This window comes from Arachis ipaensis, chromosome B6, assembly GCF_059453495.1.
Source record: "Arachis ipaensis isolate K30076 ecotype BB chromosome B6, ASM5945349v1, whole genome shotgun sequence".
Taxonomy (NCBI): Eukaryota; Viridiplantae; Streptophyta; class Magnoliopsida; order Fabales; family Fabaceae; genus Arachis; species Arachis ipaensis.
The window spans coordinates 4120959-4193047 of NC_142441.1; the positions used below are offsets into that span (position 1 = coordinate 4120959).

At 34.0% G+C, this 72089-nt stretch overlaps 7 protein-coding genes and 2 pseudogenes across 11 annotated transcripts in view; 4 read left to right on the forward strand and 5 right to left on the reverse strand.

Annotated features, from left to right (window-relative positions):
* The first annotated feature begins 17357 nt into the window (after positions 1–17357).
* On the forward strand, positions 17358–22870 carry LOC107645432 (bZIP transcription factor TGA10). Of its 4 annotated transcripts, none has more exons than XM_016349453.3 (10): positions 17358–17850; positions 17931–18046; positions 18584–18759; positions 18841–18912; positions 19003–19062; positions 19157–19234; positions 19320–19395; positions 19489–19760; positions 20193–20432; positions 22523–22870. In XM_016349453.3, the coding sequence occupies exons 1-10, from the start codon at positions 17690–17692 to the stop codon at positions 22673–22675; spliced, it is 1404 nt and encodes a 467-aa protein (XP_016204939.1). In that variant the 5' UTR covers positions 17358–17689; the 3' UTR covers positions 22676–22870. The 4 variants fall into 4 exon arrangements, with proteins under 4 accessions (XP_016204939.1, XP_016204940.1, XP_088347768.1 ...); XM_016349454.3 differs by having other exon boundaries at positions 17388–17850; positions 18844–18912; XM_088491642.1 differs by having other exon boundaries at positions 17408–17850; positions 18844–18912; positions 22527–22870.
* A 3884-nt stretch (positions 22871–26754) lies between these two features.
* On the forward strand, positions 26755–27421 carry LOC148554444 (protein tesmin/TSO1-like CXC 3; annotated as a pseudogene).
* Positions 27422–37241: 9820 nt separating this feature from the next.
* Positions 37242–38706, reverse strand: LOC107645433 (polygalacturonase inhibitor). Its single transcript, XM_016349456.3, has one exon. The coding sequence runs from the start codon at positions 38400–38402 to the stop codon at positions 37395–37397; it is 1008 nt and encodes a 335-aa protein (XP_016204942.1). The 5' UTR covers positions 38403–38706; the 3' UTR covers positions 37242–37394.
* A 736-nt stretch (positions 38707–39442) lies between these two features.
* Positions 39443–40026, forward strand: LOC107646268 (uncharacterized; annotated as a pseudogene).
* An 881-nt stretch (positions 40027–40907) lies between these two features.
* On the forward strand, positions 40908–42046 carry LOC107645434 (polygalacturonase inhibitor). The gene has a single exon (XM_016349457.3). The coding sequence runs from the start codon at positions 40908–40910 to the stop codon at positions 41904–41906; it is 999 nt and encodes a 332-aa protein (XP_016204943.1). The 3' UTR covers positions 41907–42046.
* LOC107645435 (small ribosomal subunit protein uS10y) lies at positions 42010–43456 on the reverse strand. Its single transcript, XM_016349458.3, has 3 exons — positions 43235–43456; positions 42997–43110; positions 42010–42324 (listed from the first exon to the last, which is right to left on the reverse strand). The coding sequence occupies exons 1-3, from the start codon at positions 43344–43346 to the stop codon at positions 42182–42184; spliced, it is 369 nt and encodes a 122-aa protein (XP_016204944.1). The 5' UTR covers positions 43347–43456; the 3' UTR covers positions 42010–42181.
* A 6253-nt stretch (positions 43457–49709) lies between these two features.
* On the reverse strand, positions 49710–52817 carry LOC107645436 (alpha/beta hydrolase family protein). Its single transcript, XM_016349459.3, has 5 exons — positions 51989–52817; positions 51193–51277; positions 50939–51108; positions 50390–50664; positions 49710–50146 (listed from the first exon to the last, which is right to left on the reverse strand). The coding sequence occupies exons 1-5, from the start codon at positions 52362–52364 to the stop codon at positions 49973–49975; spliced, it is 1080 nt and encodes a 359-aa protein (XP_016204945.1). The 5' UTR covers positions 52365–52817; the 3' UTR covers positions 49710–49972.
* Positions 52818–53615: 798 nt separating this feature from the next.
* LOC107645437 (cytochrome P450 93A3) lies at positions 53616–56008 on the reverse strand. Of its 2 annotated transcripts, XM_088491371.1 has the most exons (3): positions 55800–56008; positions 54603–55537; positions 53616–54400 (listed from the first exon to the last, which is right to left on the reverse strand). In XM_088491371.1, exons 2-3 carry the CDS (start codon positions 55533–55535, stop codon positions 53756–53758), a joined length of 1578 nt encoding a protein of 525 aa, XP_088347497.1. In that variant the 5' UTR covers positions 55536–55537; positions 55800–56008; the 3' UTR covers positions 53616–53755. The 2 variants fall into 2 exon arrangements, with proteins under 2 accessions (XP_088347497.1, XP_016204946.2); XM_016349460.3 differs by lacking the exon at positions 55800–56008 and having other exon boundaries at positions 54603–55546.
* A 14935-nt stretch (positions 56009–70943) lies between these two features.
* The window catches only part of LOC107645438 (cytochrome P450 93A3-like), a 2260-nt gene continuing 1114 nt past the window's right edge, over positions 70944–72089 (reverse strand). The window contains exon 2 of the mRNA XM_016349461.3: positions 70944–71875. Coding sequence (XP_016204947.1) covers positions 71243–71875 — 633 coding nt within the window. The 3' untranslated portion in view covers positions 70944–71242. The remainder of the gene's footprint in view (positions 71876–72089) is intronic.

A 72089-nucleotide genomic window follows, 5' to 3' on the forward strand; every position in this document is an offset into this window, starting at 1 on the left:
TGAATACCACTTCTTCTGTAGATGGCGAGAATCTTTCTGAAAAGGGTTAAGTGTGGCCAAAAACAGTGATTTGATGTGGTGGACAAAAGAAGCCGAAGGCTTTGGAAAATGCTACCGCCAAACCAGCTGATCACATTCACATTTACTATATTTGGAAACTGAAAAATGTATGGGTGCCCCAAGGGCCCATTTCAATTGCATAATTATTTAGTACTACACTTTCTTTATTCTTAAAATTGCAAAAATTTTAATGCCCATATTTGCCTCCCTTCCCTCAAATTAATTAAGGATCTATCTCTTTTATTTAATGAATCATGTTAAAGTAAAAAGGCCACACCAAATTTGGAAGAGAAAAAAAAAAACATTATTATTATTGATTAGCGGGAATGTACTAACATACTCATCATCCAAATTATATTTCCATAACCCTAAACGCCCATGCATTTTAATTTCCATGTTTAGCTTGCTTTTGAGAAACTTAGTAGATTAATCAATGAGTTTAATTTCTACTTCATTTCCATCCCTTGGAAGCAAAGTCAAGGAATAAGAGGCGTTTAAAAAGTTTCAAAGACTATTTTTAATAGACTTTTGATTTATAAAAAGTTATATTAATATTATTTGATATAATTTTTTTAAATATGTTTTTAACTTTTCAAAAAGTTATTTAAGAGTTTTTAAAAAAATTAAAAGATTTGAGTTCTTTCCTTCTCAAAAATTATTTTATCATTTTTATTTATTAAAATAATTTTTAAATATATATTTTTATTATAAAAATTTAAATACAAAATAATTTATTTAAAAATTATTTTTAATATAAATTTTTATATTTTATTTTTTTAAGAAGAGTTTAACTATTAAAGTAATGTAAACAAAACTTGGCTAGTTACGGCAAAATAAATAAGACAAGGCACCTAATGAAATAAGGGATGGGAATTGGCCTTCTTATTCTTGTTGCTTTTCCCATAAGAAGTGTTTGCCACTTTGCCCAAATTAATGGACTCTTTTAAGATAAAATATCAATGTAATTAAGATCTTGCTAATATTAGTGATGAAAGAGTGTTTATCGAGGAATTCTCATAGTACTAGCTAGGTTTTAAGATGAATTAGCCCGGTTTTATTAAGTAGACAATAGTTTTTGTGAATAATGTGAACAATAAATTCTAGAATTGACCCAATAAAATAAAAAAATATTCTACTCCTAAATTACTTCATAAATCCTAATATTAAAATAACTATCCGTACACTCAATGAATTGAACATCCATTCATTGTTAATTTTGTATGAATAAATCGAATTAAAAGAAATAACTATCTAATTAAAAATAAACATAATCATCTACATACCTATTGAATTAAACATCTAATATATCAATTGTTCACATTGTTTAATATTCTCATTTTCTATCTATATTTTTTCTAATTAGTCTAATAACTTTTAAATTTTTTTTCGGTGAGTAGTTTGTCAGAGAATGTATCTTTTTAATTTTTTTTTAAATTGTTTAGCAAGTATAATTTTTTATTTTATACTCTTTAAATAAGACAATATATATATATATATATTAAATAATAAAAAATAACACTTTATTAAACAATTAAAAAAAGAGAAAGTCTAGGGACCAGCACTTTTGTTGAAATTTGGCCAGCACTTAACCATCAAAAGGAAAATAATTAATCCTACACCATTAGATATCATCTCATACCATTAAAAATATTGATGATGGCTAATTGATGGTTAAATATCACAAATTCTACTGGCCCCTAGCACTCCTCTTAAAAAAAATTAGAAAAAATCCATTCCGATCTTTGCCATACCTTGTTTATGTTAGCATAGATTTTTTAGAATGGTGAAATATTGAGATTGATTTTACTAATCTATCATTCTTAATATATACCAATATGCCTCATCAGTCTATACATAGGTTTTAGATTTTGCATCTGTCAATCAACAAGCTAAGTTTAATTTAGAGTTTAGCCATTAATTCTTGCTGTCATCATGGACGTATCGCTAATTGGAAATTTAGCACTAAATTATATGAAGATCGTTGACCTTTATTTTGAAACGAACATCACCTCCTTCTGGTGGCATAGAACATTATCCATGTAGCCTCATGCCACTTTGGTTAGTTGACATTCTTAACTAATCAAATTATTGCAATTAATTAATTGAATCTTGTAGGTAAGGATACTCTTTAAGAAACAAAAACAATAAACAAAATCTAAAACATCATTAATTTTATAATATTGGATGAAGGGAGAATCTTGCCCTTGTTAGTCTGTTCAAGGAAGGGATTCTTTCAATCTGAGTTTTTTTTTTTTAATTTTTCTTTTTTAATTTTTTGGTTTTTTATTCAGAGAACTTATTATTATTATTAATAAAATAAATAAAAATTATATATGCTTATATATATATATATATACAAAAAAATTTATTTATATATTAAAATCAATTATTAAAATTAGTTATTAAATATTTATATTATTTAATTTATTTTTAATATATATTTTACATTAGTAGATGATTTTAACATTTTATTATTATAATTGATATATAGTATAGTTGTGGTCAGTTTATATTTGATTAAAATTAGGATGCATTGAACTTAATCACAAGGATAACATGTCACAATCATAGAAAGCGTAAAAAATTGCAGTACCGTAGACCAAAGAGTAAGATAATCAACAAGCAAAGAGATTTACATGATTAACAGATTTATAAAATGAAACACCCCGCGTTTTCAACTTGTTAAATTTATGTCTGGATTAAGTTTTTTATTTAATTTAAATAAGTTATTCAAAAATTTGAAGTACTAAATAATGATTATATATTGCGCTTCGAACTACTCTGGGCTATCGTATCTTATCACTGGAAGCAAACTACAAAAAATGCAATTTGGAATATTAAATGCTCCCCATTCATTTTCAAAGATGAAGAATAATCACTTATGTCAACATCCAAAGCCTTTTTTTTTCTTTTTTTTTTTTAATTTCACAAACTACATACTCGGCTCACTTGAGAGTTGAGATTAGCCATTCAAATTTTTTGGAGAAAATTGATTAGTAAGTAATAGTTGCTTGTAGAAACTATTGCCATATATGAAAGTATTAAACACTTTTTTCTTATTAATTAAGAAAAAAGAAATTTTCATAATTCACGACATATAACTTGTTAAAATCATACGCCTTTAAAATAATTAGAAATAAATTTCAACTTATACATACTAATAGTTTTTTTCATGAGTTAATTTTATGTATATTTTGACTTCGTAAAATTATGACTATTTACGTATCTTTTCATGTTAATTTAAGATTTAAGAAAAGTAATATTATGACATGATGTCATAATTTCTATAATTGAAAATTTTAAAATTTAATCTTTGTTAAATTAAAAAAAAAATTATACAAAAAATATATTAAAAATATAATTATTTATATATCTCTTTTTATTAATTTATTTTTTTTAAAAAAAGAGTGTCATGAGAATTATACAATAATATTTGCTTGGATGTGATCCATATACTGGATCTATATCTATACCAAAATAAAATAAAATAAAAGGACGGTACCATTTCCCATTTTCCCAGCAAATAATGGAGCGCGGGCGCTATTATTATTAACATAAAACAATAAAATATATAGTGTAAAACTTCGCAGGAAAACACAAAATGAGGGCAACATAAAATTGATAAAATTTGTTGAATTTTAATCAGAGAAAAATATTATATACGTGACTTGACTCATTGTTTAGTTTGCAGGTTAGTTATTTAGTTGATTATGTCAGCTTATTAAGTTAGTTAGAATGATAGTTAAATTAGTTTGTTTTTCAGTACCTTCCATTAAAATATAGATTGTATAAATAGTAACAATGTATACTAAATAGATGAGTTCATTCTTCTTCTTTTTTTTTAATTAAATTTTGTACATTTTTCGTCACTCCACTTCTCACCTTTCTCTCAAGAACTCACACCATAAAAATTGATGAGGGTTCCATTTTCTTAGTTTTTACATATATAAGTGATGTTTGTCATAAAACCACTTATCTCAAAAGTTTAAGCTGATAGGAAAAGATAATACTAATGGTTATATCTCCAACATTCTCCCTCAAGCAAGAGCCTTTCTTTTTGGGTTTGCATATCCAGCCCAATTCGAATCACTGTAAACAGTTATTCTCAAAGAGGTCTGCCATTTTAGATGCAAGCCATAGCTAGCTGTTCCACTAAGGTACCTCGGCACATGTTTAACTAACTTCCAATGAGACTCCAGAGAAGCTTGAACAATCTGAAACAATTTGTTAACACTATAACATATTTCAGGCTTGGTTATTGTCAAGTATTGCAAGTTGCCAATGACTGATTTGTACAGCGGTGGATCACAGAAGCTCGATCCTCCAAGAGCTGTGATCTTTACAGTTGAAGACAAGGGAGTGTGATAGGGTGCACAGCCCACCATGCCAGCCTTCTTTAGGAACTCACTGATGTACTTTTGTTGAGTGAGCAGCAGTCCTCCATCACATGTTTTGTTCACTTGAATTCCAAGGAAATAGTGAAGATCTCCCATGTCTTTCAAAGCAAACTTAGCATTCAGTTTTGCTATGACATCCTGCACAAGTTCTGGAGACTCCCCAATTACTATGATATCATCAACATACACAAGCACATAGGTTTTTAGTCCACTGAGTTCCTGAATGAAGACTGAGATATCAGATTTTGTGGCCTTAAAGCCAATTTCTCTTAAGCCACCAACCAGCTTATGGTATCACTCTCTTGGGGCTTGTTTCAGCCCATAGAGAGCTTTAGTGAGCTTACACATCAATAGGAGATCTCCTTGCTCATAACCAAGGAGCTGTTTTATGTAGACTTCCTCTGTTAAGTCTCTATAAAGAAAGGCATTGTTGACATCTAGCTACCTTATTGTCTAGGAGTTAGATACAGCCATAGATAGTATAATTTTGATGGAAACAGGTTTTACTACAGGACTATAAGTTTTTGTAAAATCAGAACCAGGCTTCTGAGCATACCCTTGAGCAACCAACCTTGCTTTGTACTTTTGCAGAGTCCCATCTTCATTGTACTTTACTCTGAACACCCACCCGCTGCCAATCGCTTCTTTATTTAGTGGAAGAGTCATTAGTTCCCATGTTCTGTTCTTAACCAAGGCATCATATTCCACATCCATAGTTGCCTTCTCCTCTGGAGACTTGAGGGCTTGTGTTACTGTTCTTGGCTTAACACTTGTAAGGAAGACCTTTGGCTTGACTATGCCAGCTTTAGCCCTGGTGATCATTGGGTGAGAATTCACTGCTACAGTTGAATGAACAGGTTCTGGATCCTCGAAAATTGGTAACACAATTTCAATGTCATTAATAGGAATTGGAGTAGGATTTGATGAGGCTGCTGTTGGCATTTGAGACCTGGCTGGAGTGCTGGTTGAGGGAAGGTCTATTGACTGTTGTAGCAAGGTTGAAGAGGAGGTATGAGTAGCTAGGGGTGGCAAGCGGGGAAGCCCGCCCTGCCCCGTCCCACCCCGCCAGAAGCCCACTCTTAGGCGGGCTGGCCCGCCCCGCTCCGCCTAGTGAGGCGGTCCCAAAATTCCAGCCCGCCCCGCCTAACGACGGGCTGGCGGGCCGGCGGGCTAAGCCCCCAAATATCCTTTTTTTTTACTTTTAACTATTAAATAATATATATAAGGTATAAAAAAATCTCTTCTGTTTTTTACTTTTAACTATTATAATTTTTATATTCACAAACATTAAAGTCTTTGTAATTATAAATATCTAATAAACATAATTATAAACCAAGTTTTTATCCAAAACATAATTATAAATATTGTTCCCAAAGCAAAATAAACATAATCCAAAACATAATTATAAATATTGTCTCTAAAACAAAATAAACATAATCCAAAACACTCAATTTTCATCTTCATTCTCTTGTAAGTTGGGTTGGGAGAAGTTGAGTTTTGGTAAAAAAAATTGTAAAAATATCTCCTTGCTAAAAAATACTAAGCCCGGCGGGGAAGCCCGCCCCGCCCCGCCAAAGCTCGCCAAAACCTACGGTTTAAGCGATGCGGGTTAAGCGGGCTTTTGCTATTTGGCGGTCCCAATTTTCTAGCCCAACCCGCCTTTTTTGGCGGGTTACGCGGGCCAGCCCGGTGGGTTTAGGCCCGTTTGCCACCCCTATGAGTAGCAGAAGGCTGCTGGCTTGAAGTTGGAGTCCTTAGACTTGTTTGTTGAGAGTGATGCTGCATATCTTTAACTGAGTTTAGGACGAGCCTCGAAATTAGTCTTGGAATGGTTGGGACAATTGGGACATCATGTGATGCTGCTTGACTTTCTGAGACAGTGTTTGCTTGATTGTGACCTGTTGCTTGCTGAAAAGGGAACTGATCCTCAAAGAATACAACATGAGGAGTGATGATGACTCTTCCATCTTGAGTGAGATATTTATAGCCTTTGTGAGAGGTTCCATAACCAATGAAAGTGCAGGAAGAAGATCTAAAGTCCAACGTATGTTTGTTATAAGCTCTATGATGAGAGAAACATAGGCAGCCAAAGACTTTAAGCTGTTCATAAGAGGGCTTCTTGCCAAACAGTTTTTCAACAGGGGATAAGCCATCTAAAACTGATGTTGGGAGCATATTAATCATCTTTGCAGCAGTGGTAAAGGGCTCCCCCAAACTTTGTAGGCATAGATGCACCAGCAAGTAAGTCCCATTTCAACCACATGACGATGTTTTCTCTCAGCAGCTCTATTTTGCTGATGGACGTGTGGGCAAGAAAACCTGCAAATAACTTCTTTGGCCTGCAATAATTTTGATAAATTCACATACTCAGCAGCATTGTCACTTTGCAACATCTTCAATTTTGTGTTTAATTGTAACTCAGCAGTTTGTTGGAAGTGATTAAATACTGATTTTAATTGAGCTCTAGACTTAATTAGGTAAAGCCATGTAAATTTGAAAAATGCATCAATGAAGTTTACAAAATACCAGTGTCCACTATTATCAGCAATAGGGGTTGGACCCTAAATATCAGAGTGTACAAGTTCTAAGGGATGCTTGTATACAGTATGTGACAGGGAAAAAGGTAAATGATGAGATTTGCCAATACAGCAGGCTGAACAATCAACTTTGGTTACAGGAATGGAAATTGGACAAACCTTAAGTACTCTAGACATAACACTATGATTGGGATATCCTAGCCTAGCATGCCAAGTCAACAGATCATCTTTATTTCCTACTGATGCAGTGAAATCTTCTGGTGAGCTTTGAAGAGCTGGGAATCTATAAAGGCCTTGGTGAACAATGCCTTGAAGCACTGTCTCCTGAGTGTCTTTTGTTTTTATGCAGCACCTATCATCATGAAATTCAAAAAGACTTGGTTGTCACAATAAAACTGATACACACTCAACAAGTTTTTGTGATATCAGGCACACATAGCAGTTTCTTAAGGTAGAGTATTCTAGAGTTTAGATAAGATTTAATACACGAGTTACCAACAAAAGAGATGTGCAAACCTGCTCTATTACCAATGATGACTTGTTCATTGCCATAGTACTCCTCCTTTTCTAACAGATTTTGGTCATTGTGAGTCATGTGATGCGTAACTCCTGAGTCAGGATACCAGTTTGGATCCTGAATTGTAGCAAGTGTTGCTAGGACGTTGCAAAAATTGGCCTGAGGCTGAGAGGCATGAGAAACCTGGTTGCTATAGCCAGGACTATTTCCATCTTTGATAGTGTATCCTTCATTATTGTAAGCCTGGTTGTTTCCACTGTATCCTCTATTATCATAATCTCCTTTATAAGGATCTTCACTGTACCTATACCAACAAGTCCTCGCTGTATGACCTAGCTTATTGCAAACATGATACTAAGGTTTGTCATTCATATAGCCTCTTGTGTTTTGCATTCTTCCTCCTCTATTGAACTGGCCTCTACCAGCTGTAAATTATCCACTATTCGACTGTTCTTGCATTAATGAATCTTGAGTATACCTTCCTCCATTGAAAGTCCTATTGCTGATAATAGTGGACATTGGTATTTTGTAAACTTCATTTATGCATTTTCCAAATTTACATGGCTTTACCTAATTAAGTATAGAGCTCAATTAAAATCAGTATTTAATCACTTCCAACAAATTGCTAAGTTACAATTGAACACAAAATTGAAGATGTTGCAAAGTGACAATGCTGCTGAGTATGTGAGTTTATCAAAGCTATTGCAGGTCAAAGGAGTTATTTGCAGGTTTTCTTGCCCACACGTCCATCAACAAAATGGAGCTGCTGAGAGGAAACATCGTCATGTGGTTGAAATGGGACTTACCTTACTTGCTGGTGCCTCTATGCCTACAAAGTTTTGGGGGGAGGCCTTCACCACTGCTGCAAAGATGATCAATATGCTCCCAATACTAGTCTTAGATGGCTTATCCCCTGTTGAAAAATTGTTTGGCAAGAAGCCCTCTTATGAATAGCTTAGAGTCTTTGGCTGCCTATGTTTTCTCATCATAGAGCTTATAACAAACATAAGTTGGACTTTAGATCTTCTCCCTGTACTTTCATTGGTTATGAAAACTCTCACAAAGGCTATAAATGTCTCACTCAAGATGGAAGAGTCATCATCACTCCTCATGTTGTATTCTTTGAGGATCAGTTCCCTTTTCAGCAAACAACATGTCACAATCAAGCAAACACTGTCTCAGAAAGTCAAGCAGCCTCACTTGATGTCCCAAATTGTCCTAACCATTCCAAGACTAATTTCAAGACCTGTCCCAAAATTAGTTGAAGATAGGCAGCATCACTCTCAACAAACAAGTCTAAGGACTCCAGCTTTAAGCCAGCAGCCTTCTGCTAGTTATACCCCCTCTTCAGCTTTGCTACAACAGTCAATAGACCTTTCCTTAACTAGTACTCCAGCCAGGTCTCAAATGCCAACAGCAGCCTCATTAAATCCTATTCCAATTCCTATTGATGACATTAAAATTATGTTACCAATTTCTGAGGATCCAGAACTTGTTCATTCAACTACAGCAGTGAATTCTCACCCAATGATTACCAAGGCTAAAGCTGGCATAGTCAAGCCAAAGGTCTTTCTTGCAAGTGTTAAGCCAAGAACAGTAACACAAGCCCTCAAGTCTTCAGAGTGGAAGGCAGCTATAGATGTGAAATATGCTGCCTTGGTTTAGAACAGAACATCGAAACTAATGACTCTTCCACCAAATAAAGAAGCAATTGGCAGTAGGTGGGTGTTCAGAGTAAAGTACAATGCAGATGGGACTCTGCAAAAGTACAAAGCAAGGTTGATTGCTCAAGGGTATGCTCAGAAGCCTGGTTCTGATTTTACAAAAACTTATAGTCTTGTAGTGAAACCTATTTCCATCAAAATCATACTATATGTTGTATCTAACTCCTGGACAATAAGACAACTAGATGTCAACAATGCCTTCCTTCATAGAGACTTAACAGAGGAAATCTACATGAAACAGCCCCCTGATTATGAGCAAGGAGATCCCCTATTGGTGTGTATGCTCACTAAAGTTCTTTATAGGCTGAAACAAGTCCCAAGAGAGTGGTACCATAAGTTGGATGGTGGCTTAAGAGAGATTGTCTTTAAGGCCACAAATTCTGATATCTCAGTCTTCATTTAGGAACTTAGTAGACTAGAAATCTATGTGCTTGTGTATGTTGATGATATCATAGTAACTGGGGAGTCTCCAAAACTAGTGCAGGATGTCATAGGAAAACTGAATGCTAAGTTTGCTTTGAAAGACATGAGAGATTTTCGCTATTTTCTTGGAATTCAAGTGAACAAAACCTATCATGGAGGACTGCTACTCACTCGACAAAAGTACATCAGTGAGGTCCCAAAGAAGGCTGGCATGGTGGGTTGTGCACCCTGTCACACTCCCTTGCCTTCAACTGTAAAGATCACAGCTCTTGGAGGGTCGAGCTTCTGTGATCCACAGCTGTACAGATCAGTCATTGGCAGCTTGCAATACTTGACAATAACCAAGCCTGAAATATGCTATAGTGTTAACAAATTGTCTCAGTTCGTTCAAGCTCTTCTAGAGTCTCATTGGAAGTTAGTCAAATGTGTGCTGAGGTACCAACAGCTAGCTATGGCTTGCATCTAAAACGGCAGACCTTTTTGGGAATAACTTCTTATAGTGATTCGGATTTGGCTGGAGATCCGGATGATAGGAAGTCCACCAGTGGCTACTGCATTTTTCTTGGAACAAATCTAATCTCCTGGACATCAAAGAAGCAGACAGTGGTAGTTCGATCCAGCACAGAAACTGAGTACATGAGTATGGCAGAAGTAGTAGCAGAGTTGACCTGGATAAAAACCATGATGAGGGAGCTGATGCAACCTCCACCAGAGGCACCAATACTGTATTGTGATAACTTGAGTGCTGTCTTACTTGCTGCTAATCCCATTCTTCACTCTAAGTCTAAGCACTTTGAAATAGACTTGCATTTTGTTCGTGACTATGTCAATAGAAAGGCAATCCGGATCAGCCACATTCCAGGCTCAGTTCAAATAGCAGATATTCTCACCAAGGCAGTGCCCTCTGAGAGTTTTCTCCACTTCAGGAGCAAGCTAAGTGTTCACGTTCAGCAGCAAGTCTCCAATCAAGATGAAAACAACTAGAGGTGATGATGCTAGGAGTTATAGTGTCAACCAGTGTCTAGTAGTCAATAAAAACAAATAACTAAAGATGATGATAAGAGTCATAGCATGATCAGGATTTGGCACGTTTAGAATATGTAAAATGCTCTTCACACTCTCTGTACCTTTTCTGTCAATTCTATTAGCCTTCAACTTTCACTTTCAGTTAGTTAATTAGTTGTTAGAAGGTACTAGAAGCTCAACTAACTAATCCAGTTCACTACTCAATCACATTCCATATAAGTAACCCCTCTCATCACTTGTAACTCAATTTTGGCGTAATTCAACTCAATTTTCAATTAATGAAGTCACTTCTCTTCTCAGTTTTTTCTGTCTCCCTCTCTATCTACTTCTTCTCTAATTCTTCTCCTTCAAAATCACCCTCTAGAATCTAGTACCGTTCAATGCTATAATGTAACAGTGATTTATTTTCTATGCATGGCTGCTTACAAATTTAGAATATTTCAGTTCACTACGAATGATGCCGTTCCTCATGCAAATTACAGTTGTTTATTTTCTTAATTACCTTAGTTTTATAAATTTACTGTTTTAATATTTACTGACTTATAGATAAATTATTACTAACGGATTATTTATTTAGCATCTTCCCTTTCATCTGATCTTGACCGATTATTTTCTTTAAGCTAATATTTGATCATAGGAAATAAAATGGATGGAAGCTCAATTAAATAGGACCATGTATATATACGTGGCGTTTTCGTGTTTAATTAATTGTATCACTTTCTGATCAGAAATATGTAGATAGAAGTTGGTAAAGCCTTATTTGAATAATCTCCTGATGAATAAAGCCAAATTCTATTATATTATATTATATTATATATAATTGAATTTAATCAATTTATACCTAACCCGTTTTACCCCTCCCCCCACCTCCGTTATATTATATTATCATCATAATAACATTTCATATTTGTCTCTTTGGAGAGGAAGGTTGAAGTGTTTAAGCCAATAACAAATTCTAAATAAATAAAAGTAAAACTCACATCAAGCTACCGCCACATTGTGTTAACCCTCGATTTTAATATTAATAATATAAACAGAAAATTTCCTTGATAATGACTGTTTAACCATTTTATACTTGCATCAAATAAAACAAGGGACTAAGCCCTATCACCTTATAGGAGAATTATGATATTAATTAAGACATTGAACTTACTTGACACTTATCAGAACTAGCCAAAAACCAAAACCAAAACTAAAAACCAAAAGAAGAAAAAAAAAAAAGTCTATGATGACTGACGATGAGCATGTTATATCAAACATTAAAATTAAAAATAAAAATAGAATTTATTAATTTTACACCGTCTTATCATATTACAAGTGTGATATATAATGTTGGAGAGACAAAAAAAAGTCAGAATTCTTATTTAATATTTATTAATTGTTATAATAATTAATAAATATTAAATAAAAAATTCTAACTATTTTTGATTGATTTTTTTTAGGTTTAATTACTCTGTTGGTCCTTATAGTTTCGTGAAATTTTCAATTAGGTCTATATACTTTTTTTCTTTTTAATTGAGTCCTTGCACCAAATTTCTTTTTTCAATTAAGTTCCTCTTTAGTAGTAATTGACTTAATTTTATAGGGACCCAACTAAAAAAAAAAAGAATTAGTACAGGGACCTAAATAAAAGGAAAAAAAAGTGTAGAGACCCAATTAAAAAAAAAATTGGTGCAAAAATTCAATTAAAAGAAAAAAAAAGGAGTATAGAGACCTAATTAAAAATTTTGTGAAATTATAAAGACCAACAGAGTAATTAAACCTTTTTTTATTATCAAATATTTTCAGATATATATACTAGCTTTCATGCATGCTGGATTCTTGTTGAAAACTACCATAGATGTGTGGTTGTGATTTAATCTCTACTAAACGTTGTTATATATATAATAATTAATAAATATCAAACCCAAGATATTTTCTCTTTAGTTTTGTCATTTTTCTTCCTTTTATTCAATAGACTATGTGTATAGTCGTCTTAATTATAAGGGGTTGACTAATTAGATGCATGCGTATTTGACATCATATATATGGCAGTGACATGGATTAGAAATAGTGATCCAAGTTAGTAAGACTTAGATAGATACAGATATAGTAGAGTAGTCAAATTGAACCATTTACACTTAATTAGTTAGTTCAATCCTAATTGGTACGAATATTAGAATATATGTTAATTTGCTATGAGATATATTATTAATCCAATATTAGTAATTAGTTAATAGTGTTCTAGTAAATTTTATCATTTCACTATTCTCTCAATCTTATACAATACCCCTGATCTAACTCCCTTAAACCCTACCATAAATATCAACATTTAAAGTTAATAAGAAAAATTAAATATTAACTATAAATTATTAGAATTTAGAGTGAGTAGGTCTAGTTTAACTCCAAAATCTAATTTATATGATGAATGATGAAGAAATATGGACTAAAAGTATATTTTAGAATTGAGAGTGAGTAGGTCTAGTTTAACTATAATTTAATTTTTTATCATTAGTTGGTCATTAATATTTAAAAATATGGACTAAAAGTATATTATTAAATTATTAGATTAAATGATGAATTGAATTGATGATTAAAAATAATAATAAAAAATATCAATAAATTTTGATGTGCTTAGCATTTCTCTAAATTTAATATAGATATGATTCATGTTATTGTTTTTACTTGTATGGTGACATTTTTTATCCATTCTTGTTTTTCTGCACACATGTTTGAAACTAAAAGGCTACGTAAGGACAAATTGTATATACAATAATACTTGAACACGTCTATATGAGTTCAATTAATGTTGATATTGCATAAATATATAGCTGGGTAAACAACTTTTAGAATGATAATTTTGTGTTAAGTTCATAAATTGAAAATTCACAAAACATGTATTTATTACTATAAATGATAAAATTTAGAATATATGTTGTCTCATCCATTCAATTTGAAGACTTCTATAAATAATCGATCGCCATAAAATAAATTAGTTAGTGTCATCACCTTGAGTCAACTAGTAATATATCTATAATCTAAGTGAAGCAAGACTTGCAAATAAAGTTAACCCTAAATGCCAAAATTAACAAAATGAAAGCACTATTATTAGTTTCTTCTTTATTCCTTCTTTAATTTGTTCTTCCCTGCCTTTTAGTTTTATTTAAATAATCTTGAAGAAATAATATAAATCCTTCTCTAAAAATATCTATGAGAATAAAGTCTCTCCTAATAGAATTTAACTAACTTTCATAAGTTACTAATTCTTTTAGTTTTATTACTAATTCTTTTTTTATTTTCTTGATCATCAGTAACAAATATATTCTAAAATAATTTTTAAAATAGTTTTTCAGCTGTTTTTTTTTTGTCCGCCGCAAATAATTTATGAAAAAGTATAGGGTACCAATATACTATCTACCAATTTATTGCTAACAATAATTAATTATTATATTTTAAATACATAATAAAAAAGATATATCCAGAAAATACATATATAAAGACACTTTTATTAGTCTCAACCATAAAAAAGACATTTTTATTAGTCACATCTACAAAGACACCTTCATTAAAGATTGTCATAAATAAGAGTTGGCAAAAGTTGACAGAAATACTATTGATAACATAACGGGTTGATACTTTATTAACCCAGTGATTTTACTTTAGTGTCAAACTGAGCTGACATTCGAATATATTCGATTGGGTTTTCAGAATCATGCAATAAACACATTTAATTAAGTGGTTACATCTAAAATTTCATGTCACCCACTTTGAAAACCTACTTTTGTGTTAGTTTTGTGGGTCAATATCACGTGCTCTAGCTCCCAAGGAAACTATTATTTCACTACTCCATTTTTGGAGTTGATATATTCCCTTATCTTATTACTAATCAAACATGTAAAAAATAATTTAATAAACACGTTGTTTGGACTGTAGAAGAGTCTTGCCTCCAACATCTAAACAAGTTTCACGGCATAAGAATATAATTCAAGTGGTATTGACTTTGGTGGGGTATTATATGTATTTGTTTTTATTTGTTTAAGATAATAATGTTGTGAATAGTATAGAAAGAGAATTTAGAATTTTAAAATAGCAATAAATGCTTTAAATAATTAACTTTGGTATACCAAGAAGCAAACTTGATGGGCTTCACATTGCATAAATGATTGCTAAAGTCAATGTTTTTAATTCTGTTAGGTAGGTTTATTTTGAGGTACTGAGAGAGACTGAGAAACTGAGACTCAATATCGTATTTGTTATTTCAGAGATTGGTATTAAAATTTTTGTCTCTGTTTCTAAAATTTCAATATTTCAATACCTCAAAAAAGTAGATACACAAGAGAATGAAATTTTTAGAGATGGAGACTGAAACTTTAATAACATTTTATACCTAAAATACTTTTATTTCAATTGATTAATTCTAATTTTACCCTTTATGCAAATTAAATTAGAATTTCATTTTTGTTTCAATTCCTGTCTCTCATTTTGCAAACAAAACACTGAAATTTATTTCAATCTCTATCTCTTAGTCTCTGCCTCTCAGTCTCAGTCTTTCCGTCTCTGTCTCTCCACCAAACACTACCTTAATTAATTAAGCTCTCTTTCAATCAACAAGTGTTACGTGTGATAGTAATAATAATATGCCTGTTGCAATATGTGTGCCTAATAACTTGAACTCCTATAATCTTGTGTTTAATTTAAGAGATTATTGGTTTTTTTTTTTTTCCTAATGTCAATTTTGTCCAAGTTGAAAACAACTTTTTGAAATAGATTATATAAGCATTTTCAACCATCCACCATATGGAGATAACTTACGTCTGATAGCTCGCGTGCTTCATATGGCTTTACTTATTCTATGTTTTTCGAGATAAATTCTTCACTATTGAAAACGATTTAATAATAAGATTCAACTTGTGACATATTTTTTTCTCGTCAAACATGAGGAATATCACTGTCTACTATTTCTATAGCTACAATAATGTCACGGTTAATGTAACACATAAGGAGTTAATATGTAATTTAATAATATATCCTTCGAAATCGTTAAGGGGGAATGTATGTTATTACTTAGCTCTCCAAGTTGACCAGGGATTTCAAAGTATTAAAATACAATACCCCGAACATAGAAAATAGTTATAGGTTATTATGAATTAGTTAGATTTAAAAATAAAAAATATTATATACACACCAAAAATTAATTATTAAAGATGCATGTCATTATATATTTATAGATATAAATATATCATTTTTATTTTTAATACATATTTTATATATTAATGACTATTTTTAATAATTGAGATTTTAGTATATTGCATAGTTGTTCAAAAATATATAAAATCATAATATAACTGCTACCTTTTATTACCTGATATGGGATCTATATAACAAGAAAAGAAAATAGGTTTGATTATTTTATTAGTTTTTATAATTTTATTAAATTTATAATTATATTTTTATATTTTTTAGTTAAATTTTTATATTATTTTTAATTTTATAATTATATTTTTTTGTCAAAAATTTTTAAATTAGGAATATTTAAAAAAAATATATATGTTAAAAATAATTAAATTTTAATTATGAATATTTTTAATTATAAAAAATATTTTATTAATTCTAATATTTTTTATATTCATCATAAAAAATTTAATTATAAAATTTAAAAATATAAAAATTTAATTAAAAATATAAATATTTAATTATAAATTTAATAAAATTATAAAAACTAATCGAATAAATCATCCAAAGAAAATAATATATAATGAAAGAGAGAGCGAGAGAGGACAAGGAAATAAAAATTTATATTTTTAGCTTGTGTAAGAGAAAATGAAGATTGATACTTGATAGGGGCAAATTAAGGAAACAATGATAATATAGAAGGGGGCAAATAATGTTTGAAAACAAAAGTGGCTAAGCAATCGTCCAAATGGACAGAGCCGCCTCAAGGATCTACGTGTTGTATTATGCTTTGCATGAAAATGTCAATAGTAAAAAGCTGAACACAAAGTATGACTTTTTGGTCATTTCACAATCCTTGAACAAAGACCTTCACACAAGGAAGCATAGATTTTTGAGGGAGAAAAAGGTTTATATATTTATATTTCATTTATTTCACTATTAACTTTTTTATTGTTAGATAAAATATAAGATTTACTTTATATACTATATTGTAAACGAAGGCATTTTTATTATATTTTAAAAAATTACTTAAGAGCCATTAAAATTTATTATTATTGATTATTATTTTTAATTATAAATTTTTTTATTTTAATATATTTTTTATTTATATTTTTAAATATTAATAATTAACTAATAACAAAAAATAATAAATTTTAATGATATTCTAATATTTTTTATACAACTTATAAAATATAAATAATTTTTAGAATATTAAAAATCTTCTAATATTATATTCTATCATATTATAACCAATATACAAATAAAAACAGATATAGAATATAAAAATGTAATATTAAAATACACTATGATATAATCTCATGTCATCATCTAAAAGAGTTTTAGGTTTGAATCTTATTCCTAAGTTTAGAAAAAAAAAAAAAAAGAGAACTTTTTTTTTAAATTTGTTTGTTATGGTGCGTGGTTTTTGGAGAGTGGTAGGGGGTTGATTGAAGACTGAAGAGGATGCCTGAGAGGACCGCTTTATCCCCACAAAATAAAATAAGAGAGTTCCAACTTCTTAGAAACTCATCTACTTCTATTAATAGCGATTATGAGAGAGAACGCGAACACAGACCTTAAATAAAAAATTAAAAAAGAAAAAAGAAAAACGAAGAAAGCTTATTGTCTTTTGTTTGGTAATTTGTTGGCATTCAATTTCCTCATACTTTCTCTCTCTTCTCCCATCTACTTATAAGCTATAATAGCCGACTCTCTCTCTTTCTTTCTCTGTCTTTGTATGGAGAAAGGAGAAATGGTTTTTAGTGGAAGAAAGCGAAGGCGGTTCGGCCATTGATGGTGGTTGCAGCAGCTTTAATTTTCTTGTGAGCAGAAGAAGAAACAGCAGCTTTTGGAATGGGTTCGAGTGTTAAGAGCAGCAACCAAGGAAGCACTCAACTTGAACCACTTCAACAACAACATCATCATCGTCATCAAATACAGCAAGAGCACCAAATCTCTTTCGGGATGATGCAATCTCCTTCATCATCATCCTCTATCATCCCGGGAAACTTGTTGTTAGTAGTGCATGCTTTATATTAATAATAGCGCCGTGTCATCAAATTCACTTTCTTATACTATTTTGTGATTTTGATAGAAACAAGGATTCAGGTGATGGTGGAGCTTATGATTTGGGTGAACTGGACCAAGCCCTTTTTCTCTACCTCGATGGACAAGCCGATCCCTCAAATACTCTTCATCAAGACCAAAGACGTGAGCTTTCATTTCATTTCTCTCTAACTTTTAGTTTGTTTTGGAGAATCTGTTTATTTTGCGGGGTCACAAGAAAAGCATGTCCAGCACCATAACGTTCGTAACTGCACCCTATAGTACTTGCTTTGACCGGATCCTTTCACATAAAGTGAAGAATAATGCCTAACGAAGCAGGATCAAACTGCAACTGCTCCACACATTTCCATTTCCCCATAAACTAAAATATAACCCAACCAACTTTCATTCCCTCTCTCTCTTATTATTGGTTGGAGGTGTGAGATGATGACATGTAACAAACCGGGTGTCATGATCTCCCTCAGGAATAACACATGTACTCAAAATTGAAGGGTTTTTTTTTTTTTTTTTTTTTTTGGTAGCGCTACAAAATGCGTGATACCATCCACGAGTACAGTTCTGAGAACTGTATACATTTTCTTGTCTCTTTATCATTGTGTCCCTTATTATTTATACAAATAGGTAGATAAATATAATAAGGATAATTAATTAACTGATTGATGTTGATGAATGACTCGGCAGAGAAGTCATCATCATCCGGAATGAGGCCTCATACTCTCAACATTTTCCCCTCTCAGCCTATGCACGTTCACCCATCATCATCCAATTCCAAGGCAAGTATGGAGTTAGTTTCTGCTTCCAAGAACGTACCCGCTTCTGCCACTGCTCCTCCTCCTCAACCACCTAAACCTGTCAAGGTACACTCTTTCACATGTCTAACAAACTAACCGCCAAATAATAAGTTTATTTTTTGTTAATTATTATATATATCCGTGTAGCAGCGAGAGAGTAACCGCAAGGGTCCGACCTCAAGTTCTGAACAAGAAGGGCCCAAAACACCAGACCCCAAGGTTTTAATTATTTATATATTTTTTGGTTTAATCAATCAATCAACGTTAATAATAAGCTAAGTGTGGTTTATTTCATATATTTACGAACAGACACTGAGACGACTTGCTCAGAATAGAGAGGCAGCTCGCAAAAGCAGGCTTAGGAAAAAGGCAAGTCATCATGATTATTCCTAAGAAATAATTAACATCATTTTTGGAATATAAATTAAAAGAATAATCTTACCATAATTAATTACTGTCTCAGGCATATGTTCAGCAGCTAGAATCCAGTAGGATTAGGCTTAATCAGATTGAGCAAGAGCTACAGCGTGCTAGATCTCAAGTAACAATAATAATCTATCTCATCTTCAATTGGTTCAAAGTTTTACTTTGAGTAGTTGAAATTAATTTTGTTTTTGTATATTTAGGGCATATTCTTCGGTGGAAGTGGAGTTATGGGTGGAGAACAAGGTCTTGGTGTGGGTATTAATGGCATAAGCACAGGTCCCTATTAGCTACCTCTTTGCGCAACCGTACCTTGCTTTATTAATTGGAATTACGTGACAGTGACGTGTGTGTGTGCGTGCGTGTTTTCAGAGGCTGCAATGTTTGACGTAGAATATGCTAGATGGCTAGAGGAGCACCACCGCCTAGTGTGCGAGCTGAGGGCGGCGGTGCAAGAACACCTACCTGAGAACGACCTCAGACTCTTTGTGGACAATTGCTTGGCGCATTACGACCAAGTTATGAACCTCAAGGGTTTAGTGGCCAGATCCGACGTCTTCCACCTTGTTTCCGGCATGTGGAAGACTCCGGCTGAGCGTTGCTTTATGTGGATCGGTGGATTCAGGCCCTCAGAACTCATTAAGGTACCTCCAACATTCTAATCCCAAAATAAAAAAATCCAGAGAAATTCGTTTGCAGCCTTTAGCATGTTCACTATTCATAATAAATTGATGGTTATTATTATCACATTATATTCTTAAATTTGTTGTATGCTCGATTTTTGTAATGTTAAAATTTATGGTATGGTGTGGGTAGAGTGAGTGGTGCATGCGGAGATGGGGGAGGGAAATTGATAAGAATGCATGAAGTCTGTTTTGTCGGTGGGGCTAGAACGAAGAAAAATAGGAGGGGTTATGGAAAAGGATTTATTGTTTGTCATCAATGAATGAATGACGAAAGATTTCCGGTATTGGGTGGAGTTAGGCTTCATATCCATAAAGCCAATACCCCTTTAACCCCCTATTAAACTCTTTCTTTGCATATACTAATTTATTTATATACATATACAATGCAAGATTATGGTGAGTCAAATAGAGCCTCTGACGGAGCAACAAATACTTGGGATATGTGGGTTGCAACAATCAACACAAGAAGCAGAAGAGGCTCTTTCCCAAGGCCTTGAGGCTCTCAATCAATCTCTCCTGAACACTATCACATCAGATTCTTTGAGCTCTCCTCCTGTTATGGCTACCTACATGGGACAGATGGCTCTCGCCATGAACAAGCTCGCTACTCTTGAAGATTTCGTCAAACAGGTACATTCTTGAATCATGTTTATTAGTGATGAATTGAACTTGCTTGTGTCATCCCCACGTTTCCAATTTGGGTAGGCTCACCTGCTAGCTCCTACCCTATGAACCATTCCTTTCCATGCATTACATGGAATCTACAAACACATACACATTATTTTATATTATAGAAACATTTCAACTGCACTTGAGACTATTGGTGTTTCAGTTGTTTTAACCGGTGATTTCAATTAATATATATTATATATATTTTTTATAATTCAAATCAACGATTAAAGTAATTGGTGTACCGATACTATCGGTGCACTTGAAATGTTTCCTATATTATATATATATAAACTTGCAATGATGTTATATCTCGAAAAGGACTCTAGTTCCTTTCGCCTTTCTTTGCTACAATTACTTTGGATACCTACAAACACATCTACATACACCTTAATTAGGGAAAATTCATACATGTAGCTAAGCTTAAAGTGGTTGCAGCTTGGAAAATTATTTGTTCAAAAGAAATGATTGGATAAAAGGCATTGCAGAGATATGTAGATATGGTACATACATTTCATTAATATAGAATATCTAAGGCTTATCAGTTAATTTTTGGTTTTCATATATAATATCAGCTAAGTTTAATTTTGTGTGTGCTAGTGTGATCGTATACACGTGACACTTTAGTGGTCCCTCACTGAAATATGTATCCCTAGAGAGCCCCATATCGGTGTGATGTCATGGTCGTAACCGTTTGACTTGAAGACACCACATAGACCCTTCACCGTAATAACTTCCTCTTTGACCACTTTCCATTTCTGAAACCACAACAAAACCATGAGTGCTGACGACTAATGTGCCATTCAATTTTCATTTTTTGTCTTTGACCCTTTGGGTTAATTAGAGTGAGCCTAATATAATGTTACATAGATATTGACATGCGGTGTAGGTGAGCTTTTGAATACAATGGTACAACACCCACTTTTTCTAAGTATGAATAGGACTAGTTGATTTGGAATATTGTTGTAGTTGTATTAAGTTGAGTGAACCGGTAAATTACTAAATTTCTTTATAAAATTATTGTACCACGGAATTAATCTGCACCTGCTAAACGGCCATCTCAATAATTCTCCAATCTATGTATATAATATGTGTTAGTTGGTTCAACAACTTGTCTTAATTTCTATATATGAATATATAGATGATCTTAACTACAAGTAATCCAATAAAAAATAAAGAATTGCCAACAAATGAAACAAGAGGAATCTTAATTAGGTAGAGAAAAACTAATCAAATTGATTATGAGTTTCTAGCCCAGTTAATCTGTAGGATGATCTTTCAGTCATACAGTTTGACCAGTTTTCGGACTTAAGATTTGTTTTGGACATATTCTAGCCACAATGCAATTTTGACATAAAATTTCTTCGGTGATCAATGGTCCACCAAAGGCTCTTCTTCTGTTATCATTATTATTAATTGTTTTTGCCATTTTGGATTCAGAAATTCAATCTTTGAAAGTATGTTCTGAACAATGCTAATAATTATCAACATCCTTGAAAAATGAAAACAATCTATTGTCTATATATGTATAGTCAATACTAATCAGTAATATAATATATAATAATAAAAAGGCGTTTAATGGCTCCGTTACAAATCTTCTAGTGTGTGTACTCCTGAAGTGTTTTAATGAAAGACCCTTATTTTGACTATGAATTTCTCATCATAGTTTTGTTTTCAAAGTTTGACTCAGAAAATAAGGCAGTTCTATAGTTTCTCTTCCATCCTCTCCTTGTCTATATGTCTGACCATATTATATGTTAGAATAGTATTTAAATATTAGTCAGAATAATATATTTAAATTTATATTAAATAGTTATGTTTATTGTTTTTATTTGTTTACCACTTTAATTCCTGTATTTTGTATCATATTGACACATAATTTATAAATATACAGATCTTTTATCTAGTCTTGGTTTCTAACACAGTTTATGCACATAATAATATGTAATGTAACAACCATATGTATACATGCATGCATACATTGGTACAATATAATTTGAGTAAAACAATTATGAGATAGAATGAAATAATTTGTTTGAAACTTGTTGTAGGCAGATAATCTACGGCAGCAAACGGTGCACCGTCTGCATGAGATCCTAACGACGCGGCAGGCGGCGAGGTGTTTTCTGGCGATAGCGGAGTACTTCCATCGCCTGAGAGCCCTCAGTTCTCTCTGGTTGTCCCGTCCTCGCCAGGATCAGTAGCAAATGCATGCATGGCACAGGGTTATATATAGATATAGCATGTGACCGACCTTTAATTTATAGCTTCTTAATTTCTCTTTTCAACTTCGAAATTTAATGTTCTATTTAGTCTAGTCAATTTCACGCTCTAGATCATCACTCATCATCTGTATAGATAGACAGATAATTAATATATAGAATTGAATTTAACAACTACTATATAGATCTTGTATATATATATATATTGAAACATATGTTTCGCTAGAGTCTTAATCAGTTGTTTTTCTAATGAATGGAATTTATGAACCTAGGAGGCTAGAAGAGTGAAGAGTGGAAGAGAAAGAGAAATTGAGTTTTGGCTTCAAATATGAAAGCATGGTTGGGCATGGAGGGTTTGCATGCATCGGCTGTTGAACCATCGCTATTGATGAATGAGTTATGAATGAATGGATTAGGTGGTCCATTCTTATGATGTTGGTTTTGCAAACATATACAATTAATATCAAATGTCTGAACCAAGTTTAAATTAACTATTTTATATACAATATCAACTTCTTCCTTGCATGCCAAGCCATTCTTTCCAAGTTTCAAACACTATATTTTTCAAGCAATCCCCATCAATCACATTTTCTACCAGATAGATAGAATCTCTAGTGTGTTCCCACCGTGCATTTTCGATTTTCTTAAACCATTAACCATTTTATAAAGGAAAAGTATATGTAACTAATTCTAAATCGGTTAAAAATGGAACAACTTAATTAATTATAAATATAATAATTAGTTTTATTTATTTATGATTTAAAATATTGGTTATTAAATGTTTCACCATATTCAAATTAGGAGGAGATACCTTCAGTATCATTACAACGTGAATCACGGAAACTGATTCAATTAACTTCCGTCTTTTCATCCTCCTTCCCTCTTTAAATGCCTAAAACATGATAAATTATAAAATAGATTCAGAACCATCCAATTTACAAGGAAAAGAAACATCTTAATGCCTAGCATAAACATTATCTACGTAGAGATTTTGAATTCACCTAGAGGCATTTGACTGGTTTTTTGTTGAAACCATCTTGGTTCCTATCATTATTGTTTTATAAATATTTTTTAGAAAAACTTTAATCTTCTTTGAATTATATATGATAATTCATAAATTATACATACTATAAGCTGATATAATTAATCATTCTTCTAATTGATTTGCAATTTTAAACATTCTTCTAATACAGTGAAACTTAAGGTAAAACGATTATTACACCTTCTATAAATTGTGATTAACTCCCCATCATTTTTAATATACCAACTCTGACACGCCTCTTGTTTTTTTCTTTTTAGTCACTTATCAAATTTGACTAATTTGATGTGTTAGTTCGTTGAAATTTTAAAAAGACTATTGTTTAATTCTTAAGAAAAGTTATTTTCTTCTTCCATATAATTATTGGAACATTACTTCTTAGTTAAAGAAGGGAAAGTTCATCACTCCAACAAAATTCAATTCACATATTGGTATACTCACATGCATGCCTTTAATCAAGTTACTTTACTCAACTTCTTTATTCTTCACCATCTTGTTGAACATAATAGTTACTAATCAGACAAATAGAAAATAGAATAAATGGTCACGCATCTATATGTTAGTTAGAATTTAGAAACTTCTCTTCATTTTAACATTTCATTCATCGATCAAATGATAACATGCATGAATGCACTAGTGATATAAAATAATACCAACTTCTTCCATTTTTCACCAAAGTCTTTTTTTTCCTCTCCTAATATACCGTGCTTGACTGCTTGCTAGTCTTCTAAGAACATGTACTACCTTTCTTTTGTTGAATTGGCTTAGCTTTTAGTATGTAAGTAATTTTCAAATTTCACATCACCTATCTGAAATTTAGTACTCTTGAAGTTTTTTTTTTTTTCTCTATCTCTCATCATTAAGCAATGGTAGTACTTTAATTAATAAGGTGGACAGCGTTCGAAATTGGATGTAATCAAGAAGTCAACCAAACAGAATATATATAAATTAAACTAGTTGCAATCAAGTTGGAGTTAATTCTCATCAATTCCCTTATTAGATACTTGAATATTGAATTATATACCATTAGTCTTTGCTTAATTAATGTAACAATGGCTATTTTATTTTATTTTATTTGCTACTGCTTTGAATATGAGGTATGTTTTTAATGCATCTGTTTTATCAAAGAGGTTTTTCTTTTTCTAATCCAAGAAAAATGTCTCTGAAAAATTAAGGCCATAATAAAAATATTAAGATCAAAATTAGGGTGGCAATGGGACGGGTTTTTGCTCAACTCCGTCCCGCCGTACAACAATTCGTATAGAACCCGCCACACTTCTATGGTAAAACGTTGAACCCTAACTCGCCCCTGCGGGTATCTTCCCGCTCCTACCCGCCCCTATAATTATTAAAATCCAATAAATAAAATTAAATTTTAAAATTTGTATAATTATCATCATATACATAACATAAATTAAAGTAAAAATTTAAATATGATATAATATTATTAATCATTTATTAATTATTTGACATATATTATATATATAGCGGGGTGGGTATGACCTAAATCCGACTCCGTCCCGCCCCTCCCAAGAACCCGTCCCGCTAAAAACCCGCCCTGGTGCAGAACGGGTAGGGGCGGAGTGGATACCCACGGATTTGGATGGTGTTGCCATCCCTCATCAAAACAATAGAAATATATTAATAAAATTTAATGAGAGAAATTACTTTTTTTTTAAAGAATATACATCTAAGACTTGATTTTTTTTTATGAAAATGGGACTGCGAATATCGTCCGGAAAAAAAAAGGTAGAAAATAGTAATAATTTTGGACAAAAGAGTCCTCTACAATCAAGAAGACTATTGATAAAAAATAAAGTAAATACTCTATGGGCCTTGGGCCTCATTATGATACCAAAGATGGAATGCCATTATAGTCCATCAGGTTTTCTTTTTAAAAGCAAGCTATCCTATGCACCTCTAAAGTGCGTGCTAGTTTACGAATCGAAAAACGAAGTGCTACTGCCTAAAACAAAAAAAGACTGCCATTGCTTCCATGGATTTAACTTTAAAAAAGGTGCAGTTAATAGTTATTTACCTCTCACTGTGAAGTCACACAAAAGTTGAATAAGAGCTAAATTATTTGCATTCCAAAGTTTCAACTTTCAACAATCAATTTCTATCAGTATTTTTGTTTTTAAAAAATGCTACAAGACTAGTAGAATTTATTATTTTTTGATCAACACATAACCATCAATATTGAAATGTGTAAATTAAAAATATGTTATTAAATTATTAGACTAAAAAAAATAAATTATGACAAAAATAATAAAATCTTTTAGTTTTTGATATTTTTTTAATTTTTTTATCGAAAATAATAAACGAAAGTATTATTAATTGAAGTCAAAAGTGAGTAAGGAGATTATTGCAGACAATGATGCCAATTGTCATCTCCGTAAGAAATTGATTGTTAAAAAGTGTGTTAGAATATAATTAAAATCAATTAGTATTATTTAATATATTTAAATATTTATATAGAATATTATAATAAAATTATGAAAGAATGAGAAAAGGAAAGATTGATTATTCATTGTGGGAGAGGTTAAAAAAAAACATAGTAATTTTTCACCGAAAAGATGATAGTTTATATATCCTCTTCAAGGAGGATACCATGCATGATTTTAATACCATAATAAAATTATGAAAGAATGAGAAAAGGAAATATTGATTATTCATTGTGAGAGGGATTAAAATAAGAAACATGATGATTTTTCACCGAAAAGATGATAGTGTATATATCCTCCTCAAAGAGGATACCATGATTTTGATACCATAATAAAACTATGAAAGAATAAGAAAAGATGAAAAATATTTATTATATGTTATTGTTTATTCCGTTCTCGCAGTCGCTGCTCAATAATATTTGTTGATCATAATAATTTGGCTACTCTACCTCATTAAGAAACATATCCACATCTGATTCGAAAACCTGCATATACTGTAAGAAGTAACTATTATCGGCAAATAGATGTTGAATTTGATAAATATATAAAATCTATCACCGTCTCACATATTTATTGTGATGGGCTCTTGTGATAAGATGAAAGGAGGAGCTGTAGATATTGTTTCTAGTGGTGGTAACAAGAAAGCGAGTGACAATAGCAACTGCTGCAACTGCCAAAAGAGTTAATGCTTGCAACTTTATTGTGAATGTTTTCATGCTGGAAATTTGTGCAATGATTCTTGTACTTACAAAGCGTACATGAATAATGAGAACAATAAGGATAAAGTGTATAAGAAGAAAAAAAGAAATAGAATTACGTGATCCAGAGGCGTTTCAACTCAAGATTATTTTTGGTGAGAACGAAGCAGCAAGGCACAGAAAAGATTGCAACTGTAGGAAGTCAAAGTACAAGAACAAGCATTGCGCTTGCTTTAGTGCTGGATTTGGTTGCTCTAATCCGTGTAAATGTGACGGTTGCATGAATGAGTATGGAATCGTCAATCCCCAACAAGAACAACATGTTTTGACTAAAGATAATAATAATGGCGGCAACAACATTATGATGGATAATGGATCATCTCAATTTCAACATCTATTTACCGATAATGATTACTTCTTACAGTATATGCAGGTTTCTGAATCAGATGTGGATATGTTTCTTAATGAGGTAGAGCAGCCAGATTATTATGGTCAACAAATGTTACTGAGCAGTGACGGCGAGAATGGAATCAACAATAACATATAATAAAAATTCTTCATCTTTTCTTATTCTTTCATAGTTTTATTATATTATGTTTTTTTTTATTTCGATTCTCTTAACACCTATAAATATCCTTCTATATTGTATTATTCAACTAAAATACACACAAATCCTCTCTCTACTGCTCTCTCTTCCCCTTTCTAACATGGTATCAGAGTGATGGTATCCTCCTTGAGGAGGATAGGTTATTTTTCTTATGGTGAAATTACCGTATTTTTCATACTTTTTTTCGTACCATTTTTTTCCTTCTCTTTTGTAAATGATTTGATACTTTTCTTACCTCATCGATTAGCTCATCCACTACTTACTTATTCTCGTGGAGAAATCATATGTTTTTCGTTACCTTCCAATAGTTTACCATCTCTTCGCACTTTGTCACTTTTCACCAGTTTTTCGGCAGTTTGCCATCTTTTCAACAGTTTTTCGGCAGTTGGCCCCTCTTGCGGCAGTTCCGTTTGAGTTTCCTTCTATCAGTTTCGTCTGCGTTCCCTTCCAACAGTTTCGTCTGCGTTCCCTTCCAATAATTTCGTCTGCATTTTCTTGTGGTAGGTCCGTCTACACTTCCTTGTAGAAGTTTCATCTGCGCTTTTTCACTACAAGAAATAATGTAATTATCGATGCTAAAAATCGACGGCCAGATTTTCCGTCGATACTTTTTGACGGCTTGTCGTCGATAAAATGAAAAAGAAATTATTAAAAATAAAATATTAAAATCGAGGACCATGTCGTAGGGGTGCACATGGGCCGGGTGAAGCCGAATTTGATGTGACCCAGACCCGGCCCAAAATATACACCGGGTCTATTTATTAGACCCGAACCCGACCCTAGACCCGATGAAACCAATACACTTTCGGGCCACAATTATACCGGGTAAAAGCCGGGCTGTCAACATTACATTACGTTGATACCTTTTTGTAAGTTAGTATGTAAAAATATCCAAATTTCAAAGACTCTAACCATTAGTTAACATGGTAAAATTCACTTAGAAAAATATAACAAGAACCAACCCTTCTTCAAAATTAAAGCATAACCACAATCAATACTAATATTGTCTAATAATACCAAATATTTAAATCAATACAAATAACACAATCTTATGTATTAGTCTAAAGTTTTATGCATTCTAAACATAAAACATTAACTTATAGTCTTATAATGACTAATAACACAAAATATTTAGGTTTACAATACTTAAATTCCACATAAGAATAGTCATGATCTATCACTAATAATACAAAATATTAATTGTGTATGATGACCGGGCCACCGGGTGACCCGAGCTATGGCCCGGACCCGACCCGAAACAATGACCGGGTCTATTTTTGAGACCCGTACCCGACCTTAAACCCGATGAAATCACACCAAATTAGTCCCTAAAGTGTTCGGGACCGGGTCGGGTCTGTGCACCCCTACCATGTCGTCTATTATTTTAGCAACCTTCTAGCACCTTCATTTTATCGTCACATTATCGGCAAAATGGTGGGTGAATTTTTTTTTTAAAAAAAACCGACGGACCAGATGTCTATTTTAATATAATTATAATATCGACAGCTTTTACTGTCGATAAATTTAGACAATTGAGATTTCTTTCTAAAACTTGATGGATGGTGTAAATTTATTATATAAAATAGACGGTTAAAATGTTGATTTTTATTTAATTAAAATCGACAAAATTTTCGTCGATTTTTATCAACAAAAAATCATCTCCGCGTTAACTCCCGCATTCACCGTCTCACTCAATTTTCCCAAAATTAATCCCAAACTTTTAGAGATTCAGAACATACATTAATTAACCCCAAAATCTCAGTGAAGCTGATGCTTTTTCTCCAATGCCCGAGAGTAGAGGCCAGAAACAGAGTCACGGTCACGGAAAGAGGCAAAGAGCCGCCGAAAAACAGAGCTTCTTCTTCTTCTTCTTCAAGCCTACTGACGCGCCATCCTCTTCATGTAAATCCCTTTCTCTCGTGCTCTCTCTCTCTCTCTCTCTCTCTCTCTCTCTCTCTCTCTCTCTCTCTCTATCACTCTGTCACATTGTGATTCTTCTTCTTCTCTGCCGCCGAGCCCGCCACCGCACCATCCTCTTCATGTAAGTTCCTCTCTCTCTCTCTCTCTCTCTCTCTCTCTCTCTCTCTCTCTCTCTCTCTCTCTGATTTGTGATTTGTGAATCTGCATGTAAGTTCTTCTTCTTCCACAGATTCGTCGTTACAACATCTTTGCCGATCGCCATCGCTATTAGCCCATCGCCGTCGCAGCTTCTTGTAAGTTCCTCTCTGTCTCTCTCTGATTATTATATTTATTTTTTTAGTTTTATATCTGCTATTTTCATCATGAAATTCTGAATTTGCATTTGTTAATAACAATTGCATCAATATTACTGAAACCTAGTTTAGCATAATCAATTCTTCTTGCGCTTGTTGTTTATTTTGCTTTTGTTAATGTGGAATCTAAAAACAAGAATCAGAACGGTTTCGGCAATGGAAAACTTCTAGAAAGAAAGAACTTCTACAAGTATGTCAAGCTTCCTCAGTTTTTCATGATTTTGTTTTATTTGTTCACAATACTTTCAACTGACTTAAGGTGATAAAAGTTTGCTATTTTTTTTCAAAAAAAAAAAAAAGGAAAGCTTGAGCAAGCACAAGTTAATACTTAATTTAGGGTACAAACTATCTGCTTCTTCAAAGCTTTCAAATAACTCATATTCAATAGGTAGAATTAGTATATAGAGATGGCCATGCTTAGCTGGACTTGTGTCCTGTGTTAGTATGATAGTTGATCATGATGAATCTAACACTTTCCAACATGATTTACCTGCTTGCACTGCACTATTCTCTATGGCCTTTATTGGTTATATGTTTTGTGAAACAGTTAAGGAAAGAAGGAAGGAAAAACGAGTTTGAAAGGCACAAGCTACAAGCAATAAATCAGTGCCAAAAATTGGTGAGAATTCCTAGTTGTTAGATGATAGTTTTTATATAATTTTTAACTTAGACTTTTTTGTTTACGCTAGAGATAAATATATTAAGATTGAAGATTTTGTAGTGGTGATGGTGGCTTTATGTGCATTTACTTTTTCACCTTTTATATACAATACCTGTACTGAAAAAATTGGCTTTTTTTAGGTAGTCTCATTTGCGTCCATTCTATCTCAAGTTTTTTTTTTGTTGTCCACGGTATTCCTCGGCCCGACAGGTCAATGGATTGTTGCATGCACAAAGCGGGATTCGAATCCCCGACACTTGCTTAAGCGGCCAAGTGAGCTGACCACTCGACCAACTTAAATTGGTTAGTTTCAAACTCAAGTTATCACTTAAGTTTAAAAGCGAATATTAGAATATAATTAAAATCAATTAGATCAATTAGTATTATTCAACATATCTAAATATTTATATAGAATATCACATTTTTATTATTTCGATTCTATTAACACTTATAAGTTATAAATATCATTTTATATTATATCATTCTATATAACTAAAATATACACAAACTCTTTTTCTACTATCCTCTCTTTCTCTTTCTAACAAAGTGGATGGTTTTCTTTACTCATTATATTCATCTTGTTAATATCGTGGATTCCTGGTGGGGTAGAGGCGCCAAAGATTTGACATTGACACAACCCATCACATAATCATATCAATTCTGTAGTTTTCTAACATTACAATAACGTGAGAATCCTCAAGGAGCACCTTATATTTATTGGCCTTATTTCAATTCTACTAAATTAGATACACAACCATTTCCTGTTCGTGCCACACATGGACAAATAGATGCACGCATTGTGCCATTATATTCAATCTCGTTAATAGTTAATTATTTACTAAATTTGATACATGCACTATGAATAGAACCAGTGGAAACTATATGCAATGCATTTTAGAAATTTTCCTTCAAACTATCATCACGTACATTATAAATCTCAAATTTTAAAATAAGCTAATATTCATTATTGATTAATTAAAAATTAATTTTCTGTATTTTTCATTTGTTTTTGTTAATTTTAGACAAACAAAAAAAATCCCCACTCACGTACACATTTAAATAATATATATAAAATACAGAATAAAAAAATAAAATAGGAAGGAGCGCAAATTTTTTCTATAATAAAATAAAAAAAATATTATTTTTTTAAATATGATTTTTGGACTTTAATTTTTTAAATGCGATTTTTTTTTACATTTGGACAAGTTCGTCGGACCCAGACGAACTCTGTAAAAATTGACAAGTTCGTCTTACCACCGGCGAACTCCACTCAAATTTTTTAAAACACGCATTTTTAATCCATATCATCATCTAGAAAATAGTATATAGATATACAAACAGTATATAGGAGTACACAAAAATACATGGACAACAAGCATGGCTTCTTTAAGGATTTTTTTCAATTATAAATTAAAAAAAAAGTCATATTTAACTATGGCAACTATTGTTATCGTCTCTAAAAATACATAGGTACACCGGAATAAGCCATATTTAACAAGAATTTTTTTAAATATAAATTAAAAAAAATAACTATTTCCCAAAGATAATCCACTTCGAATATATCAGATTGAAAAGTTAACAATAATAACCATTATCATCGTCTCCAGAGTACATAAGAATTTATAAAAATACACAGGAATAAGTCGTAATTTATTTTTGGGAAATAATTTGGGGAAATAATAATTTTTTATTTTATTATAGAAAAAAACCCGAAGGAGCGCATGATGAATTCCTTCTATTTCTCTTAATTTTTTGAGTAAATACCCTTTTCGACTCCTGTCTTTTTTGAAAATTGACTAGTCGCACCCTAACCTTTAAAAATTGATAAATCGACCCCTGAGTATTTGCTCCGTTAGACACATCGACCTTTCCGTGGCTCCCTCGCTTGAAACTCAACGGAAAATGTTGACCTGTAACGGTGAGCAGGTGACCTAGCATGTACACATCAGCTGAATTTGTTAGGACAATTTGGCCCCTGTCCAGTCATCAAAACGTCATCGTTTGAAGGAAAGGAGAGACACGGGTTTTAGTGACCTTCTCCCCCTTCCCCCCCCCCCTTCGAACCCTAACTCAAGTAGTAACCATGAGTGACGCAGAGCTATCCTCAGACGCTCAGACCCGTCGTGGTTGGAGGAAGGGTAGGATGGGTTCGAGTAATGCTAGTGGAGGGAAGAAGGTGAAGTTTCAACACCCTAGATGCAAGTGTGGAAGTTATGCAATCATGCAAGGATCTGCAACTGCCAAGAAACCAGACAGGATCTTTCTCGGTTGTTGTCACTATCGTGTAAGTGTTCCTCCAAGCTTGATTATTGTAGTCAATTTGCCTTTGTGTTTGAACAAATGATCTTCACGATAACTGCAATTGCAGACAGAACAACCTCACTGCAACTACTTCACGTGGCTGGATGAGCTGATTTCTTGTCATTTTGCACATGAGGAAGACATTGATGTAGATGGGAGAATGTTGGTGCTAGAGAACAGATTTGAGCAATTAGAGCACAAACTGGATTTGACAATTGAAGGAAATTCAAAGAAATGGAGTATTGGGTTTAGGGTCTATGTCATGGTAGCCATGTTGATTGTATTAGCAGCAGTGAAATACGTTGTAGTCTAGGACATAGATTGTATGTTGTTGCAGTATGAGATGTATGGTTAATGTTAATATATGGAAAGTTTGCTTTTGGGTATGTAGTAACTATGTTCTATATGGATGGATTGTGATTTTGTTGTATTAATGATAATCTAATTTTGTGTAATAGTTATGAATCTATGAAATTCTAGACAGTGTGATTTATATCCAAAAGCAAAGGAATTTCATTCATAATGCTATACACATAGGCATAGCTTAGTTTGCTGATTTATCTGCTGAAAACAAAAAAAATATTTTGTTGAGCTAAATGTTTACTCCCTAAACAAAATGTCAATAGTAGTCTGTTACATATTTTAAGTAATTAAACAACAGGTCCCAGCCTTTAATACATTGTGGATCTATAACCAAAAAAAAAAAAAGACACAAATCCTATGTTGCTGTAACCTTGTGTATGAGTTGGTCATTTTATCGCTGGTGGCCTTAAACAATATCTCCTCTTGGATACAGAAGGTTTTTTCAGTCCAGGTGTATGGACAAATTTGAAGGTTAGTGCAGTTCCTAAACCAGTCTCAGCAGTATTGTTCTGTTGTTTCGGACCTTGTGGGGTTCTGTTGCTACTCACATCCATTGTTTGCCCTGTTTCGGATTGTACTTCATGGTTGATAGGGTTTGGGTTACTTGGCACTAAAGGTCCAACATTGACATCAATTCTCTAATGAAAAGCACCAAAAACCGTATTCATAATTGGAATAGAGGGCTAAAAATTTATTACAGTGCAATAGTTGTTTGACAAATAAAAAAGAACTCTGGTTATAGTGGTGCAGACTGTGAAAGTGGGATCTCCACTATTGGTTCTTTGAGTTGTGTGGGGGTGGTCCTCACTTTGGGAAGTTTTTTCTTCTGTTTTTTTGCCTTAGCCTGATAAGGACAATTAAAAAAAGTGTGTTTCAAGTGGGACTTCAGTCCATATCAGTTTTCTACCCAACAAAAAAACTAAATCTAGAATAGCAAAAAGGGGTACCACTGGGTCTAGGGGTGTCACTTCTGTCCTATGATAGTGCCCCTTCTGTCCACATTTGCTGCATGTCACCTGGAAGATCTTCTTCACCTTGTGTCCTTGTTCTCTCATCTGAGCCTCTGCCACCACATCAACACTCCTCTTCTTATTTGGTCTTCCAGGAGTCTCTTAATGTTTGGTGCCTCAAGTTGTAGCCTATTAGTTTCTTCCCAGAACTCCTCAGAATTAACTGGTTTGATTGAATCCCCATAAGTAACTCTGATGGCATCCATTGTGAGCCACTTATGTGCAAAATTCTCTAGCTTTAGATTCTGTCGCCTCAGTCTTGCTATGGTAGCAACAGCATGTTTACAAGGTAACCCTGACAGCTATCCAGTGAACAGCATGTGATATTGCATCAGATTCAACCCAAAATAAATTATACACTGAAGGACAAGTTTGTCTCTGCAAGTTGACAGCAATCCTAGTTTGGTGTCGTTGCACTTCAAACGACACTCTAGCATCATTCCCAACCCATTCTGCAGTCTATTTGTTGCTCTCTGGTATAACATACTCATCAAACCTTTGTTGTTGAACTGGAGCTAGCTTCCCAGTGCACTTGCCTAATATGTGTTTATGCCTTGCCATCTTGCGCATAATGTAGCTCCTAAGCTCTTCACATGTACTTAAAATCAGTTTGCCCTTGTACTCGACAATTTTGCGTTCCACACTTCGCACATGTTGTTCGTGATGTTGTCTGCCTTAGGGTCGTGACTAAAATATGCCTTACTCCATGCAACTGCTTCGAACTTGTTTAGATACTCATAGGCTGCATTGTTCACCTTCTTGATAAGCTCCATTGAGTTTTTGAGTTCCTTCTTAACCAGTTTGCTTGTGACCCAAGCTCTTGTTGCCATATTGCTGCTCAGATTTCTTCCATAGTTATGCTCTCCATAGAGTGTCTTAATCTGATAGCAAAGACTCTGGCTGTTATAGGAATAGAGCACAAGCCAGGGACAATCCTCCTCAGCACATTTAGCTCTAAGTCTCTTAGGCTCATTCTTCAAATATTGCAGCTCATTATCCTCAAAGACAAAATAGTCTTTCAATGCTTGCTTAAACTGCTCCATAGTAATAAATTGCTGGCCTATGTGAAACTCAACCTCATCATACTCAGCTTCCTCATTAAAATCAGGATATCTTGGTCTATCCTCATCCTCTTCACTGAAATGGGAGAGTTAAATGCCTCAGATTCATATTCATAGGGCTTGTCAATGTCTGAGTCCACCTCTTCATTACCAGGCTCTGAACTGGGCCTATCCCTTGTTTCTGGAGTTGGATCCACCCCACTTGGCCCATTACCTACTTCAGTGTTAAGCCCACTCTTTGGCACATTACATCCTCCTTCTTGAGACAAGATATATTTTCTGACTCTTCCAACATATCTGTTTGCCCTCTTCTTCTTAGTTCTAGGAGACAATTCCTTGTCATCAATACCACCAGGTGGCACATTACTCTTCTTCTTAGGAGTATCTGGCTTTCCAACACTCCTCTTCTTAGCAGACTTGTGTTCCACACTCATTCCATTCTTTTTATTCTTGCTCACAGGCTTCTTCTTGGCCTTACCTTCTTCACCACTACTGCTACTACTGGATTCGAAACCAGGTGGAAGGGGTTTGTAGGGCTCATCTTCAGTGGTCTCATATCCATCGTCAGAAGAGAAAAAATAAACTTCAACAGCTTCGTCCACTGTCCTGCCTCCAGCAACATAATCTGGCTTACTAACATTGTGTTCAAAATAGATCACAAGCAAATCAGACTCCACATCCTCCATCTTTTTGTCACACATCTGGTTAATCTCCTTATCCCCCTTAAGAACATGCAATCCAGATTCCAAGTCAGGGACAGTACCATCATACCAATAAACCTCTTTGTAGCTAGTATACCCTAAACCCGTAAACATTTCCACCAAGTCCTTGAAGTTAACATAGTCTATATCTAACGGAGAAAATGTCTCCACCTTTCTATCAAAGTAGTGCAACACTCCATTAGAATCTCTTTCGAACGAACCCCCATGGTGAAAAATAGGGACAATTTTATATGACATCTGTCAGAAGAAAAATGTGCAACACTTTTGATTAACTAACTACTATAATCATCCACACCAATCATAACCAATGACAGTGATTAAGGGTATCAAAAAAAGATTACAAAAACCCAAGTTTACAAATTACAACCAACTCAGAAAGTAGCGAACGAACTAAACCACACTAACCTTAGTAGCACCGTCAACCGCTCTATCAACAACGCTTTCGCCACCTCCTCGCTAGAACTCTTAGTCAACTTGAGTTGGAGGGAAACATTTCACTTTCTTAGAGTTAGGATGTAATTTTGTGTTCGAAATGGAGGTGATTTCCCTACTAAAGCTACATGTAAGAGAGAAGGGGGAAAAGGTCACTAAAACACGTGTCTCTCCTTTCCTTCAAACGATGACATTTTGATGACTGAATAAAGGTCAAATTGTCCTAACAAATTCAACTGATGTGTACATGCGAGGTTATCTGCTCACCGTTACAGGTTAGCATTTTCCATCAAGTTTCAAGCGAGGAAACCACATAAGAGTAGATGTGTCTAACGGAGCAAATACTTAGGGACCGATTTGTTAATTTTTAAAGGTTAGAGTATGAGTAGTCAATTTTTAAAAAAAATAAAAACGAAAATGGTATTTACTCTAATTTTTTTTTTGTGTGTCACAACAAGGACCAACAGGTAATAGTGTGAGAAAGTAACATTGGATACCCCCACATTTTAGTCGAGGGAGAATCATCAATAATTCAATATCGTGGAAGAGGGGCCAAAGATTTGACATTGACACAGCCCAACACATTATCATATCAATTGTATATCAATTGTGTTGTGTTCTAAATTTTTGGATTTAGATTTTTTAAATTTTAAATTTTATTTTAAAAAATAAGACATGATCTTTCTCCTTTTATTTTATAAATGGAATAAAAAAAATCCATTTAAGAATGGAAGATCCAAATTCTAAATTCTAATCTAACATTATAATGTGATGCTAGCTCTGACCATGATGTCAGAATCCTCAAGGACCAGTGCTCCACCTTATTGACTCTGTTTCAATTCTACCAAATTAGATGTCGCAACCGAGTTAATACGCAAGGTTTAATTTAAATTTTAATTTAATTTCTAAAATTTTAACTAATTGTGACTCACATTAGTTTTAAGATGATAACGACAAATGATAAAGGATACATTAGTCTTCACTTTTCAAACTATCATCCACACATGATATGATACATCAAGACAAATGATCGGGATTTAACAAACAACTTTGGGACTTAGCACATTATTAATTAACATGCATTCAGTGATCACTTGCTGCATTTGGGGAGTGGAGAACCACACAAACACTTGTTATGGAAATATGAGTCAACATCTTTCTTCTGAAGATTCCCACCCACAGGGATCTTCCCGCAAAGCCTGTTGTAGCTCACATTGAAGAGCTGTAGATTATCTAGTGCGGTCAGGCTCGCGGGTAGCGCACCGTACAACTTGTTGTGGTTCAAATCCAATGAAATTATAGTCTTTGAGAACTTGATCTTGCTCAGGTCGAATGCAAACTGATTTCTCGAAAGGTCTATCGTCTCCGTCGCCTTGGTGGCCCCGAAAAGCCCAGACGCATCGCCCACGAGCTTGTTCCTTGACAGATCCAACCGCGTCAAGTTGAGTTTGAAGAACGAGGGAGGGATGGGCCCGGAGAGGTTGTTGTGGGAGAGGTATATGTCCGGGTTGGACTTCAAGGAGCCGAAGGAGGCAGGGATGGGCCCGGTCAAGTGGTTCCGGTCGAGATGCAGGGCCTCAAGCTTGGGCAGCTGGCCTAACTCGGGGGGTATAGAGCCTGATAAGTTGTTGAAGGAGAGGTCAATATACGTGAGTTTTTTGAGCTGGGCCAGGAAGGCAGGTACCGGGCCGGAGATGTTGGTGCGGCTAATTTGGAGGAAGTTGAGGTTGGTGAGCTTGGCGATGGCGGGGTTGAGTGGGCCGGTAAGGTAGGGGAGGTGGTGGAGTGTGAGGGTTTGGAGGTAAGGGAGGAGGCCGATGGAGTCTGGGATTTTGGCGGAGAAATTAGTCTCAGGGACAGAAAGGTAAATGTTGATGGTGACAATGCGGTTGGTTTTCCGGTCGCACTCTACGCAGTACCAGGTGCAGCAATCCTCTTCGGGCTTCCATGAAGTCAGCACGTAGGGGTTGTTGAAGTCCTTTTTTATCTGAAGGAGAGCTTTCTTGTCCTGTGGGTTGCACCGCTCCTTTGCTCCCAGTGCAGGCGAGAGCAGAAGCAGCACAGCCACAACAAGAAGAAAACTCTTCTCTGATGCCATTTTCTTTTTATTTTATTTTCGACCAGGATCGTCAAGTCCTTATTTATTTATAGGCTAGTAAACATTTGATATTGATATTTTAAGCTACTTGCTTTTACTAATAAGATTATAATATTCACAGGCGGCCTTCAATAATTACATACAGCTAGGTGATAACTAATTACTAATAGTCTAATACACACCACATTCCTTCATTAGTGTTCTAGTGATGGATCAATTTAAGCGGCTGCGTGTCTAGCGCACTCTTTTTGAATTATTGTATTCCATACAGAAAAAATCAAAAGTGTGGCACATGCTCATTCCGGAGGAGGCGATGGGTAGGATATGATAGAATTTGGAGTCAATTTTATTTCTATTTGCGGATTGAAAATTCCACTCTTAACTCATAGATACTCAACTCTACCTGTGGGTTACAAAAAAAATGTAATATTATTATATAACTTAATGATAATTTAAAGTAGAACTGATTTTTATATAAAAAAAAATATTAAATTATCAATTAATAATCTTCTTTTAATGACTAAGACTCTTTTGTATTTAGTGAGAGATTTTTGGTTCACATCCACTTAAAATATATTTTTATATAAGTATATAACATATACATATATAGAATGCTATGCGGGTTGGTCAAGTAGGATTGAGACTCAACCTGCACCCTACCCGACCCGCACGAGAATCCTACCCGCACCCTATTCTACTCGTTGCGAATCGAATTGACAATTTTACCCGACAAAATAGGATTGAATTAGGTACCCGCGTATAAGGTATATGTTGCCACCCCTACATGCTCCTATTGATATCATATCTTGTTCAACACCTTAGCTGTATGCCTCTATGTAGGCCCTTCGATCACTCACTATAGAGTATAGACATCATCAAAACATAGCATACACTATGATATGATGTTCTATAAATTCCCACTCTCTCCCCATTCCTCTTCGATATCACTATCAAAAATGGGAACAACGTGTTAGACATTTGCACTTTCCGAACGGTGTAACCCACAGGAAATATCTTTAACAACCCATACTTGAAAACAAACTCTCCAATTCCAAAAGTTACCAAAATATATGGGCCCAATTCAGCCCACTATTCTCAGGAAAAATCTTTATATTAGTTACACCAATATCTCAGGCCTAGTACCTGACTTCTTGTCCCAATTCAAGAACCTCCAGTTCATCGACCTTTCTTTAACAACCATTCAGGCCCAATACCAAGAACGCTTTCTCAGTTGCCCAAGCCCGGCTCCAGTATCATCCGTTCCCACAATCAGTCTGGGCCCATTCCGGCTTCGTTGGGCCAACTGGACCCACAGAGGATAGATTTGCGGAGGAACAAGCTGCAAGGCAGATGATGGTTCAGTGCTATTCGGGCGAACAAAACGACTGAGATGGTTCTTGACCTGTCGGGTTGGGGGATACCGTACGCAACAAAAAAAACGACGCAGATGGTTGACGTTTAATACTTTAATCTATCCAAGCCAGAGTTCCCAAGGAGCTTGATATCGTTGGATCTGAATCACAACCAGATCTACGATAGTATTCCGGTGGGATTGACCGTAGTGGATTGCTACAATCGTTTGTGTGGTGAGACACCACAGGGTGGGAAGTTGCAGAAATGGTAGCTAAGATGCCCAAATCGCAATACTGTAACCAGTGGATTAATAATATTAATAACAATTGTGGAATTAATTAGGATATTAGCTATACGTTGGTTAAGAAAGAAACCATTAGTTTGGTTGCTTAAGCTTTTTCATATGGTAAAACAATAGACAAGTGAGACTCCGTGAAACTTGATCGAAAAAGATGATGAACCGTGGTAATGTTATTTCCACGCATATAGGTTAATTTAGTTTCTTAGCTCATCTAGCTACCAATTTATCAACCAACCAAATTCGCACATGTTTTGTTTAATTGCTTTGTGTTTTACTATTTCTATCATGAAATCCCAATAAAAGGAAAAATTAGGACTAAATTAACTATAAGGTCCTTTTTATGCCGCCAAAAAAATACCGTCTAGAAAGGTCATGGAAGGGGTGCATTGGGCAACAACACTTGTCATGGTGAGCGATTGTTTGATGTTATTGCGTGATGCAGAAACTACATAAGTTGTCAATTTGACTTTGAAGAACAAGACTCTGATTTTGATGTCTTTTTCAACTTTAGTGGCGGGCCGCGGCTGCAATCCAATTTTGTTGTGATCCTTAATTCATTGCGATACAGATAAGGCATAGAGTGAAACAGCACCATGTTCCTTTCTTCTTTGTTCTTTCTTGACCAAGCATATCTTCTCAGCTTGACCTCCTTCCCTTCTTTAACTAAAGTTTAGAAGCACATAATGGTGCCTATATTATAATATTATCAACGAGGCAATGAGCTGTATGTAGTCAAGGACTATCCCCACAACATATAAATTGACATACAATCATGTTTCCCAATGGGTCCTATATATAGATTCTACAATATCCACTTCCTGCAACTCATTGCAATTCCAACACCTCCATAAATGGAAACCATGCTCAAGTTATGCTTCCTTTCACTACTATTACTCTCTCCATTTGCATTCTCCGAACTATGCAACCCAAGTGACAAGAAAGCGTTGCTCCAAATCAAGAAGGACTTCAACAACCCTAATGCCGCGGTGTTTCCCTCCTGGAACCTAGCCATTGATTGTTGCGACTGGAATGGCATCGAGTGTGACTCCAACACCAACCGTGTTATCTCCCTCACTATCATAACCGATGATAGTTTGTCGGGACAAATACCACCCGCCGTGGGTGACCTTCCTTACCTTCAAACTCTCGAATTCCACAAGCTACCCAAACTCACCGGTCCAATTCCGCCAGCAATCACAAAGCTCACCAATCTAAAGGAGCTCTATCTTAGCTGGAACAATCTCTCCGGACCTGTACCAGATTTCTTTCCCCAACTCACGAGCCTCGAGTTTCTAGACCTTTCTTTCAATAACCTCTCTGGCCGCATACCTAGCTCACTCTCCCAAATTCCTAACCTACAGTCCCTTCGTTTGGACCGGAACAGGCTCACCGGCCCAATCCCGGACTCGTTCGGGTACTTTAGGCAGAAGGGAATTGGACTAGACCTCTCCCACAACCAGCTTTCAGGTCCCATTCCAGCTTCCCTAACCCGGTTGGAGCCCGAGAGGATATTTCTCTCAAGGAACAAGCTTATAGGAGATGCATACATGCTTTTTGGAGCCAACAAATCGACCCAGCAAATTGACATTTCAAGGAACATGTTCTCGTTTGATCTGTCCAAAGTGGAGTTCCCAACAAGCAACTTGATAATGGTGGACCTGAACCACAACCAGATCTATGGCAGCATTCCGCAGCAGATAATACAAGTGGACTTTTTGCAGATTTTCAATGTGAGCTATAATCGGTTGTGTGGTGAGATACCACAAGGTGGAAGATTGCAGAGGTTTGATAATACTACGTATTTTCACAACAAGTGTTTGTGTGGATCACCACTTCCAAGCTGCAAATGATCAAAGCAAATTCAAATGGAATTGCATAATATCAACATATCCTAGTTTTTCGTTCTCTCTGATATTTGAATAAGAACTTCTGTAAACGTTGTAAGATTAAGAATTTGCTGGACATGAAAAAGCAGTATCGATTACTACAAGTCGAGTACAAAACAATGTATGTAACCCTAAACCATATTAAGCATTCACCGATGTCCAAAACCAACTCAGTTCACAAAAATAAAATAACTAAGCAAACACAACAAAATTAATCTCTTTAATGTTCAAGCCTGTGATTAAGCATCTGCAATTGTCACCTCAACCTCGACACCAGGCTCAATTGTGATAGAGGTAATCTGCTTAACAACATCTGGAGAACTGTAAAGGTCGATTACCCTCTTGTGCACGCGTAACTCAAATCTGTCCCAGGTGTTGGTTCCTAGAACAAGAGGGACAACAATGAATATCACACGTTCAAACAGAAACAACAATCAGAATGCAACACAACACATGAATTCTTGAAACACTGAAAGCCAGCATACCCAGACTAAGACTAGAAGATCACAACATTGATCAAATCTATGATTGCCATTTTGCGCCAAACAATGCTTAATTTAATGCAACAACAAAAAGCTAGTCTAGACTAAGAAAAAATGTGCCACATATATCATCTGCAATGTACCCCGGATCAATTGCCATCTTGGAATATGTTCCATGGACAATCCAAAGAAACAACACAGAAAACCACAAGCATAGTGTGAACTGACCACAATATAAAACTAACTATAAGGCCACCGAAACTCAAAATTCTAACAAATAACTTTCATCAAATACTCAAGCAACAGTAACAGTAGCATCATTTGTATAAATTTCAGAAGAATTATTATCTAAATACTCAAGCAGTGAAATACATAACCTTTCCAACGCCAAAACCCTTAACATTCTACAATGAATGATATTCAAATATGAGAGACAGATTCAATTTGAAAAAAAAAAAGTCTAAACTATTACCACCTCTCAAAAACAACCAGTTAGAAGCATAAAAACACAAATTACAAAACAGTCGCAGGATGATAAAAAAAAATTGTGGAAGGGTAAGTGAAGAATTTACCTTCACCACAAGGGGATTTCCTAGTAGTGATGTGAAGAACCTTAGTGGGCATCCTCACGGGTCCCTTCACCCTGAGGCGCTTGTCCTTGGCACCACGAACCAAGTCAGAGCAAACTGAAAAGAAAAAAAAACAGCGCCACAATGAAAAGCCATCACGCTATTAGCCACTGCAACAAGAGCAAAAACAAAAGCATGCAACAAAAAAAAAAGCTTCTTTTTTATGAGAAGAAACTGATACCCTTCTCGAGATTTTTGACGTGCTTGGAGGAGAGGGTGATTCTGATCTTGTGGATCTGATCTTGTGACTCCTCCAAGCCGGGTTTGGTGGGCTTCATAGCTGCGTACGCCATTGTCGAGTGCTCGCCGAAACAGAGAGATGAACTCGCTAAGAAGGTGAGAGTTGCGGCGTAGTGCTACACTGAACCTGCAAACCTAAAACACAAAAACAAAATTGCTACTTATAATAATTAATAAATACTGGGGATATTACTAGCATTATACTATTATTAGACAGATTTAATTATTAAAAGAGATTAATATTTGTAAAGAAAAAAAAAATCAATATCATGTGTTTATATTTGATTTTGGTTTATTTATTTATGAGAAATGTTAGAGAATCAATATTTTTTATTAATATTAATATTTTAGGTCAATATCTTAATTTTATATTATTAAATTTTAAAATTTAGTTTTTACTATTTATAATTAGTTAAATATTAATAAAAAATAATAAATTTTATTTATCATGTGATATTATTCTTTATTTATTTATGATTGTTTTTATTAGGAGTGGCAATAGGTAGGATAGGGTAGGGTTTGGATCCAACCCTAACTCTATCGGTGGGTTGAGAATATTTCAACCCTAACCCTACCCGCTCTTAACTTGCGGGTACCCGATCCTACCTGCGGGTTACAAAAAATATACAATATTATTATATAACTTGATGATAATTTAAAATAGAACTGATTTTTATGTAAAAAAAAAATATTAAATTATCAATTAATAATTTTTTTTTTAGTAGCTAAGAATCTTTTGCATTTAGTGAGAGGTCTTTGATTCAACATCCAAATAAAACATATTTTTATATAAGTATATAATATAAACATATATAGAGTACCGGTTGGTCGAGTAGGGTTGAAGCTCAACTCACACCCTACCCAACCCATACGAAAACCCTACCCGCACTCTACTCTACCCACTGCGAATCAAATTGGCAATCCTACCCAAACGAGTGGGGTTAGATTGGTACCCGTGGGTAGGATACATATTCCCACCCCTAGTTTTTACTTCATACTTAAAAGACTAAAGAGTAGTTTAGAATTTTTTTTATCATTTATTCATATTATTATTATTAGCATTTGAAACATTTACAAGCTTATTCAAGTCCGTTATTTCGATATGCATTCCTTTTAAGAAAAAAATGTGTTTTTTTTTTCTTTGAATTATGGTATATCATTATTATTATGTCAAGTACCATTGTTTGTATTTTACAATATGCATTCAGTGTTAAAAGAAATCAGAAATCTAGTTTTTGTTATTACTTATGTTTTTCCATTAAGTAAACAATAATAAAAACTTAGGGATTTCTTTTTTTTTTTATCATTAACAACAAATTTGATGCATAAACCTTTAAAATCAATTTGGTGACTTCTCCAATAGGATTGAAGTTTGGTTTGCTCAATGTAGGTTATTAGATCCTTCTAACCTTTTTTAAAAATAAAAAATAAAAAATAAAAATAGTATATATAATTGAAGAAGGTTTCATATTCAAAGTGAATGTTCCATTGCACTAAATAGTTGGTGAATTTAATGATATATAAGTTATGGATCCAGTGAGCTATAATTTAAATGAGTCTCCTCATTTTCACCTATTTACCTAAAAGTCTTAGGTTCGAGTCTCATTCTTAATTTAAAAAAAAAATTCAACTAAAGAGGTTGATTTGGTGTATTAATGTGTACTTATACATTATCATTCACCAAGATATTTTCATTTTGAAGTAAATACCAAATCGGTACCTGAAAAGATTTTGCCATTGATAAAATAGTACCTGACTTTTGTTATTGACAAAATAGTTCCTAAAAGATTTTAAAATTTAACAAGCGTGTCCCCGAATTTGCCGAAGCAAATCTCCGGCAAGCACAATGCTGACATAGCTACCGCATTCTAGTGATCTGGCAAACCATCCCCCACCCCCTAATCCCTTCCTCCCAACGCAGACTCCCCTTTATCTCCCTCCCCATCGCAGCCCCCCCCCCCCCCCGGCTTTTCCCCTCCTTCCTCAACACACACTCCCCCTCCCCTCTCTCTCTCCATCGCAACCCTTTCCCTACCTAATGCACACTCTCTCTCCATCGCAGCCCCCTTCCCTCTCTCTCCCCATCGCAGCTCCTCTCCCCAACACACACTCTCCTTTTCCTCTGCCTCCCTAATTGCAGCAGCAAAAGCAACAATAACAGCAGAAACAACACCATCAAAATTTCAAACAGAATCAACAGAAGAACCTGCATATTCAGAACCTAACCTTGCTTGTTCCTCCTTCTCTCTTTTCCCTGCTTCTTTCCTTATCTTTTCGGAGGACCATAACAATAACAATAACAATATTCATTCACACACACACACATAGACATTTACACAAACACGTAACATGCATATATAAATATAAAGAGAGAAAAAGAGAAAGGCTAAGGAGTTGAGGGGATGCGGCTATTCCAGGCCTTGTTGAGGCTTCGATGGTGGTGGCAGTGGTCCTTGATGGTACTCTTGCAGTTGAGATTGTTGTTGCTGTTGAGATTGTTGCTGCAATGGGGAGAGAGAGCGAAATATGTATTGGGGTTGTTGTTGTTGTTGCTTGCTGTTGATGTTGAGGTGATTGTTGCTGCGAGTGGTGGTGTTAAGGAAGGGAGGGAGGAGTATGCTTTGGGGAGGGAGAAGGAGGGAGAATGTGCGTTGGGGAGGGGGTTATGATGGGAGGGAGAGGAAATGGGGCTGCGATGGGGAGGAAGAGGGAGGGGGTTACATTGGGTAGGGGGAGGGCTGCGATTGGGAGGGAGATGGAGAGGGAGTCTGCGTTGGGAGGAAGTGATTAGGGTTTGGAGGATGGTTTGCCAAGTCACCAGAATACGGTAGCCATGTTAGCATTGTGCTTGCCGGAGATATGCTCTAGCAAGCTCGAGGACACGCTTGTCAAATTTTAAAATCTTTTAGGGTGTGTGTGGTTGGAGGAATTATAAATAATTCCTAGGAATTTTAAGATGGAAATATCATATTCCCATGTTTGGTTCAAAGTTTGAAAAGCTATTCCTAAGTAAGTTTGATTCCAGGAAATCAAAATACTATCATTTCAATTCCCACATTCTCCTTGGTATCTTTGATTCCCATGGGAATAGAATCTTTGTAACAAAGTAATACTTAAACCACACACACCCTTAGGGATTATTTTGTCAATAACAAAAGTCATGTACTATTTTGTTAGCGCCAAAATCTTTTGGGTACCGATTTGGTATTTACCTCTTTCATTTTCAATACTTTTACCCTAGTGAATCTATAAATATATACTTTTGGAAGAATTTCAAGTGTATCGAGAACACCGGTGTTCCAATTGTTTTAACTGTTAATTTAAATTATAAAAAATATATATAATATATATTAATTAAAATCAACATTTAAAACAATTGAAACACCGATATTTTCAATACACTTGAAATTTTTCCTATACTTTTTAATACTTCTACAGATATTTTCATAATTATTGACTTGCTATTCAAACCATTGCAAATTGCAACACACTCTTACTCCTTCATGCCCACAAAATGCACCCATTTAGGGTGTAAGTTAGGGATGGCAAAATTTTTCGAGACGCGGAGATCCCTGTGGGGACTGCCCCGAATGGGGATCCGATTGTGGGGAATTTTCCCTGCGGGGATGGGGATGGGGGACAAAATTCCCCCGAAGCAGGCGCGGGGACCCGAGCGGGGATCCCCGCCCCGTCCCCGCTATTTCCCAAAATTTATGAATTCCTTGAATTATCCTTAATAGTTTATTTCTCATATATGTTTTTTAGTCATTTCTCACACACACATATATATAGAAACCCAAAACTCCTAATCTTTATTTGCATAACCTCTCTTCAATTCAGAGATCCCTAAGGCTGTCCATACTCCATCCAACCTCTCTGCAGCCACCCCCTCGTCACCCTTCTCACCGCATCGTCACACCTCACCGTGCCATTACCCTTACCGCGTCGTAATTTCTATTTGCGGCGTTCCTTTTCGTAACTCTGCCGTCGTGCCCATTCTCCTCTTTGTTGTCGCGTCTTCCACCTCGTCCACTGCTTTTTTCTTTGGCTCGTTGTTGCGTATCCCCATTGCGTTATTTCGAAAGAAGTCACCATCATGTTATTTAGACTTTTTGTATAAAATCTTGCAGTTTTTGTATAAGATAGATACTTGTAGCTCTATTCATATGGAAATTAATAATTAGTTAGAACTATTATGTAGATGGGGAATGGGGTCCCCGCGGGGAATGGGGCTCTGTGGGGAATGGGGATGGGGAGCAATTTTCCCCCACGGCGGGGAATGGGGCGGGGATGGGGAGTAAATCTGAGGGCGGGGATGGGGAGCAGGGAGGCATCCCCCGCCCCTGCCCTGCCCCATTGACATCCCTAGTGTAAGTTTTATACTACAAACCTATTTTCCTCCATTTTCTTCTAAAATTAACTCAGAAACAAACCATCAAATTCTCAATAATAATTATAAGATGATTGTTATAGTGTCTAAAAGTTAATATTTAATTTTAAAAAAATTATTTTTAAATATTTAAAATTTAATATAAAAAATAAGTTAAACAAAAATTAAATACCAAGTAATAGATGTTGGGAATAATACATCATTCCCCCTTGAGAAAACACCTTTGACAGAGAAATAAAATAGACACAATCACAACACAAGAATTTAACGTGGAAACTCCAATTACCAGAGAAAAAACCACGGCCGTTGTCAAATGACAACCAGAGAATATCACTATGTGAAAATTGTTACAACACATAGACTTCTTTCTCTCACCGGCACCCCAGTACACCCACACTCTCTCAAAGCAAATATCTAACTACACCTCACAACACTCTCTAATAAAGAGTACAGAGGAAAAGAAAAATCAGATACAAGCTTAAAGTGTTTCTGACTGGTGCAAAAACAAATGGAGAACTTAGCCTCATATTTATAGCCTAGGCCACCCACTCCATTTGCTATCCTGAGCAATGTGGGACTAATTCGACCAAATCCTAACAATCTCCACCTTGATTGAAATAGTCACACATCTTCAGCTTCCATTGTCAACACCGACAATTCTTTGCTGCCATTGTCTATACCGACAATCATAGTTCAGAGAACTATCATACTCCACCATGAAAGTATACTCACTTGGAATTAGACCACTCCAAGCATTTCGCCTTGGTACAGATCGAAACCTTGCTGAAAATTCATGGTGCAACTTCCAAATTGGCTTTTTCTGGAAGTTCTTCAGCCATCGACCTAACTCCGCCACACACCTTGCATCTCAACGCCAACCAATGCCCGTGTGCAATTGTGGACCCGATTGCCACAACTTATCCTTATCCATGGCAGTGCGGTAATACCATGAGGATACTTCTTGTCTTCTAGAGAACATCATCTTCTCTCATAGAGAGAGCAACCAGAGATCTTCTCCTTCAACGCCTTGTGCAAACCTGATTGTATCAACACATCCTTGACTTGTATTTGCCACAAGCCAAAATTGATTCTTCCATCAAATTTCTCTATTTCAAGCTTCACAGCACTTGAATATCCTGACATTGTTGCAACCGTATACTGGAATAGTATAACTCAACCGTGCACTAGGAAGGGTCCCCAGGAAAGAGAGGTGGGTCACAATGGACACACTTAAATACCAAGTCTTTCCTTAACCAGAACCTTTCCAAACTGCACTCTCACAGTGTCACACTGCCTTCCAGCAACAACAACAGCAACCAAAGATCAACCTCAAGCCACAGGATAAAATTCTTTTCTGATGTGGAAGGTCAGACTAGGCTGCAACCCCAGAGCATACTAAGAATAAATCCCACCGAACCGAAGCTCTGATACCACTTGTTGGGAATAATACACCATTCCCCCTTGAAAAAACACCTTTGACAGAGAAATAAAATAGACACAATCACAACACAAGAATTTAACGTGGAAACTCCAATTACCAGAGAAAAAACCACGGCCGTTGTCAAATGACAACTAGAGAATATCACTATGTGAAAATTGTTACAACACATAGACTTCTTTCTCTCACCGGCACCCCAGTACACCCACACTCTCTCAAAGCAAATATCTAACTACACCTCACAACACTCTCTAATAAAGAGTACAGAGGAAAAGAAAAATCAGATACAAGCTTAAAGTGTTTCTGACTGGTGCAAAAACAAATGGAGAACTTAGCCTCATATTTATAGCCTAGGTCACCCACTCCATTTGCTATCCTGAGCAATGTGGGACTAATTCAACCAAATCCTAACAATAGACACTATAAAATTGGGAGTTAAAAATATGGTAGCCATGTTCCATTACTTCCGCTTCTGACAACAGAGCCAACTACAAGACTACAACACAAATTATCCCAAAAATAGCCAATAGCATCGAGCTATAACCAAATGATATCACAATTCACAACTTCAAACAGAAACCAGAGCAGTTAAATATCAATCAACAATTTTAATAGTCACCTTTTTCTTATTCTTTTTATAAACTTGCCTCCCCATTATTCTAAACCAATGTACATTTTCCTGATGATTATTTACAACTTACAACAACCCCTCCCAACTTCAAATGGGGGGAGGAATATCCACAATCAACTATGAATGTTACAACTTTAGATGAGCATTAGCGGTAGAAACGAATCACTTCGATAAATCAACAGTGTAATTTCCCTTCCTCTGTTTTTACTTACAGGACTCGCTATGATGACCCTTTCCATGGCAATCTATTAAGACTGTCAACAATGGCCCTTCGGAACTCACCATTGTGGAGAAGGAAGGACGAGACATGCCCGCCTGTGACCCATCTCACCTCAGAACCTGGCCAAGCTTTCTGAAGTTCCAGGACCGAGTGTTTCGGGATGTATCCGTCATCCTGCAAAACAATGTAAGTGATAGACTGATAGTCAAAATCAGAAATTCAAGGACACATTCAAGGAAATGGAAACTCATTTATCTTACGGATCATATACGTTTAACAACACATGATCATAAAAGATGTGTCCTTTGACACATGGAAAAGCTTTTTAAACAAATGAACCATGAATATCAGATGTATGGTTCTCCTGATTTTCACTAGACTTGTTCGTAAGGTGATGTTTAAAGATCTGGAACTTACTGTAGCAGCAACAAAGATTACAGCATTGGGGTTTTGAGGAATTGGAAAGCGTGTGACATCTGTGAGAGACAGCACATTTCGCATTCGTTCCCTCACCTCCTCAAGAGTCATCGCAACCTTCTCAGTTGCAAGATCTTCTCTCAGTGCCTCCCAGGCAGTACCATGCTTTAAAATCCCCTCACAGAATGCGACAACGGCAGAATGTGGTGAGAGAAAAGGGAGTGTGGCAACAGGTGTAGGGTGAAGTGATCCAACCATTGCAGCATGCACTCCTCCTAGAGTCCATAAAAAAAAATAACAATAATTATATCAAAAAACAACCCACAAGATTCTACTAGTTAAAACCTTCGACTATGTTGTTTACATCTAAAAGGAAACTTAGTACAGATAATGACACTGGTTCATTCCTAATTTCTCTGTCTATAATTTGGGTGGCAGAGTGTGAGGGAAAGTAAAAAGAATAACAATTGTAGCTTGATGAAAAGTTAAACATGACTGAGAAAAAAAGACAGTGAAACTGTGTGAGCTTTAGTATGGGATGAGTCTTACCCATACTAAGTCCACAAACACCCATCTTGCCAAAACCAGCCTCAGAGTCCAACCAGTGTAAGAGACTGCGTGCCTCTTCAATGGTTGCTCTTCCTAATAAAAGCAAGTCACTAACACACAAAAGTTTTGCCCCACGCTGCAGCATTGGACGTCTTTGTCCATAGAAAGGACTGCATTTGCACATATATACATAATGAATACAGAACTTAAATTAAGCCAATATAACAAAAATAAGCACAAAATTTGACCATAACCTCTCAAGTACCATGGTTGCAATATTTTCCTTCACCAATGGGCCACCAAGACGCAATCTTCTTTCAAATGTATGGTCCCCAGTTCCTACACAAGGCGAAAGAAAAAGTTTACATAACAAGTAAAGGTCTTAAATACATAGTCACAGCAGGAAAAAAGTTTAGTCTTCTGGGTTTCTCTGTAATATGTGTCTGCTTAGTTATGTAATTTACCTTTTCAAGCTTTTAACATAATTATTTTTTTCAATTGTCCATGTCTTCAATGCGAAGAGTCAACAATATAGGAACCAAAATCATAATAATAAAAGTATAAAACTAAGATAACAAAGCAGTGGGTTACTTCATAGTTCTCTTGCAATCATTGTTTTATCTTCTGTTTGACCTATAACTCTTTAGAAAAGAGAAATTCTGGGAACAGAATATGTTACCATGCCCAAAATAGATTAGTTTGTCCAGATGGAAAATGAAAGCAAAAAACAAAAAGGGACTAAAATAAGATAGGTAACCATTCTACTTTCATCCCTTAAGATTTCCCTTGAAGTATAAGGTAAATAAAAACAATGTCAAACTACTCTGGGCAACCAATCAAAAAACACAGCTCCTTCTGTCATTTTTCCCACAACAATCCACACTTCCATAAAGCATGTCTTTGCAATCATCACAAACAACAATAACAATGTAACAGTTACTTAGATTTCAATCCATGTCCGAAAACATATCATAACTCAAAATTCAAACCTTTTTTAAATGATTGAAACAAAATAAAGAAGATAGCAAATAATCAGCATTAACAGAATACCTGCAAGATGAACAACACAAGACATTGCATGAGGCGGGACATTCTTGGGCATGAGGAAAGCAACCCGAGCATTGTGGCTTTCAGGGGGCAAAGCATTGAGAAGCTGGTCCTCGCATGGGGTCCTGAAGACCCCTTCTCTCAAGGAAGCCGTTCTTGTCTCCCAAACGGTCTTCCAAAGTGGCTGAATCACGGTGGGTGGCCAGTTCTGGCCGGCAACTTCGGGGAACAACTGCTTTATCATCCTCTCCAGCATCTCCAGCTTCGTGCCACCCCATCCTCTCGAGAAGAATGGCGTGCTCATCTTTGTACGGTGCATGAATGCACCATACACGTGGTCCAGCACATAATGAAGCATCCCCAGATTCACCGTCACCATTACTATCCTCCTCTTACTCTTCCAACAATAATTAAATAAATAAAATCAACCAGGTAGTGCTGTGGTAGTGATGCTATGATGACGATGATGATTAATATAAAGAAGATGAATCTCAAATTCTCAATCAAATACAATGTTTGGTACTCAACCGATTATAGATGTCTACGAAAAAGAAAGACATTGATAGGGGAAAGAACAAGAGTATGTGATTGGAGAGAAAAAGAGTGTGATTTTGAAGGATTGGATAGGTTATGTTGTTGTTGAGGGAGATCTAAAAATAGAGAGAGAATAATAAGAAAATGGAAATGGATGAGACCGAAGAGAGAGAGAAAAAAGGGGGATCCAAGTTACAAGCAACAAGAACTGAAGAACACAAAAACAATGGGCGGAGAATAAATTGGTTAATGACACGCTGGATGCGGCCCACCCCTACACCTCACTTCAGGTTGTTATGTTAATGTTATGACGTTTTCGAATAATGTTTTGGTACTAATATTTGAATTCAATATTAAAATCATTATTAATATTGGAATTCTTTTAAAATCATTTTTTTCTCTAATCTCATTATTAGATGATCAATAATTCAGTATCATCACTGCCTAAGAAAGACGAAAAAGGAATTTTGTCTGTTAAATAAATTATTTTATTAATTCACATTATTCATATTAAATCACCAAAAATATATTATAATACGAAAGCATACTTTTATTTATAGAAATTAAAAATTAATGAAAAGGTAACCTCAATCTTTTTCAATCAAAATTTTGTATATCCTTAATATGATTATTGAATTACAACTTCTCTGATAAAAAAGAATTGCTGAGACAATAATATTGAAAACCAAACTCGAAGACACTATTTATATTTGAGTATGACATTCATTAAATTCTAAAGCCAAATAAAAATAGTATCTAAAATCTAAAAGATAATATATCTAAAATTCAAAAAAAATATCTTGTTTTATTGTCATTTAATTCTAAATTAAAAATAATTATAACTTATTTAATTTAATATTTATAATAATAAATAAAATCACCATTATATAAATCATTTACTTTAAAATAATATAATTTATAATTATAATTAATATATGTATTATTCATAAATAAATTAAAAAATTAAATAATTTTCTAACATTGCTAACTTCTCACAATGGTGACTCAGCATTTAAAGAGGAGACTCCATATTACCTCCGAAGAGCAATGCCAATGTTTTGAAGAGATTGAACGTAAGAAATATGTGCAGTCAAAATTTTTAATTTATCATAAACATCATTATAATTCCAATAAATTGTAGAGAATAAAATTATCACAAGTTATAAATCACTCAAGATATCAATTCTTATTAGCTACTAATAATACAAGGACCAAGATATCAGTCTCTATTTGATATCATATAGATGGAAATTGATAAAGCCTAGGCAGAGGGACACAGATAACAGGGTGAGCCCTGGGAACAACAAGCCCAGCCTTCTCTTCCATGTCAACGATCCCATCATCACCACCATTGACAAGCTTCCATTCAAAACACTGAAGCATCGAAGCCAGTGTCACATATGCAAGCGGCAAAGCCAGAGAAATTCCAGGGCACATTCTTCTTCCACTCCCGAACGGAATCAACTCAAAGTGTTGACCCCTAACATCCAAATGAGTCAACGCACTACCATTTTGATCGATGAACCTCTCAGGCCTGAAGTCAAGGGGATTCTCCCAATGGTTTGGGTCCCTTCCAATGGACCATGCATTGATAAACAAACGAGTCCTTGCTGGAATGTGATAGCCATCAACCGTGGCAGTTCTAGAACATTCCCTCACGATCAATGCACCTGGAGGGTGAAGCCTTAGTGTTTCTTTCACAATGGCTTGTATGTAAGGGAGGTTGGGAATGTCACATTCTTCAACGATCCTGTTCTTATTTCCAACAACTGCATCGATCTCTTCACGTGCTTTCTCCATAACGCCAGGATTGTTGATTAATTCAGCCATCGCCCACTCCATTGTCACAGCTGTTGTGTCAGTCCCCCCCACCAGTATGTCCTACAAGTTACCACGTTTAAATTAAGAACCAGTCATTATATATATAGTCAATGAAAATTAGGTACAATTAATTTCAATCACCTGAAATTAATAATTGAGAGTCATTATATTTATGAAATTATTTAATGAATTCTCAATTATCAATTTTCTATAAAGTTAACTGCAACTGAATTTTCACTTAGTATAGATCCGGTGTACATACCATGACGAAGGCTTTGATGTTGTCTGTATCCAATTTGATTTCAGCAGTTTCATCTTCGGATATGTCAAGAAGGACATCAAGTATATCCTTAACATCATCGTCATCACCGGTTGTCGAACCCTGTTCCTTCTTCTTTCTTCTTTCACGTTGATGCTCCTCAATCACTCTGTCCAGCAAGGCATCGAACCTTACCCGAATCTCCTTCAGCCTCTTCTTGAATCCCTGAACATCAACACCCTTCATGAACCACAAGAAATCCGACACGTTGAACTTCCCGCTCAGCTCCACCGTGTCCTCCACCACCTTTCTCAGCGTCTCCGCTTCTCCTCCCCCCTCAGAACAACTCTTCTGCCTCATCGTCATCATCGATATCACGTTGTTGGTCAGCATCATGAGTTCTGCCCCAACATCCACTGCCTCACCGGCCAACCCTTTCTCCGCCAAACCGCTAAGGAACCTCTTCCTCTCTTGCTGCCTCACGTGGAGGAGCTGGTGGAGCATTTTGCCGCCCAGGAGCTCCGACATGCACACCTTCTTCATGAATTTCCAATAGGGTCCGTACGGGGCGAACACGAAGCCTTTGAATCCATAGGATAGGCTCTCCACGGCTACGGTTTGTGTGGGGCGGTCGGAGAAGGAGGTTTCGTGAATTTTGAGGAACTCTCTGGCAGCTTCAGCGGTGGAAGCCACCACGCAAGTGGCAGAGCCGAGGTAGAGGTGGATGATGGGTCCATAGGTGGTTGAGAGCTTGTGGAAATCTTGGTGCGGTAATGGAGAGAGGAGGTGGAGGTGTCCAATGATGGGTAGGGATGGTGGGCTCGGTGGAAGCTTTATTTGATTTTGTTTTCTTCTTCTCCTTATTATTATGGATCCAACCAAGATGGTGGATATTATTAGCAACACTTGAGCAGTGTAGTCTTGTAAATCAGCCATGTCTATCAATGTATCACAAATAATAATAACTTAGATGGTCATTTACATATAATAGTTGAGAATTCCTTAAACAATTTAAAACGAAGAGTGTTAGGAACCAGTAAATTTTGTATTTTGTAATTTTTAATAGTATCTTTAATAGTATGAGATTACATCTAATAATAAGAAATTATTTTTTTTTTTATAATTAAATGCTGACTATAAAATATAAAAGTGGCTGAACCTAGACTTTCTAATTTAGAATCTACTTAAACACATGTTCACTCTTGAAAATATCATCTTCATCATGCAGCAGTCACCGTATAAATGTCACATGTTTGGTAAACCACAAATTTAAAGGCTTAGACGACTTAACAGTTCACAAATGACCCCAGGTACGCCTGCTTGGGTCTTCAAAAACAAAGCCACTTTGTTTTCATTTTTCAAATTGCCTTTTGCTTTTCATTATTACTTTTTCCTCTCATGTATAAGTTAGTCAACATTATGGTGATTACTTTTGTTTGTAAGGTTGGAATTTAGGACAAGAACAAAAGAAGTTTTTTGTAGTGTAAAATTCATACAAAGAAAAAAGTTGAAAGGCTAGTATTTTTTTTTATATTGACCAATAATTTTAATAAGTACACATTTTATTAGCGTAGTTCAATTTTTTTAACATTAACTTATAAAAATACATTAATTATTAAATGCGGGACACAAAAAATAAATTGTACTAATTGTATAATATTGCTGTCCATACAAATTATTATTTTTTTTATAGATTCTAACTTGTAAAACCTACTTATATATGAAAGAAAGATAATACTTTAAGATGTATATTTTTTTTTTTTTTAAGAAATATTGCATATTTATTATAGATATAATAATATATACATTGCCAAAATGCACATAGTTTATATATCTAAGTTGATCTAATATATGTACACCAAATGGACCATGCATTAACAAACAAGCGAATCTTTGCCGGAATGTCATAACCATCAACTACCACCCTTCTAGAAGTTTCTCTCACAATGAGTGGACCCGCAGGGTGAAGCCTTAGTGTTTCTCTCACAATGGCCTGAATGTGGGAAGGTTGACAATATCTGATTCATCAACTATTCTTTTCTTTCCAATCACTGCATCAAGCTCTTGACGTGCTTTCTCCATGACACGTGGGTTGTTGATTAACTCTGCCGTTGCCCATTCCATTGTCACAGCGGTTGTGTCCGTCCCTGCCACTAGAATGTCCTACCAAGTTCACATATACTAGAGAACCATGTTTTTTCCTGTTGAAAGCTTGTGAAAATCTTGGTGCGGTAATGGAGACAGAAGATGAAGGTGTCCAATTATGGGTATGGATGGTGGAGTCGGTGGAAGGTGAATAATCTGGTTTTGTTTTCTTCTTCTTCTTGCTTGTATTATGGATTGAAGGAAGATGGTGGACACTGCAAAAAGCAGGACGAGTTGAAGGTAGCTTTGTAAATCGGCCATGTCTTCCAACTTCCAAGAAAAAAAAAGCATTTTTTTTATTTTATATTTGAACTACAATTATCCAATTATCCCCTTTCGTACACTAAAAATATTGGTTGCCAATATTTTCTTTTCGTTTATGGTGTTGGAGTAGGACTAGGATCGTGTAATTAGATAAGTTATTATTAATTAGAACATTTTTGTTTGACTTTGAGGTTTTTTTTTTTTTACAGGAATTAGCATGGGATTTTGGGTGAAGGAGTAAAGGTAGGACAAAGAAAGATATATAAAAAGGGAAGTTAGTTGATTAGCTATAGGAATAGGATGTGGTGATAAAAAGGGGTTGTACCCTTTTGACCCCAAGCATACAAGGAAGATAACCATATCATTAAGCTAGAATACTTCTTATTATTATATATATAAATTATAATTAATATATATAATAATGTTTTATTTTATTTATATTCAATTTATTTTAATTTTAAAGTTACTCATTTTAAAATTAATTATATTTTATTTAATTATAAATTTTATTAAATATATACAAATTAAAAAGATAAACAAAAAAAATTTATTAATCATAATTTATTTTTTCAATAAATACTTGTAGTATATTTTTTTAATAAATAATTAATAAAGACTCACATACAGGGTTTGATTAATAATTTTTTTTTGTTTATCTTTTTAATTTGTATATATTTAATAAAATTTATAGTTAAATAAAATATAATTAATTTTAAAATAAATGACTTTAAAATTAAAATAAATTGAATATAAGTAAAATAAAACATTGTTATATATATTATAATTTGTATATATAATACTAAGAAGCATTCTAACCTAGTGGTATGATCATCTTCCTTGTATTTTTGGAGATTGAATTTGCTGAGAGCTGGAGTGTTGTAGATTCGCCTTCAACCTATTGTATCATCACCTGTTCTCTTCTTATAGGTTAATCAACTCTTTGTCATTCTTAGCCACCACTTATAATAAGATGAAGTTAAATCAATTTAAATTTTAGTTTTACTTAATTATTGTGCACTCTACAAAAGAATATAAACGTTCTAAAAATAAAATATTTTACCATGATATCTATATTTAAGATCGTGAACTTGACTTATGCTAATTATATAAGATTATTTTGGAGGATAATTTATGAATTAACCACAGGAAAAGAAAACTAGTGTGGCAAATTAAATATCATTTATGTTGATATAGACTAAGATTGGAAGAATTGTAGGAAAAACTAAAGTGGGATTGCTTCGAATTCAGGAAGCACAGCAATGAAGGCCCATGTTTTTAACATGTGAGGATTGTCCCTCTTCCCATGTGACCCTTTTATTGAAGCAATCTTAAGATTATGTTCAATAAAGTTGTGTTTGGGGATAGGGTACAAATGTATTTAGTTGCATTGAAATGAGAAGATATAAAAAACAAAAATGCTCCATAACTATTAATAATTAGTCATCAAATTAATTATTATATATTATGTATATTATTTTGTATATTTTTTAGTAAAATAATTAATTGTAAAATTAATCAATTTTTTATGACAAAAAATAATCAAATTTTTTTAAAGTATAATCAAACTTTTAGTGAATACAAAAATTTAATTATTATTATTATTATTATTATTATTATTATTATTATTATTATTATTATTTTCGTATTTTTATTATAAGTATAATTCTAGTATCGATTATATATAAAGTTTTATTTGAGTGTGAATTAAGTTTAATTATATTATTTATTAATTTTTTATTATATTTCTTATAAAGTTTGATTATAAATGTGAATCTAAATATGTAGTTATTTATATTCCTATATGTATCTCCGTATGAGCGACTATTTTTTTTTTTTGTGTTGAGCTCTGTACTTCAAAAAAAAAAATGTTCCGAAAATACTAATTAAATATATTATAAAAATATGCAAATATTTTTCTTCAGCCATGCGCCCACGCATGTAAATTTTTGTATATACACTTAAAGTACAGATGGAGAGCTGATTGATTTACAGAATTCATGGAAGTATTGTTTTTAGCTTAAACGGTCAAAAACCCATAACGCATGTCGCAAGCAGCCAAGGAGGCCTTATAACTTCAATATGCAAGTTAATTATTTTGATTAGGTGAACCAAACTTAAGCTAGCATTAGACCTCATTCCACGATTATCTCTTTTCTATTTTTTTTATGAGGAAATAGGAATGTTAGATATCAAGCAGGTTTTATGATTTATAGTTATCAATTAATTATAAAAGCCATTTAGATAAAGACATTTAAAATGTTTTTTTTTAAAGATATTTTTTAAATAATTAAAATTTAATATATATAATTGATTAAATCATATTATTTTTATCAAAATTAGATCAAATAAATTGATTTAGCCAAAAAATCGGTAAATTATACCTTGAACTGATCTAAATTAATATTTTTCTATAAAAACTAACTACATGATCTCTGTTATAAAAAATGACTAAAATACTCTTATATATATTTTGAGAATCATAAATTCTAACACTTTTCTTTTCTCTAGGTCATTATAGAGTTAGGATTTAGGATTTTTAAAATTAAAATATATATATATATATATATATATATATATAATAAGAATATTTTAGTTATTTTTTATAATAGAGTTATTATAGTCATTTTCTATAAAAAAATATTAATTTAGATCGGTTCAAGGTTTTGTTTATTAATTTTCAGCCAAATCAATTTGTCTTATCTAATTTTGAAAAAAATAACACAGTTTAATCAATTATGTGTATTAAATTTTAATTAATAAAAAATATCTTTAAAAAAAGAAATTTTAAATATCTTTATCTGAGTGGTTCCCATTCACTATTATTAGTATTTTTAATGGTATGAGATTGTATTTAATGATGTGAAATTATTCATTTTTTTGGCTAGTTAAGTGCTGGCCAAATTTTAATAAAAATGCTGTCTCGTTAGATTTTTTCTTTTTTCATGCAGTATAATTAATTCGTCACGGATCTAAACTTTATTTAACATTGGTCGTTGGTCAATAAATTACTACATAAATATAATAAAATTCAAATTTCTAATACTTATTTAAACAAATGAGTAAATTGAGCACTCATATTAATAGCCAATGACTTTTCAAGTTAGAACATAGCTACATGTATGTACAGTGCAAGACAACTAGCACAAGAAATTCAACTATGCTATCTGATGAATCCAGAATTTTATATATGTAGGTAATTTCAAAACAAAAAGACATGCCTGTATCATATTTATTTTATGTCTACTTTTTTTTAACAATTAGTATAAAAATTAAATACTTGTTGTAAAATAAAAGATATATAAAATAAAGATGTATTAATATAAGACTCTAGCATTAAAATAATTAGTTCAATAATGATTGTATATATACAATAATATTATATGTTGTAATGTGTATATATATATAAAGATAGAAAAGAGTATAAATAGTAAAGAGAGAAAGAATTGCATGAATATATATATAAAGATAGATAGAAATATTAAGAGTAAAAAGAGAGAGAATTGCATTTGTTTATAGTAAGAGAAAGAAAGAGGACATTTTTATATTGCTCTTTAAGAAAGAAAAGAGAGAGTATTTGTTTATTATTGTTGTGTAAAAAGTCCATACCCCTATTTATACATGCATGGAGTCTTAATTTTCAGCATGCATTTAATATTGATTCTCTCTTTGAAAATATGAGTTTACATAGGAATGGGCATCCACGTTGCTCGTTCTTATCACAACACTCCCCCTTGGATGCCTATTTAGGATTATTGCCTCATTAAAACCTTACTAAAGGAAAACCCTGTGGGAAAAACCTTAGTGAAGGAAAAAGAGTACAATATCATTTGTGATGGGGACTGCCTCATTAAAAACCTTGTCAAGAAAAACTCAATGGGAAAAAAACTTACCAAGGAAAAAAGAGTACAGTCTCCCCCTCTTGCTAACATTATTTAATGTCTCGAAATCGGCGCATCCCAATCTCATGTACCAGTCTTTCAAAGGAGGATTTTGGGAGTGACTTTGTGAATAAATCTGCCAGATTGTCACTTGAACGGATCTGTTGGATATCAATTGTCCCTTGATTTTGAAGGTCATGAGTGAAGAAAAATTTGGGAGAAATATGCTTTGTTCTATCACCTTTGATGTATCCACCCTTAAGTTGAGCAATGCATGTTGTATTATCTTCAAACAGGACAGTTGGAGCTATCTTATGATCAATCAGTCCACATGATGACAGAATATATTGAATCAGACTCCTCAGCAAAAAACACTCGCGACTAGCTTCATGAATTGCTAGTATTTCGGCATGATTAGAGGAAGTTGCTGCTATCGTCTGTTTCGTGGATCTCCATGATATAGCTGTACCACCATATGTGAATAGGTATCCTGTTTGAGATCTCCCTTTATGTGGATCAGACAGGTATCCAGCATCTGCATAGCCAACTAGTTGTGACTTGGATCCATAGGGATAAAACAATCCCATATCAACCGTTCCATGAAGATATCGAAAAATTTGTTTGATTCCACTCCAATGTCTTCTGGTTGGAGAGGAACTATACCTTGCTAGTAAATTCACCGCGAATGATATGTCAGGTCGCGTATTATTAGCAAGATACATTAGTGCTCCAATGACACTAAGATATGGTACTTCAGGACCAAGGATATCTTCATTTTCTTCTTTAGGACGGAATTGATCCTTTTTCACATCCAAAGATCTTACGATCATTGGGGTACTTAATGGATGTGACTTATCCATATAAAATCTTTTCAAGATATTTTCTGTGTATGTTGTTTGATGAATAAATATCCCACCTTTTATATGCTCGATCTGCAGGCCGAGACAAAACTTAGTCTTTCCAAGATCTTTCATCTCAAACTCTTCTTTTAGAGTTTTTATAATTGTTGGAATCTCTTCAGGAGTCCCAATGATATTTAAATCATCAACGTACACAGCAATTATAATGAATCCAGATGCAGATTTCTTTATGAAAACACACGGGCAGATATCATCATTCTTGAATCCGTTTTTGGCCAGATACTCAGTAAGACGATTATACCACATTCGTCCAGATTGCTTTAGACCATATAAAGATCTTTGCAATTTGACTGAGTATAACCCTTGCGAATATTCATTAGATGGTTTAGATATCTTTAGTCCTTCAGGGACTTTCATATAGATATCCCGATCTAATGAGCCGTATAAGTAGGCTGTTACTACATCCATTAAATGCATATGCAGTTTATGATATGCAGATAAACTGACCAAATAACGCAATGTTATCGCATCCACTACAGGGGAATACGTTTCTTCATAATCTATACCGGGCCTTTGTGAAAAACCTTGTGCCACAAGTCGGGCTTTATAGCGCACAACTTCATTTTTCTCATTTCGTTTTCTCACAAATACCCACTTATATCCAACAGGTTTTACATCTTCAGGTGTACGGACTATAGGTCCAAAGACTTCACGTTTTGAAGTGAGTCTAATTCAGCCTTCATGGCTTCTTTCCATTTTGGCCAATCATTCCTTTGTCGACATTCTTCGACTGATCTTGGCTCAAGATCCTTACTTTCATACATGATATCTAATGCCACATTATATGCAAATATTTCATTGACAATTGTCTTATTTCGGTCCCATTTCGCTCCTGTAAAGACATAATTTATCGAGATCTCGTCATTTTTACAATTTTCAGGTACCTGAACGTCTTCTGGCGTTATATCAGAATTTTGGACAACTGCAGGTGTCTCTACTATGTCTTTTTCAACAGGAATATTATTTACCTCTTTTCTCTTTCGAGGATTTTTGTCTTTGGAACTGACAGGCCTGCCACGCTTCTGGCGTGAATTTGCTTCAGTGGCTACTTGTCCTACTGGGACATCAATTCGAATTGGAGCATTTTCCGCTGGTATATAAGATTTAGTTATCCTCTTTGTATCGGAAAATGCATCAGGTAAATCATTCGCTATTCTTTGCAAATGTATAATCTTTTGAACTTCCAGTTCACATTGCCCTGATCGAGGATCTAAATGCATCAATGATGATGCATTCCAGTTAAGCTCCTTTTCAGGAAGCTTATTCTCTCCCCCTAATGTTGGAAATTTTGATTCATCAAAATGATAATCCGCAAACCGGGCTTTAAATACATCTCCAGTTTGTATCTCAAGATACCTCACTATAGAGGGAGAATCATATCCAACATATATTCCCAATTTTCTTTGGGGTCCCATTTTGGTGCGATTAGGTGGTGCAATGGGAACATATATCGCACACCCAAATATTCTTAAATGGGAAACATTTGGCTGCTGGCCAAAAGCTAATTGCATAGGAGAGAATTGATGATAACTCGTTGGCCTCAAACGAATAAGTGCTACGGCATGTAAAATAGCATGCCCCCAAACCGAGGTTTGGAGATTTGTTCTCATAAGCAAGGGTCTAGCAATTAATTGGAGGCGCTTAATAAGTGATTTTGCTAACCCATTTTGCGTGTGAACATAAGCTACTGGATGTTCAACACTTATTCCATTAGCCATACAATAAGCATCAAAAGCTTGGGAAGTAAATTCACCAGCATTATCAAGACGAATTGCTTTGATTGGATTTTCTGGAAATTGTGCTTTTAATCGAATAATTTGAGCCAGTAATCTCGCAAACGCCAGGTTGCGAGAAGATAATAAGCACACATGTAACCATCTCGAAGATGCGTCTATTAGGACCATAAAATATCTAAAAGATCCACATGGTGGATGAATAGGTCCACATATATCACCTTGAATCCTTTCTAGGAATTCAGGGGACTCAAATCCAATTTTTACTGATGATGGCCTTAGAATTAACTTCCCTTGAGAACATGCAGCACAACAAAATTCACTAGTTTTAAGAATCTTCTGGTTCTTTAGTGAATGTCCATGAGAGTTTTCAATAATTCTTCTCATCATGGTTGTTCCCGGATGACCCAATCGGTCGTGCCAAGTTATGAATTCATTTGGGCTAATAAACTTCTGGTTTACAGTGGCATGTGATTCAATTGCACTAATCTTGGTATAATACAACCCAGATGAAAGTGAGGGTAATTTTTCTAATATAACTTTCTTATTTGAATCATGAGTTGTGATACATAAATACTCATGATTTCCCTCATTCATTGTCTCAACATGATATCCATTTCGGCGAATATCTTTGAAACTCAACAAGTTCCTCAGGGACTTGGTAGATAATAGTGCATTATTTATTATAAATTTTGTTCCTCCAAGAAACAAAATTATAGCTCTTCCGGAGCCTTCTATCACATTGTCTGAGCCAATGATAGTGTTAACATATTCCTCTTTTGGCACAATATGAGTAAAATATATATCACTTTTGAGAATTGTGTGCGAACTTGCACTATCCGCAAGGTATACATCTTCATTATATATCCTTGCCATTTTCTTCAAAAACAAATAATAATAAAATGAGTAGTATGCACAGTTAAATTAAATACTTGATCAGAATTATTTTTTCAAGAAACACTGTACATAAAATAATGTCATATACTAAAATTTTATTTTAAAATTTGACACATTTAATAATTTCAAAATTCATAAACATTAATATTTCATTATTTATATACATCACATTTGAAACTTAAATACATAGAAAATAAAACTTAACAATAAATTCTTTACATTATTTATTTACATAGATACTTCACAATCTCACATATTAAACTATTCCATCATTGATCAAATGGCCAATATTTCCTTCAGGGTCCTCAAAGAAATCAGATACATCATAATGAGTGGTGGAATTTTCAGCATCATTTGAAACAAAATTCGACTCTTTTCCCTTATCGTCCTTTTTCAAAGATGCCTGGTAAAGATCAACTAGGTGCCTTGGGGTACGACAGGTACGAGACCAATGGCCCTTTCCACCACAACGGAAACACTTATCCTCTGTTGATTTACTCTGCCCGATATTTCTTTCTCTATCCCACTTCTGGTGAGATCCTCTCTTTTGAACATAATTCTTTTTCCTTCCATAATTTTTCTTGTTATTAAAAGCTTGCCATTTACCTCTTCTGGGGTAATGATTTGCCGCATTTACTTCAGGAAATGGGGCGGCGCCAGCTGGGCGCGCTTCATGATTTTTCAATAACAACTCATTGTTGCGTTCAGCAACAAGAAGGTAAGAAATTAACTCAGAATATTTTTTAAACCCTTTCTCTCGATACTGCTACTGCAGGAGCACATTCGAGGCATGGAAGGTTGAGAAAGTTTTCTCCAACATATCATGATTAGTTATTTTTTTTCCCACACAATTTCATTTGTGAGGTGATTCGAAACATTACAGAATTATATTCATTTATAGATTTAAAATCTTGTAAATGCAAATGAGTCCATTCATATCGGGCTTGAGGAAGTATTACCGTTTTCTGATGATTATACCTTTCTTCAAGGTCTTCCCAAAGATCTGCAGGATCTTTTAATGTAAGATATTCATTTTTCAATCCTTCGTCAAGATGACGACGAAGAAAAATCATGGCTTTAGCTTTATCCTTCTGGGATGCATTATTTTCAGCCTTAATGGTATCTCCAAGATCCATTGAATCAAGATGGATTTCAGCGTCTAATATCCATGATAAATAATTGTTTCCCGATATATCAAGAGCATTGAATTCAAGATGAGAGAGTTTCGACATAATGAAAAATTTGTTACCTGAGTTTTCCTAAAAATTTTATCAGTCTCGTGCTGATAACGTGTTGTAAAATAAAAAATATATAAAATAAAGATGTATTAATATAAGACTCTAGCATTAAAATAATTAGCTCAATAATGATTTGTATATATACAATAATATTATATGTTGTAATGTGTATATATATATATATATATATAAAGATAGAAAAGAGTATAAATAGTAAAGAGAGAGAGAATTGCATGAATATATATATATATATATAAAGATAGATAGAAATATTAAGAGTAAAAAGAGAGAGAATTGCATTTGTTTATAGTAAGAGAAAGGAAGAGGACATTTTTATATTGCTCTGTAAAAAAGAAAAGAGAGAGTATTTATTTATTATTGTTGTGTAAAAAGTCTCGTACCATACTCCCTATTTATACATGTATGGGGTCTTAATTTTCAGCATGCATTTAATATTCATTCTCTCTTTGAAAATATGAGTTTACATAAGAATGGACATCCACATTGCTCGTTCTTATCACAACAATACTTTATTTTTTCACTTTTATAATTAATTTTTTTATTATAAATAAAAATATAATTAAATAATTAAATAGTAAATATAATCTTTCTCTTATAAAATGTTGATAAACTATCATCGTCATTATTTTGTTATCGTCGTAAGTTGACAAATAAAGCCCTTAAAAATATTATTTATATATTAAAATAATTTATTATATATTTTTTATAATAATTAATTTTAATAATTAGTTTTAGCCTTATCATCAATTCTCGAGTGAAAGCTACTGATAGATGGATTAATTAATGTCGGGAGCAATTTAATTCGTGGAACCGGGGTAGCCGGTAGCTTTATGTCTTGAATCTTCTTATTTTTTTTCTCCGATTAATTCAAAACAAAAAGGGGAAATCTTATCCATCTCTCAGTTATTGGCATTTTTTTTAAATATCTCTTTTTTTCACCGAGAAAAAGTTATAATTAACTTAATTAAATTAATTGAATAATTAATTCATTTATCTACTTAAATTAATAATAGATTAATTTTTAATTTGTCGAATTAGAAGATATCATTAAAAAAATTTAAGATAAAATACTGAATTAGTTCCTATGTTTGGTTGTAATTCTGTTTTGATTTTTAAGATTTGAGGTGTTTTATTTGAATCCAAAAAAAATTTATTTAGTTTCAATATAATTTCACTAATGCAAGTTGGCACAGATGAGGGTCTGTGTTCTTTAACCATCTCTCGATTCGATACTCACGGAAGGATGGAAATGGAACTTGCTTGCTTGAAAGGATAGTCCAAGTACAAGCTCTAGAGATACAAAATCAACCGTAGATGTATCAATAAATTTATTATTTTTAGCTATTATTTTTAATCATTAATTTAATTTTTTTAATTTAATAATTTAACACTATATTTTTAATTTATATTTTTAAATATTAATTATTAATTATTAATTAAAAATAATAAATTTGGTTGACTTTCTAATATTATTCTAAAAATATATTTGTTTATCAAGTATTAACTTAAATGAAAAAAATTTAGGAAAAGTATAGGTAATCAACAATATTTTTGAACAATATCTGAACAATATGAATTAATAAGATTAAAAGAGTAAATTAATCTTAAATTTAATTAGTAGTATTAATTAGAATGTAGTGTATTTTTATTTTATTAGTAATTATTCATATTGTTCAAAATAATCATTATTTATCTAGTACTCCCCAAAATTTTATTTAGTCATATAAGGTTATTCTTAAACTATTACACAACTTTGATCAACAACATGAAATTAAAGGCTAACATAGTATAATTTAGCTGAAAACATATGTATGGGATTTCACTTTGACTAATTATAACATGCAACCAGTGACGGATCTAAAAAAATTTGATAGTGGGGGCAAAATATATATAATATAATAATAATTTTTATAATAAAAAGATTATGTGTATATATAAATTAGCTATCAAAATATTTATTAATTATTATATATTTGTATATAAATATATGTATTGTTTAATTTATTTTTAATGTATTTTTTTTATTTTAATATGCATACAAGTAGTTATTTTCTATGTACATATAACATGATTAGTCTTTAAAATATCTAATTTACAAATTAAAACACTAAAATAATAATTTAAATAATAACACATAATTTAAAATTTTATTATTTAGATTTTATATTTTAAAAAAATCGAGTAATCTTTTTCTTAATAATACAATCGAAATATCTCTCTTTTTATATAGAATAATGCTACACATTCAAGTTTTTTTTTTTTTTTTTTGTTAAACAAGCCTAACCAAATTAATCTAAGATAACAAAAATCAGTTATGACTAACATTATTCTATGTCTTATTGTTTAACTTGGTTAGACTTAGTTTATAAAAAGACTTGAATGTGTAGTATTACTTTTATATATATATATATATACTTATTTAAAAATTTACTTCTCATATAATTAGAAGTCAATTCTTATTGAGATTTATAATTAAGAAAGTTCTTTAAATTAATGCATATGTTACTAAAAAAAATAAAAACTAATTTAAAAAAGATAAATAATACTCTTTCAAGTCGATGTCTAAAAAAAACATAAACTCCATTTAAATTGAGAATTGATCATTCTAATGACATGTAATATGAAATTTTTAAATTGATTATAAAGTACCAAAAATTGAATTAAAAATTATTGTGGGATCAAATTTAATAATTTAGTGGGGGGCAAATAAATATTATTATCATATACTACTCAAAAAATTTTCAAATTGTAGTGGGGGCGCTTGCTCCACAACCACCCACTTAGATCCGTCCCTGCATGCAACAAATGTATTATATTACAGAAATATTATGCGCATATAAAAATTAGTCGCTAAATCAATTATCACGTATTTATATATAAATATATTTATTATTTAACTTATTTTTAATATATATATATATATATATATATATATTATATTTTTTATATATTACTTGATACGGTCGTTACAAATCCGATGTCATAATTTGGCATTATATATAATAACTCGGCATTATGCACCATAACTCAGCACTTTACGTTATAACTTGGCATTATACGTTACAATTAGACTCAACGGACTACATCCTGAAATAAAAATGTCCGACCAGACATTATCATTTATTAAAACCTATTAATTGCTCTTCAATTCAGATGATCAATAGAAACGTAACCGACCTATTTTATCTCACCTATAAAGGTATGATATTTTATCTTCAAACGATACATTGAATTCTCAATACTGACTTAAGTTTCGGAGTGCCTTTGCAGGTACACTCCTCCCTTGTTTTTTGCTTACACTCCGCGCAATTGGACATCCCCTGGAGTAAAGCTCGGACTTCCACAAAGCTCAAAGGTCGGCACCGAAGATAACAACTCGGCGTCGATTCCCAGGAGCCGAGCTCTCCCCTCAGGTATCCATAGAAGAACAATTGGCGCCCACCGTGGGGTCTCGAAATAAACACCATTCTTTCTATATGCCCCATTTCCTTCAAATGGCTTCAAACTTACCTGCACCTTTGTAAACAAAGGTCATATAGTAAATCATTAAGGCCCGAAAAAGGCCGAGCTATATCTATTTTCCAATTTATATCAATCATCTCTATTTTTCGATTTATATCAAATATCTCTATTTGCCAATTTATATCTGATATCTCTATTTGCCGATCTATATCTGATTTTCCAATCTACATCTATTATATCTATTTGCCGATCTATATCTGTCATCTCTACTTTTCGATTTATATCTGTTATCTCTATTTGCCGATCTTTATCAGTTATCTCTAGTTGCCAATTTATATCTGATATCTCTATTTGCCAATTTATATCTAATATCTCTATTTGCCGATCTATATCTGTCATCTCTACTTTTCGATTTATATCTGTTATCTCTATTTGCCGATCTTTATCAGTTATCTCTAGTTGCCAATTTATATCTAATATCTCTATTTGCCAAATTATATCTGATATCTCTATTTGCCGATTTATATATGATTTTTCAATCTACATCTCTTATATCTATTTGCCGATCTATATCTGTCATCTCTATTTGCCGATTTATATCTGTTATCTCTATTTGCCAATGTATATCTGTTATATCTATTTTTCGATCCGTATCTATCATATCTATTTGCAGATTTATATTTGTTATCTCTATTTGCCGATCTATATCTGTCATCTCTATTTGCCGACCTATATCTGTTATCTCTATTCGCCGACCTATATCTGTTTTTCTATTTTCAAATCTATATCTTTTATTTCTGTTTTCAGATTTATATCAATCATTATCCGAGCTATATCAATCATTATCGTTTCTATATCAATCATTATCAGTTATTGTCAAATCTATATCAACTATCATCAGATCTGTATCAACGATCTTCAATCAATTATTCATTCGCGATAATTCTTCAATTTAAAGTCGCATCGTTTACACATGCGCAATCAAACACAATCTTCAATCAATTATCCATTCACGATAATTCTTCAATTCAAAGTCGCATCGTTTACACATGCGCAATCAAACTCAATCTTCAATTCTGAACTATGACTATCAACAGTCAACAAACTCAATCACATAGCATACAAGTACAAACACTTATCCATTCGCGACAACTCTTCAATTCAAAGTCGCATCGTTTACACATGCGCAATCAAACTTAATCAAATCACCAAACAACGGTGAACTAACTCAATATTCTCGCCCAACCAATTCACTTTTATCAAAATCGTCTCAGCAACTATTCAAATTAACTATTCAGTTCCATGAAAAACCTAATCGTTGCATCTATTAAATCAACGATTTAAAATTACATTGGAAAAATCAAAAGCACAATCAATGACATGACTACTACACTTTCCAATACACGTTAACTTCAAATCACGTCTGAAATTCAAATTATTTATTATTTTAATAAAGTAAGTTGATCTGGGGGCTCCATACCTATAACTCAAATTGCCGAGTTATAACTAAAAAAGCTCAACCTACTTTATCAAAATATAGCCAGGCTAAGTTTGGGGGCTATAATACGGCCGTTACAAATTCGATGTCATAATTCGGCATTATATACAATAACTCGGCATTATGCACTATAACTCGGCACTTTATGTTATAACTCAGCGTTATACGTTACAATCAGACTCAACGGACTACATCCTGGAATAAAAACGTCCGACCAGTCATTATCATTTATTAAAACCTATTAATTGCTTTTCAATTCAGATGATCAATAGAAACGTAACCGACCTATTTTATCTCACGTATAAAGGTATGATATTTTATCTTCAAACGATACATTGAATTCTCAATAATGACTTAAGCTTCGGAGTGCCTTTGCAGGTACACTCCTCCCTTGTTTCTTGCTCACGCTCCGCGCAATTGGACATCCCTTCGGAGTAAAGCTCGGACTTCCACAAAGTTCAAAGATCGGCACCGAAGATAACAACTCGGCGTAGATTCCCAGGAGTCGAGCTCTCCCCTCAGGTATCCATACAAGAACATTACTAATTTAATAATTTAAATTTTGCATAATATCGTTCATTATAGGATTATATATCTTGTGATATAGAAGGAAAAGGATTAAGCCTTGGAAGTGGGAGAGCAATGAGAGGGTGAGCCCTCGGATTAACAATTCCAGCAGGCTTCTCTTCCATGTCAAGGATCTTTTCATCATCATGAAGCTTCCATTCAAAGCACTGAATCATGGCAGCGAGAGTGACATGCGCAATTTGCAAAGCCAGAGAGATTCCAGGGCACATTCTTCTTCCACTCCCAAATGGAATCAACTCATATTGCTGTCCTCTTACATCCATATGTTTCCCAATGAATCTCTCGGGCCTGAACTCCAACGGATTCTCCCAGTGGTTAGGGTCCCTACCAATGGCCCACACATTCACGAACAACCGACACTTTGCTGGAATCTCGTAACCATTTACTATGGCCCTTCTAGAACACTGCCTGAATAGCAATGGGCCTGCAGGGTGAAGCCTTAGTGTTTCTTTCACAATGGCTTGAATGTAAGCAAGGTTGGGAATGTCCGATTCTTCAACAATCCTCTTCTTTCCAACCACCGAATCCACCTCTTGACGCGCTTTCTCCATAACGTCTGGATTCTTCATTAACTCTGCCATCGCCCATTCCATTGTCACAGCCGTTGTATCTGTCCCTGCCACAAGTATGTCCTACAAAGTTGACATTAATTACTACTGTTAACAATATTAATGTGAAGAAAACTATTAGTGTTTGTGGTGCTAGTAGTAAAAATGTACTTATCAAATTAGTTACATGTACGAGTCAAGTAGTCAGTTTTGTCCAAGCTAGTAACTATCAAATCTCAATACAGAGTAATCAGATTCATTATTCTTCCAATTTCTCACTATTCATGACCATGATAGG

Bases quoted from the DNA above. Each gene is read 5' to 3' on its own strand.
- LOC107645436 (XM_016349459.3), bottom strand. From the start codon at position 52,364: ATGGTGACGGTGAATCTGGGGATGCTTCATTATGTGCTGGACCACGTG. The intron at 51,278-51,988 runs GTATTCTGTTAA...CGCCTTGTGTAG, and splicing joins TTGTGTTGTTCATCTTGCAG to GAACTGGGGACCATACATTT. The intron at 50,665-50,938 runs GTAAGACTCATC...TATGGACTCTAG, and splicing joins TGTTTGTGGACTTAGTATGG to GAGGAGTGCATGCTGCAATG.
- LOC107645434 (XM_016349457.3), top strand. From the start codon at position 40,908: ATGGAAACCATGCTCAAGTTATGCTTCCTTTCACTACTATTACTCTCT.
- LOC107645433 (XM_016349456.3), bottom strand. From the start codon at position 38,402: ATGGCATCAGAGAAGAGTTTTCTTCTTGTTGTGGCTGTGCTGCTTCTG.
- LOC107645432 (XM_016349453.3), top strand. From the start codon at position 17,690: ATGGGTTCGAGTGTTAAGAGCAGCAACCAAGGAAGCACTCAACTTGAA. The intron at 19,235-19,319 runs GTAACAATAATA...TTGTATATTTAG, and splicing joins TACAGCGTGCTAGATCTCAA to GGCATATTCTTCGGTGGAAG. The intron at 19,761-20,192 runs GTACCTCCAACA...ATACAATGCAAG, and splicing joins GGCCCTCAGAACTCATTAAG to ATTATGGTGAGTCAAATAGA.
- LOC107645435 (XM_016349458.3), bottom strand. From the start codon at position 43,346: ATGGCGTACGCAGCTATGAAGCCCACCAAACCCGGCTTGGAGGAGTCA. The intron at 43,111-43,234 runs GTATCAGTTTCT...TTTTCTTTTCAG, and splicing joins CGTCAAAAATCTCGAGAAGG to TTTGCTCTGACTTGGTTCGT. The intron at 42,325-42,996 runs GTAAATTCTTCA...CTCTTGTTCTAG, and splicing joins GAAATCCCCTTGTGGTGAAG to GAACCAACACCTGGGACAGA.
- LOC107645437 (XM_088491371.1), bottom strand. From the start codon at position 55,535: ATGGCTGATTTACAAGACTACACTGCTCAAGTGTTGCTAATAATATCC. The intron at 54,401-54,602 runs GTATGTACACCG...GGTAACTTGTAG, and splicing joins ACATCAAAGCCTTCGTCATG to GACATACTGGTGGGGGGGAC.